At 39.4% G+C, this 72,089-nt stretch overlaps 1 pseudogene, besides 4 other annotated features; it reads left to right on the top strand.

Moving 5' to 3' along the window:
- Positions 38,090-38,608: an enhancer, noted in NCBI's record as "NANOG hESC enhancer chr10:42664057-42664575 (GRCh37/hg19 assembly coordinates)". NCBI's record gives its function as "activates a minimal SCP1, AML or CMV promoter by ChIP-STARR-seq in primed H9 embryonic stem cells {active_cell/tissue: H9 hESC(primed)}" and the evidence as "EXISTENCE:reporter gene assay evidence [ECO:0000049][PMID:30033119]".
- Positions 38,609-39,128: an enhancer, noted in NCBI's record as "OCT4-NANOG hESC enhancer chr10:42663537-42664056 (GRCh37/hg19 assembly coordinates)". NCBI's record gives its function as "activates a minimal SCP1, AML or CMV promoter by ChIP-STARR-seq in primed H9 embryonic stem cells {active_cell/tissue: H9 hESC(primed)}" and the evidence as "EXISTENCE:reporter gene assay evidence [ECO:0000049][PMID:30033119]".
- Positions 39,129-39,648: an enhancer, noted in NCBI's record as "OCT4-NANOG hESC enhancer chr10:42663017-42663536 (GRCh37/hg19 assembly coordinates)". NCBI's record gives its function as "activates a minimal SCP1, AML or CMV promoter by ChIP-STARR-seq in primed H9 embryonic stem cells {active_cell/tissue: H9 hESC(primed)}" and the evidence as "EXISTENCE:reporter gene assay evidence [ECO:0000049][PMID:30033119]".
- Positions 40,474-41,461: an enhancer, noted in NCBI's record as "OCT4-NANOG hESC enhancer chr10:42661204-42662191 (GRCh37/hg19 assembly coordinates)". NCBI's record gives its function as "activates a minimal SCP1, AML or CMV promoter by ChIP-STARR-seq in primed H9 embryonic stem cells {active_cell/tissue: H9 hESC(primed)}" and the evidence as "EXISTENCE:reporter gene assay evidence [ECO:0000049][PMID:30033119]".
- Positions 57,486-57,898, top strand: KSR1P1 (kinase suppressor of ras 1 pseudogene 1; annotated as a pseudogene).

Raw genomic sequence — 72,089 nt, 5'->3', positions numbered from 1 at the left:
TGCCTGTACAATTACAATGTTCCACGGTTCTAAATTCCAATCTAGTCTTCCACATCATTTTGAAGGTATGAAATTATTTGTCAAAGTGGGATGATAGAAGATAAGTGTGGACATTAAATTGTTGACAAGGAAAAAAACTAAAATAAAAATAAGAGAGAAAAAATATATGTATGTACAGTGGTTAGCTAGAAATATGCCTTTTAAATATTTGGCATGTGGTATGTGGGCCTCAATGTGTACTATTGCACTAGCTTCCCAAATAGTAAAGGATGTCTTTTAAAAGAAAAACCTCTTGCTAAAAGGTTAACAGTTAAAATAACCAGAGTGGCACAGGTACCAGTCATTAAGTGAAACCTTTCATCTTCCCAGAATAGTACCTGTTCCCAAGCCAGCTTCTTTGAAAATCACTTTTCTCTCCTTTACTATTTAGTTTACAGATTGTATAGTAACAATACAGAAACCACAATAGTAGCAAAAAAATAAAGAATATTTTTAAATGAAAAGTCACATCCTAACTCTACCAAAACATGAAAATTAAACCTGAATGCCTCCCATTCCTGATATATTTTTCACCTAAATACACAGCTCTGGGATTGCATTGTTTTTGGATTGAGTGGAAATTATTGCCTGGTCTTGAAATCTTCCATAATGTTTGTGTGTGTGTGTGTGTGTGTGTGTGTGCGTGTGTGCGTGTGTATGTATGTATGTGTGGTGAATATATTTATTTTTGTTCAGAGCAAACATTTTTTCAATATGTATATTTATTTTAGGCAGATTATGCTAGTAATTTTCTACAAATGTGCTTTTTAAAAAATAACCTTTAATTAAAAAAAATTATTCTTACTCAGTGGCCCACAATTGTTAAAAACGCTACTAATGGAGCTGGGTATGGTGACACACACCTGTCATCCCAGCTACTTGGGAGACTGAGGCAGGGGTATTGCTTAAACTTGGGAATGTGAAACCAGCCTGGGCAACATAGTGAGATCCCAATCTCAAAAATCAATCAATCATTAAAAAATAAAATAAAATAAAACACTACTAATAGCTTTTTAAAAAATAGTTCTTAACCAATTTTCCTAGCACCTTCCTTTCTTCAGTGAAGTATAGAAATATGTGGTCAGGCACTGTGGCTCACACCTATAATCCCAATAATTTGGGAAGCCAAGGCATGAGGATCAGTTGATTCCAGGAGTTCAAGACTAGCCAGGGTGACATAATGAGACTTGGTCTCTAACAAAAATTATTTTTTTCTTTAATTACCAGGGCATGATGGTGCATGCCTGTAGCCCAGCTACTTGGAAGGCTGAGGTAGGAGAATCACGTGAGCCCAGGAGGCCAAGGCTGCAGTGAGCCATGGTTGCACCACTGCACTCCATACCTGGGTGACAGAGTGAGACACAGTATCAAAAACAAACAAACAACAACAAAAAGTATTTGTTTTAGAAAAAACATTTGGTGAGGTTTGGGCTTAAAAATATATTATTCTAAAATATTCATAATTATTCTCTAGTAATGATAAGATTAAAGTGACAAAGACAAACTTTTTCCTGTGCAGTTCCATCTCTCACCGTCCCGTAATTATTCTGTCCCATCCAGCTTCCAAAGGAAATTATTTACAAAATAATGTCTGCATCCTGGGTCTATATATCTATTGCCTATGAGGAGAGCGTTTAAGATCTGAGCCATCTTCAAGTCTTATACTTTGTGTATAGCTCTCATGTTTTTGCAGTTTAAGTAAGTTTGTATACCCTTTCTTTTATTAATCTGTGTATGGTCAGTTCATTTCGGTTAATCTTCAGAGGGTGAAAGGGGAAGCTTTTCACTTCACTCCTACTGTGACAACTAACTACCTTCTTATTCAATTTTTTAGTCTATATCAACATTTTTATATGCATTTACTTTTAAACAAAATTTTGCATCATTACACTTAAAATTTTATTTACCTTTTAAAAAGGAAATTAAAAATAAAATTAAAAATTATAAAATTTTACATAATAAAAATAAAATAAATGATTTATATAAAAATTAATCTGACCTGTGAAAAACACTATCCAGTGGCCAAACACGGTGGCTAACGCTTGTAATCCCAGCACTTTGGGAGGCTGAGGTGGGTGGATCACGAGGTCAGGTGATCTAGACCACGATGAAACCCCTCTCTACCAAAAATACAAAAAATTAGCCGGGTGTAGTGGCGGGCGCCTGTAGTCCCAGCCACTAGGAGAGGCTGAGGCAGGAGAATGGCGTGAACCCGGGAGGCGGAGATTGCAGTGAGCCGAGATCGTGCCACTGCAATCCAGCCTGGGTGACAGAGCCAGACTCTGTCAAAAAAAAAAAAAAAAAAAAAAAAAGAAAGAAAGAAAAACGCTATCGAGAGAATAAAAAGACAAATCACAGACTGGGAGTAAAAATTTACAAAAGCTATATCTGGTGAAGATACATTTGTTATCCAAAATATACAAAGAACTCTCAGGACTCAATAATAGGAAAACAAATAGTCTAACACAAATGTAGAGATCTGAACAGACATTTCACCATAGAATACAGATGGATGATACGTAAGCACATTGAAAGATGTTCAACATCATTCATCATTAGGGAAATGTAAATTAAAACTACAATGAGATACTGCCACATGCCTATTAGAATAGCTAAAATTTAAAAGACTGACCATACTAAACATTGGTGAGAACACAAAGAAACAGGAATGCTCATACACCGCTGCTGGAAATACAGCCACTTTGTCAGTTTCTTTAAAAGTTAAACTGGCCGGGAGTGGTGGCTCACACCTGTAATCCCAGCACTTTGGGAGGCCAAGGCTGGCGGATGACGAGGTCGGGAAATCGAGACCATCCTAGCTAACACGGTGAAACCCCGTATCTAATAAAAATACAAAAAATTAGCCGGGCGTGGTGGCGAGCGCCTGTAATCCCAGCTACTCCGGAGGCTGAGGCAGGAGAATGACGTGGACCCGGGAGGCGGAGATTTCAGTGAGCCGCGATGCACCACTGCACTCCAGCCTGGGCCTGGGCGACAGAGCGAGACTCCGTCTCAAAAAAAAAAAAAAAAAAAAATTGAACATATCACACCACCTAGTCATTCAAATCCTGCTTATTTGCCCAAGACAAATGAAAGCGTATGTCCAAACGATTGGACAAACATTCGTAGCAACTTTATTTGAAATAGTAAAAACAACTGGAAGCAAACCAAATGTCCATCAAGAGGTGAATAGATACACTAACTATAGAATATCCATACAATAAAACTATTTTTTTTAAACTACGGGGCAAAAAACAAAAAAACCAAAGATAGAATCTAACTTCTTGGTAAATACATTCACTATTAGGGTTTTTATAACAGAGAAGTCATTCTTTATTAACACTCTTTTGACTATGAAAATATTTTGACATCAAAAATCTGCAAAATATGAAGAAACAAAGGACACACAGCTTTTTCTATTTTTTATTTTTATTTTATTTTTATTTTTTTGAGAAGGAGTCTCTTTCTGTCACCCAGGCTGGAGTGCAGTGGCGCGATCTTAGCTCACTGCAAGCTGCGCCTCCCGGTTCACGCCATTCTCCTGCCTCAGTCTCCCGAATAGCTGGGACTACAGGCGCCGGCCACCAATCCCGGCTAATTTTTTGTATTTTTAGTAGAGACGGGGTTTCACCGTTAGCCAGGATGGTCTCAATCTCCTGACCTCGTGATCTGCCCGCCTCGGCCTCTCAAAGTGCTGGGATTACAGGCGTGAGCCACCGCCCCTGGCCCCAGGACACACAGCTTTAAAATTTCTCCTTGGTCTCACCCAGTGCCAACCACCTAAAACCTCTCATTTTCCCCCAGACATTTCTTCTGCCTCCAGGATGGAGGTAGAGAATCTTGGCCTTGGGCCACGCACTGGGGACCATGCTGGGCTGCCGTGGTCAGTGACGGACTCAGGTTCTCACCAGGATGCCCAAAATAGGCCTCTGAAAAAAATCTTACCATCAGGGTGCGCTCCCTGATTCTTGTGTCTGCTGGAAGGAGGAAATCAAGCCAGGAACATTGCCAGGATAGAGATGAAAATGGGGCTCACTTTTCTGTCTCTTGTGATGTCAGACAAGCCTTTCAGCTCTGTCTCCTCAGCCCTCATGGAATTGTTTGGTGTGGACGCACCGAGATTCTGAACTGGGTCCCCTTTCCCTCCGCCCTTCTCTGGGGCCAGATTCTGAGCTCTCCATTCCAATTTTTCCCCCAATTTGCCCTTGCATTTATTTATCTGGATTACTGTCTGCCTGTCCCAAAGAATAAAAGCTTTATCACAGTGGGGACTTTGTTTAAAAAAAAAAATAACAGCTATATTTTTAGGATCCATGACACTGTCCAGCATATCGGTGGTATCTGATAAAAAATGTTTGTTGACTGAATGAACAAATATATTATTCACAATTCACATTATCCTGAACTGGCTAGAAAATTAAATATCTGATATCAGTATTGGCAACATTATGAAGTAAATATAATTCTGATACAGTGCTTGTGAAAGTCTAATATGAAATGCTCATTTTAGAAAACATTTTCTTGTAGATTTGAAAATGTTTCATCTCCATGAACCAGTTGTATATCTGCAAGTTGTGTATCTTTGGGTTAGGCAGAATAATTGCCCCCCACCAAAGACAGCCACATCCCAGTCTTCAGATAAGGTGAACATGCTAACGTAAGTTAGCATGTTCAAAGGGACTTGGCAGATGTGATTACCATTAAGGTCATTGAAATGGGGAAGTTACCTTGAATTACCTTGGTGAGCCAATCTAATCTCATAATTCCTTGAGAGCAGAGAATATTTTCTGGATGCTGAGATTCAGACAGATGGCAGTATGAGAAAGATGTGGCCTGCTATTACTGGCTTTTAAAACAGTGGTAGGGGGCCACAAGCCAAGGAAAGCCAGTGACCTTTAGAAGCTGGGAATGACCCAAAGTTTACAACCAGGAAGAAACTGAGGATCTACAACCACAAGGAACGGAATTCTGCCAACAACCCAGATGCTCTTTTAGAGCCTTTAGAAAGAAATGCAGCCTGCCAACATCTTGATATTAGTTCAGTGAGAGCCATGCCAGATTTCCAACCAAAACAATTCTAAGACAATAAGTTTGTGTGTGTTTTTTAAAACTGACTCAAATCTCACAAAAATGTGTTATTTTAAGCCACTGAATTTGTGGTAAATTGTTACAGCAGGAACAGAAAACTGATACAACCCTAGAGAAAGTCTTGTACATGTGCCCTATAAACACACAGCAGAATTTTTTTAATTTTTTATTGAGTTAAAAAATATATATATAATTTACCATCTGTACATTTTTAGAGGACAGTTTAGTGGTGATAAATACATTTATATTTTCTTCTCTTAATCTCCTCTTCCCACTCCCCTTGCTGGCCTCTAGCAACCACCGATTTACTTTCTATCTTCATGAGATCCACTTTTTTACTGCCCACATATGAGTGACAACATGTGGTATTTGCCTTTCTGTGCTTGGCTCATTCCACTTAACACAATGGCCTATGTTCATTACGTTAAGCCAAATGGCCAGTGCCACCTATGTTGCTGCGAATGACAGAATTTCATTCTTCTTTGTATCTGAGTAGTATTCCATTATGTATATATATGACTTTTAAAATCTATTCATTTGTTGTACGTTGATTCCATATTTTGTCTATTGTGAATAGTGCTGCAGTACACATCGGCATGTAGATATGTCTTTGATATATTAATTTCCTTTATTTTGGATATATATCCAGTAAAGAAATTGCTGGACCACGTGGTAGTTCTATTTTTACTTTTTTGGGGAACCTCCATACTGTTCTCCATAGTGGCTTTATTAATGTAGATTCCCACCAACAGTGTACTAGTATTTCCCTTTCTCCACATCCTTGCCAGCATCTGTTATTGCCTGTCTTTTTGAAACAAGTCATTTCAACCAAGGTGAGATGATATTGCATTGTGATTTTGATTTGCATTTCTTTGATGATTAGTGATATTGAATATTTTTTCATCTTCCTATTGGCCATTTGTATGTCTTCTTTTGAGAAAATATCTGTTCAGATCTTTTGCCCATTTTTAAATTGTATTTATTTATATATTTTTAACTATTATTTTTTTAGAAGCAAGGTCTTGCTTTGTCACCCAAGCTAAAGGGCAGTACCATAATCATAGCTCACTGTAACCTCAAACTCCTGGGATTAAGAAATCCTCCTGACCGGGCGCGGTGGCTCACGCCTGTATTCCCAGCACTTTGGGAGGCTGAGGAGGGCGGATCACGAGGTCAGGAGGTCGAGACCATCCTGGCTAACACGGTGAAACCCCGTCTCTACTAAAAATACAAAAAATCAGCCGGGCTTGGTGCCGGGCGCCTGTAGTCCCAGCTACTCAGGAGGCTGAGGCAGGAGAATGGCATGAACCCCGGGGGAGCAGAGCCTGCAGTGAGCCGAGATCGCGCCACTGCACTCCAGCCTGGGCGACAGTGAGACTCCATCTCAAAAAAAAAAAAAAAAAAAAAAAAAAGAAATCCTCCTACCTCAGCCTCTTCAGTAGCCCATTTTTCAATCAGATTTTTTGTTTGTTTATTATTGAGTTGTTTGAGCTCCTTATATATTCTACTTGTTAATCCTTTATCAGATAGATAGTTTGAAAATATTTTGTCCCATTCTGTGGTTGGCGCTTCACTTTATTGTTTCCTTTGCTTGAGGCTTTTTAGTTTGATATAATCCCATTGCCTATTTTTGCTTTTGTTGCCTGTGCTTCCGAGGTCTTACGCAAAAAAATCTTTGCCCAGACTAATGTCTTGGAGCATTTCTCCTACGCTTTCTTTTTTTCTTTCTTTTTTTTTTTTTTCACGCCATTCTCCTGCCTCAGCCTCCCGAGTACCTGGGACTACAGGCACCCACCATCATGCCCCACTATATTTTTTTTTTTTTTGTATTTTTAGTAGAGACGGAGTTTCACCGTGTTAGCCAGGGTGGTCTCGATCTCCTGACCTTGTGATCCGCCTGCCTTGGCCTCCCAAAGTGCTGAGATTACAGACGTGAGCCACCACGCCCAGCCTTTCCTATGCTTTTTTTTTTAATTAGCTTCATAGTTTCAGGTCTCAGATTCAAGTCTTTAATCCATTTTTATTTGATTTGATTTTTGTGTATGGTGAGATGGGTTTAATTTTATCCTTCTGCATATAGTTATTCAGTTTTCCCAGGATCATTTATTGAAAAGACTGTTGTTTTCCCCGTGTATGTTCTTGATGCCTTTGTCAGAGATGAGTTGTTTGTAAATATGTAGATTTGTCTGCGATCTCTATTCTGTTCCACTGTCCTATGTGTCTGTTTTTATGCCAGTAGAAATATATTGGCAATAATTAGTACAGAAAAGCTGAAACAATGAAATGACAAAAGTGAATTATATTGATATAATTCATTATGCTCACTAAATGCAATAGCATCCAGCTAGGAAAACAATGTAGTGCACACGGTATTAAAATACAACACAATTCAATATACACAGTGCTCACAGTGGCCATCATTAGAGTTTTGAAGAAGGGGATGTAGTCAGCAAAAGTTGTACAGATGACTTCAAAAGTAATCATAAGCATTTATGATTACTTTTGGCTTAATTTCTTAAACCAAGACTGGAGACACAGGTGTTCATTATGTGCTTATTATATATATAAAATAAATATTTTATAAATATATTGTTTCTATTCAGTATTTAATAAAGTAAATCAATAGAAAAGGTTAAAAAGCAATGCACACATATTTCAAATATTTTTTTTGCTCCAAATTATATAAACATTGCATAGTTATTGCCCTGGGCCTGGCAAGGTGACTCACACCTCTCATCCTAGCACATTAGGAGACTGAGGCAGGAGGATAGTTTCAGCCCCAGAGGTCAAGGCTGCAGTGAGCCTTAATTGCACTACTGCACTCCAGCCTAGGCGACAGAGCAAGATGCTGTCTGAAGATAAAAATAAAAATAAGTTAATAAGTATATGTTTATATATTAACTGATTTTATTAACTATATATATATATATATATATATATATATATATATATATATATATATATAGTTGTTGTCTTGGTCTATATGCAATCTTACGGTGCTTAAGACTTTGATACTGAGAACAGATCTCTTAGGTATATGCTGTGTTTCTGGGGTGACATGATGCTCTCATCTGGTCTCCGTGAGCCTAATTCTATCTTACATTTACCCCACTCTTCAACAACAACTTGGGGAGGTGTCCCTAAACATTCCCAGGTGAACCCAAACCTGTGGCCCTCAACACATTTCTACGTAAAGCAAGCTCCTGACATATCTGTGGATATCCTCTCATTGGATGAAGGGGAAAAGACCATCTCAAAATAATTCATTTAATAGAGCTTTTCAGAATTAATTTTATTTTGATAAAGAGACACACAGTAAATAAAATTTCTAAAAAACTATAAACTTTCAAGCATTCTCACGCTAAATCTAGCCCTGCTCACATGCCAGGGAAATATAAAGGTAATCTGTTTCTCAACCTGACCAGGATGCTATAGTAATTAAAAATAAACTCAATCCCTGGATCCCTACCAAAGGGTCATTTCATATGGATCAAAGTTCTGGTAAAATTATTTGTCTGCAAATAGACTAATTCTCCAAAATATAATTGAAATAACAGCCTCTGGAAAGGGCCAAATATGACTCTTAATGGTACAACAGCTAAATATAGGTCTGATGCTGATTCCGTGTGGACAACAATAGCAGCCATTCCCACAAATGGCTGATTTGTGGGAAGTAAACACTACTTTTGCAGAATCTTACATGATTTCAATAGAAGGGCAAGGGCATTTCAGTTGGGAACAGATTGCTCCATGGTAATGTGATCACTATGTACCCAACAATGGCTCTTTCTTCCTAGCGTCAATGCAGATGTTATTTTCACCTTAACTATTATCATTGCTGTTTCTAACCACATAAAAGTGTATCCTTTATATATCTGAAGTAAATTCATACTAGTGGTGTAACATCTCCAGCCATTTAAGTGTAAAAACAGAAACTGTATGATGTGTTTACTTACTGTTTTATACTCCTAACGCATGAAGAGAAGATCCTTTTATTCATTGCCTTTACTTTTATTTCTAAACTTTCTGTAACACTTTATCTTATATCCAGCATAGAATTGAGATTTGCTTTTTGATTTAATCTGACAATATTTTTTCCTCTAATAAGAGTCAAGCCCACTTACTTTTAATGATAAATTGTGTTTGGTTATATTTTGATTACAGTATATTATGCTATGATTTATATGTACATATCTGTCTTTTGCTGTCTTGTTTGTTTTTATTGCTTTTGTTTTGATGTTGTGATATTTGGAAGAGTTAAACTTTTATTCTGATGGCTACCTTATGTAATTTCATAAAATCATCTCTTTCTTTAGACAGTAGCTAATGTCTCTAAACTAAGAACAATGGTATTAGCTGTATTCTCTTTCTTGTCCTCCTTATGTGATTTTTCATCCCACAATTTGATTTAATCATATTAACTTTGTTTCCCCTGGTGCCATTAAGTATGCTTACATTTCTATAAACAATATCCGTTGACTCCCAGGCATTACAGTGAGCAGTCAGTAAAATCATTCTGAGGAATACTCTCTCTTTCCTTTTCTTCCATTTTTCTTAGTTGTATCATTTCTATATTGCCAGAGCACCTACAGTTTCATTTCTTTCCGTCAGCTTTATCCAGCATTTGTTTTTGTCTTTTATTTGAAGTTAAATATATTCCTTGCTCACTACAACACTGGGAGGAAGGAGGGTTTCTGTTGTCATTGTTGTGCTTGTACAGTTGTTTATTTAAAAACATTGGCAAAAACAAAAACTGTGTGTAGAAGGAATGGAGATAAGACAGAAAATGAGAGAGACTGATGATGAGTGTGCTTATTCTAGACTGGGAGGGGTGCTACACTGAGCAGTGTCTGAAGGCCGCAGGAAAGGATGGTTGTTTGTGAGCAGGTGGACTTTCCACTGGAAGAGAGAAGTCCTGCGCTCAACAACCTGTGCAGAACCAGAAACTGGTAATGCTTCAAATCAACTTACAGACCTGGAGGTAGAAATTTAAGAAAACTCGTTTAGCACCTAGTTTCCTAGAAAATATTAGCTACTATTTGCTGAGCATCTGTCAGTCTGTCTGTAGCATGGAAGATCAGAGTACAGGGGAAACTGGATTAGTAACAGGGGGTCAGAAAATTATACAATATTCAACCAAAATTCCTGCTTTACATACACAGCACCTGGTATTTCCAGAACTAGAAGATAAAGAAATTATTTGTGCAAGACACAAAACTAATACACAAAGATTGGTTGCATTTATATATATGAACAACAAACTCGCTGAAAAAGAAATTAAGAAGGCAAACCCATTTACAATAGTTACCAAAAAAAATCCCAGACATAAATGTAACCAAGGAGGTAAAATGAAAACTACAAATCACTAATGAAAGAAATTAAAGAGGATGCAAACAAATGAAAAGACATTCATACTCATGGATCAGAAATATGAACGTTGTTAAAGTGACAGTACTACTCAAAAGCAACCTACAGATTCAATGCAATCTCTATCAAAATACCTATGAACATTCTTCACAAAATTAAAAAAATCCAAAGAGATTTTATGGAATCAAAAAATATCCTGAATAGCCAAAGCCATCCTAAGCAAAAAGAACAAAGCTGGATGTATCATGCTACCAGACCTCAGAATATACTACAAAACTGTAGTAACCCAAAACATCATGGTATTGGCATAAAAACAGACACATAGACCTATGGAATAGAATAAAGAACCCAGAAAATCCACATATCTCAGCCAACGGATTTTTTACAAAGATGCCAAGAACACTCATTGGGGAAAGGATAGTCTCTTCAATAAATGGTGCTGGAAAAACTGGGTATCCATATGCAGAAGAATGAAACTAGACCCCTGCCTCTCACCCTATACAAAAATCAACTCAAAGTATCTCAAATACCCAAATATAAGACCCAAAATGGTAAAGCTACTAGAATAAAACATAAGGGAGATCCTTCAGGACACTGCTCTGGGAAAATATTTTATGAATAAGGCATCAAAAGCACAGGCAACAAAAGAAAAAATAAATAAATGGGATCACATCAAGCTAAAAATCTTCTGCACAGCAAAGGAAATAATAAAGTGAGTGAAAACACAACCTACAGAATGGGAGAAAATATAAACTACTCATCCGGCAGGAAATTAATATCAAGAATATACAAGGAATTCAAACATATCAACAGCAAAGAAGCACAACAATCTAATTAAATATAAACAAATGCTCTGACAGACATTTCTCAAAAGAAGACATACAAATGACCAACAAATATATGAAAAAATGTTCAACACCACTAATCAGCAAGGAAATGCTAATCAAAGCCACAGTGAGGCATCATCTTACTCCAGTTAGGATGGCTATTATAGAAGAGACAAAAATAACAAATGCTGACAAAGACGTGAAGAAAAGGGACTTTTTTTTTTGACAGAGTCTCACTCTCTGTCCAGGCTGGAGTGCAGTGATGGTGTAATCTGGCTCCCTCTGCTTCTAGGGTTCAAATAGTTCTCCTCCCTCAGCCTCCTGAGTAGCTGGAGAAAAAGGAACTCTTATGCACTGTTGGTAGGAATGTAAATTAGTGCAGCCAGTATGGAGAACAGTATTGAAACCCCTCAAGCAATCCCACTACTGGGTATTTATCCAAAGGAAAGAAAAGCATTATATTGCAGAGACATCTGCATCCCCATGTTTATTGCAACAGTGTTCACAATAGCCAAGATATGGAATCAACCTAGGTTTCCAACAACAGATGAATGGATTTTTAAAATGTGGTATATGTACACCAAGGAATGCTATTTAGCCATAAAAAAGAATAAATAAAATCCTGTCATTCTCAGCAACATGGATGGAACTGGAGGATATTATGTTAAGCAAAATAAGCCAGGAATAGAAATTTCAACACCACATGTTCTCACTCACGCAGAAGCTAAAAAAAAGTTGATCTCATAGAAGTAAAAAGTAGAACAGAGGATACTGCAGGCTGAAAAGGGTAGCGAGAAAGGAGGAATAGTAAGAGATTTGTTAATGGATACAAAATTACAGCTAGGTAGGAGTAATAAGTTCTAGTGTTCTACAGTACTGTAGATGACTATAGTTAACGATACTATATTATGTAGTTTAAAATACCTAGGAGTAGTTTGAATGTTCCCAACACAAAGAAATAATAAATGTTTGAGATGATAGATATGCTAATTACCCTGATCTGATCACCATCTACATGTACTGAAACATCCCCGTATAGCCATGAATATGTATAATCTTTGTCAATTTAAAAAGTACAAAAAAAAATTAATCTTGGAGAATGCATTTGAAGAACTTGTACTCAAGAAATCAACTTAAGAACCTGAGTCTCCTTGGAATTTGTGTTTTCTAGACCAGTACTCCAAATTAAAGCAAATTTAGGCTGGGCATCGTGGCCCATGTCTATAATCTCAGCACTTTGGAAGGCCGAGGTGGGCAGATCACTTGAAGTCAGGAGTTCGAGACCAGCTGACCCAACATTGTGAAACCCTGTCTCTACTAAAAATACAAAAATTAGCCGGGAATGATGGCATGTGCCTGTAATCCCAGCTACTTTGGAGGCCGAGGCAAGATAATCGCTTCAACTGGAGAGGTGGAAGTTGCAGTGAGCCGAGATTGCACCACTGCGCTCCAGCCTGGGCAACAGAGCAAGACTATGTCTCAAAAAAAAAAAAAAAGCGAATTTAGTTCACTTTGGTATTGTGTCAAAATGTTGATTCTTTTAAAGTAAATCTAAAGAATTTAGATGTAGTTGAAGCTTGTCATCTGTTCTTGTTTTTTTTTAATAAAAATATAATATTTAGATTCAGAGTAAATCTAAAATGAGACCGGAAGCTGCTCCCAGGTGATACTGATGCTGCTTATTTTTGCCCAGATTTTGAGTCACAAGGTTCTAAATTATTGGTTTGAAGTCCTACATGAGTAATCACTTGGGGAGCTCAATTAACACCCAGCAACAGACTAATTATTAATAAACCAGAATCTTCAGTATTAGGCTTCAATCATTGGCAATTTTTTTTTTTTTTGACACACAGTCTCCCACTGTCACCCAGGCTGAACTCCTGAGGCCAGAATGAGACTAGGACATGGTTCCTTTGCCTAAGTAAAGTGAGGCAGACAATGGAATACTTCAGACTTCAAATTAGTATGGTAAGTGCTATGAAGAGTATGATTAGAGTTCATTATTTACCCAGAAAAGGGTCACTCAGCCCAGCCTGGGAGTTAGAGAAGGTTTCCTGAAGTCTTGACTTGTGAGTCATGAAAGGACATAAGGAGTTAACCACGTGACAAAATAAGCTAAGAGAATTCTCAACAAAAGATAAAATATTGGCAAAGGCTTTTAGGCATACACTAGCTTAGTACTATTGGGAGAATGTAATGATTGTCTGTATTTCAAAAGTGTAAAATACAAAGTGGGCCATGATATGAAATAAACCAGTAAATATGTTCTGGGAACAGATCATAGAAGCGCGTGTATGCTGTCCTAAGGAGCTTAAACTTCAACTTCAGTTCATGGGAGCCAATGACAAGATCTGAGCAGGCGAAGGATGTGGCTAGAGGGGCATTTTAGACAGACAAGATCCTCTGTGGATTACACCTAGGCTAAGCAACGGATTAAAGTTGTTGTCTTAAGACAATAGTCCAGGTAAAAGATAATAAAGTTTTAAATTAGGATGTTAGTAGGAATGAGGAAGAGGGATGGATTTCAGAAATAGTAAGGTAATGTATTAGCAGGACTTGATTAGTGATTGACTTGGGGAAGGAGGGGAAGACAGAGTTCAGGATGACTCCGAGACTGTCTGGTGTCCGTGGCTAATGACTGAAGCTATTAATAGAGGTAGGAAATGCAGACCAAAAGCAGGCCCGGGGTGAGACATGTTGAGTTAGGACATCCAGAATGAAATAACCACAAAACATTTAAATATACGAATCTGAAAAGGTAAGCATCATAAGCATATGAGCTATGGGTAAAATTCTGATACTTAATGAAGTCTCGCAGGGAGGCAGTACAGAGGCAAGCAACGGGCTGGGGATAAAACATAAGGAAATATTATTTAAATAAAGATGAAAGAAAAGGAGCCCACAAAGGAAGCTGAAAAGCCATAGTCAAAAAAAGAGGCTTGCCAAAGTGCCACCTTTGAGGCTCCGCTGTTACACTTTATAAGGAAACTTTTGGTTACCTGGGATTGCATGCATTTATAAAAGTTTCTATTATTAGGAAGACAATAATAATGATAAGGCTCTTTCTCATTGTTGTCAGTGTAATTTATCTATTTAATTATAGAACCTAGTTCCAGGATGCTTAGTCTGAAGTATATACTTGGGGCAAAATGAATTATATCTTAATAATAATCTGGAATTTTTCTTTCTAACTTGACATATTTTAATTCTTGCTAGATTTTCAAAACGTCATACCTCGAACCACCACCAGATGGCGATGAGAATGTTACAAATATTGTGCCACCATATAATGCTTTCTCAGGCCAAGGCATGCCAGAGGTAAAATAAAATACATTTGTAACCCAAGTCTTTAAATGGTTCTTTTGCTATATAAAACCTGTATAGAGGACTAAAACCAAGGAAATTAGGTGAATCATTCATGCGGATTCATTGTTTGATATTCAGTACTATGAAAACCTCATCCCTCAAATTTAAAAAATTATAATAAAATAAAAAAGAACACCAGAGAAAAAAGAAACAAAACAAATACATTAAAAACTGACCCTGCTGAAGCAGATGCCACTCTTTGAAATAACAAAGAAACTGCTGAACACGGCTTTAATTCAGTGAGGCAGTAGGGTTTTTTTGTTTGTTTGTTTTTGTTTCGTTTTGTTTTTTTGAGACGGAGTTTCGCTCTTGTCACCCAGGCTGGAGTGTAGTGGCACAATTTGGGCTCACTGCAACCTCCGCCTCCCAGGTCCAAGCAATTCTCTTGCCTCAGCCTCCTGAGTAGCTGGGATAACAGGTGCACACCACCACACCCTGCTAATTTTGTATTTTTTTTAGTGGAGGTGGGGTTTCTCTATGTTGGCCAGGCTAGTCTCAAACTCCCAACCTCAGGTGATCTGCTCACCTCGGCCTCCCAAAGTGCTGGGATTACAGGCGTGAGCCACCACGTTAAAAAGGGAAACTTCCTATTTGCCCTCTAAAGGTTTGCAGAAAATGAATGGACAAAACATAAATTAATAGAAGAAAGAGTAAAAAAAAATCTGTAAAATGTAGGGGAAAAATCACAGGGTCTCACTCAGTTACCCAGCATGAAGTGCAGTGGTGTGATCATGGCTCATTGCAATCTTGAATTCTCAAGCACAAGTGATTCTCCCCACTAAGCCTATGGAGTAGCTGGGATCACAGGGACATGCCACCATGCCCACATACATGGGTATTTGCTGGAGAGGAGATGGAGACTCTCTGTCCTGGATGTGAGACGGGTGGCTGGCATCTGGGTAAGGATGACATTCCCTCATTGCTAAAGAGTAAAAGAGGTAAGTGTCATGCATAGTGCAAGCAGGGACATGCCCTGACTTAGTGAGGTCCAGAGGCTTATATTGTCCTTCATAGGGGAGTGGGAAGAAGCGAGTGTAGGCAACCCAGGGGAAATAAATGACCTAAAATAAAAGAAATAGACCATCAGAAGTGTAGATGTATTAGTCAGGGTTCTCTAGAGTGACAGAATTAAAGGACTATATACATATATATATATGAAGGGGAGTGAGATGGTTAATAATGAGTGTCAACTTGATAGGATTGAGGGATATGAAGTATTGACCCAGGGTGTGTCTGTGAGAGTGTTGCCGAAAGAGATTAACATTTGAGTCAGTGGGCTGGGGAAGGCAGACCCACCCTTAATCTGGTGGGCAAAATCTAATCTGCTGCCAGCAAATATAAAGCAGGCAGAAAAATTTGAAAAGGAGAGACTGGCCTAGCCTCCCAGCCTACATCTTTCTCCCATGCTGGTTTCTTCCTGCCCTCAAACATTGGACTCCATGGCTCTCCTTTCTCATCAGTTTGCAGACAACCCATTGTGTAACTTATGATCCTATAAGTTAATAAACTCCCCTTTATAAATAAATATATATATATGTGTGTGTGTGTGCATATATATATGTATGTATGTGTGTATGTATATATATATATATCTATATATATATATCTATATATATATATCTATATATATATATCTATATATATATCTATATATATATCTATATATATATCTATATCTATCTATCTATCTATATATATATATATATATCTCCTGTTAGTTCTGTCCCTCTAGATGTCACTGGCTAATACAGGAAGTTTATTAAGTATTAACTCACACAGTCACCAAGTCTCACAATAGGCCATCTGCTGGATGAGGAGCAAAAAGAGCCAGCCAGGGTTCCAAAACTGAAGAACTTGGAGTCCATGTTCGAGGGCAAGAAGCATCCAGCATGGGAGAAAGATGTAGGCTGGGAGGCGAGGCCTGTCTCTTTTCACATTTTTCTGCCTGCTTATAGTATGGCTGGGTTGGCAGCTGATTGGATTGTGCCCACACAGATTAAGGGTGGGTCTGCCTTTCCCAGCCCACTGACTCACATGTTAATCTTTTTTTTGGCAACACCCTCACAGACACACCCAGGATGAATACTTTACATCCTTCAATCCAATCAAGTTGACACTCATTATTAACCATCACAAGCCCACCCCTTGTGAACTTGAACCCACACACATCTCCTGAGATCATACATAGTCTTAAATTACAGACAATAGTAAGATCATAATTACCCCAACATAATAAACTATCCTTCCTACAACTGGAAATGCACCAATCCCCAACCCAAATACTATTACATACAGTAAACAATACTTAAATGCTGATATGAGGTCAGCAAATCGATGTCACCTGATAAAGAAAAGGGAAATGAAATGAAGATATTTTCTTAGTACAAGTGCATACATGCACAAATATGTTTTTAACAAAAGAAGAAGGAAATACTCATGATAGTTCCAGTCCTCATTTCTGCAGCTGGTCAGGTAGTCGTAGCTGGTATTGATAACTACTTTCTTCCACTATTCATTCTGTATTCCCTTTGCCTTCAGCAAGCACCTCAGCAGGTCGTGACCCGGAGAGGATCTGGACCATTTGTAGTCCTACCTGGATTGGGTGTAGTTTCCCATTTACCTTAATCAGAGTGCCTGATAATACCACGAGACGCCCTAATGGATCTCCTATATTCCATGCATACTCTTCCTCACTTCCGTTGTGGAGTGGCGGACTGACTTCATCTTGATAGTCTGGGTCAATCACTGCCGCCAACACTGTAACTCCATTCTTAGCTTGTTGACTTAAAGGTAGGAGGACCCCAAAGCGTCCAAGTGGCCATCTTAACTTCCAGTTTAATGGAATCGTTATTGTGTCTCCTGGTAGCAGCGCTCTTCCCTCTGGAGCTAAGATGACTAGTAAAGCAGAACCTAATGTCGTGGGAACAGAAAGCAAACATTTTGCTAGTGCATCATAGTGAGTGGTTCCACTTTCACATCCACCCCTTGAATCCTGGATCTGTGAATCCTGGCTATGGGAGAAACAATACCATACATTGGGCGCTGATTCAGAGCACACATGGTCTTCTGGAGTATGGTGCCCCGGCCCGGCAAAGTATTGTAACCTAGTTGACGTTGTAATCGCGACCTCAAAAGGCCGTCCCACCATTCTATCAATCCAGCTGCTTCAGGAAGATGGGGAATATGGTAAGACCAGTGAATTCCGTGAGCATGAGCCCACTGCCTCACTTCTTTACCTGTAAAGTGAGTGCTTGGTCAGAGGTAATGCTGTGTGGAATACCGTGATAGTGGATAAGGCATTCCTTGAGTCCATAAATGGTAGTCTTGGCAGAAGCATTGCATGCAGGTAGGCAAACCCATATCCGGAGTAAGTGCCTGTTCCAATGAGGACAAACCTCTCTCCTTTCCATGGTGGAAGAGGTCCAATATAATCAACCTGCCACCGGCTAGCTGGTCGATCACCCGAGTGAATGATGCCATACAAAGGGTTCACTGTTAGTCTCTGCTGCTGCTGGCAAATTGGGCACTCAGCAGTGGCCACAGAGAGTTCAGCCTTGGTGAGTGGATGTCCACAATGCTGAATCCATGCATAGCCTCCATCCCTGACACCATGGCCACTATGTTCATGGGCTCATTGGACAATGACAGGGGTGTCTGAGGAAAGAGGCTGAGTGGTATCCACAGAACGGGTCATCTTATCCACTTGATTATCAAAATCCTCCTCTGCTGAAGTCACTTGTTGGTCAACACTCACACAGGGTACAAATATCTTCAGTTTTTGACCACTCAGAGAGGTCCCTCTACATACTCTTTCTCCAAGTTTCTTTGTCACCAATTTTCCAATCATGCTTCTTCCAAGTCCCTGACCATCCAGCCAAACCATTGGCTACAGCCCATGAATCAGTATATAACCGCACATCTGGAAATATCTCCTTCCATGCAAAGTGCACAATCAGGTGCACTGCTCAATGTTCTGCCCACTGGGAAGATTGTCCTTCACCACTGTCCTTCAGGGATGTCCTAGAAAGGGGCTGTAGTGCTTCAGCCGTCCACTTTTGGGTGGTACCTGCCTATTGTGGAGAACCATCTGTGAACCAGGCCCTAGTCCTCCCTTCCTGTGTCAACTGCTCAAAGGCAAGTCCCCATGAGGTCATCAGTGCTGGCCGTGGGAGAGAAGGCAGGGTGGCAGGAGTAGAGACCATGCGCATTTGAGCCACTTCCTCATGTAACTTACTTGTGCCCCCCAGGACCTGCTTGAGCCCAATCACTTATACACCATTTCCATTTGATGATGGAATGCTGCTGTACATGACCCACTTTATGGCTACATGAGTCAGAAAGCACCCAGTTCACAATAGGCAGTTCAGGTCGCATGGTGACTTGTTGACTCATAGTCAAATGTTCAGTTTCCACAAAAGCCCAGTATAGGACAAGAGCTGTCTCTCAAAAGGAGAGTAGTTAACTGGAGAAGATGACCGGGCCTTGCTGCAAAATACTAGGGGCCTCCACCATGATTCACCTAAGGATGCCTGCCAAAGCCTCAAAGCAGCATTCCTATCTGCCACGGACACCTCAGGGGGACTCAGCCTCCCCTTCATTCAAGGGGTTCTGGGTCTGTAAACTGGCTCAAGGCTGGAAATTGATTGAGGGGCCATGAATCTCTGTTTTTATAACTCCAATTAGTCTTTTATCTGTTTGACCTTAAGTTTCCTCCTTACATAAATTAAGTAGGAATGCATTAGTCTTCCTGTCAGTTTCACTTCTAGGAAAACTGTGATTAGTTAGCCAATGCCAGAGCTCTACATGAGTCAGACTGTTCAGATTGCTGCTTTGTCTTTTCTGCCCATTACCGTAGCTACGCTCACCGTGCCTTTGAGGGTTGAGTGCTAACACTTGGCCCCTGCCACTTCAGGATCCAATTATTCCAAATTGTATTTAACTTTTGTAACTGAGTGACTGCAGTTCTCACCATTAGATCTGACATACAGAGAAGAGCCTTTACAGGGCTCTTCAAAGATGCAGGTGCTGTCCTCACAAATCTATTTTGCAAGGTGTTTGTCAAGGGTATTAGGTACAGAGTCACTAAACTCCTTGCCTCTCAAGAGCGATGATTCATTAGTGTCAAATGAATTTGTTTTGCATAGCTGTTTAAACCTTTCATGCCAAGAACTGTCAATGTTCTCTACACTATTAAAAGTAGAGTCCTTAGCATTTTGGGATCTAATCATATTTAGCAGCCAAATCCAGAAACCCCAAAACCAACAAAAGAACTCCAACCTTAATATTCTGTTCCTGCAGAACCATCCTGGTACCGAAATCTGTATTAGTGAGGGTTCTCTAGAGGGACAAAACTAATAAGTTCAATATATATATATGGGTTTATTACATATTAACTTACAGGATCACAAGGTCCCACAGCAGGCTGTCTGCAGGCATGAGGAGTGAGGAGTAAGGAAAGCCAGCTCGAGTCTCAAAACTAAAGAACTTGGAGTCCGATGTTCAAGGGTAGGAAGCATCCAGGACGGGAGAGAGATGTAGGCTTGGAGGCTGGGCCAGACTCACTTTTTCACTTTTTTCTGCCTGCTTTATATTCACTGGCAGCTGGTTAAATGGTGCCCATAGATTAAGTAGGGGGTCTGCCTTCCCCAGACTACTGACTCAAATATTAATCTCCTTGGACAACACCCTCACAGACACACCCAGGAGCAATGCTTACATCCTTCAATGTAATCAAGTTGACAATCAGTATTAACTATCACAGGATTACAGACCTGAGCCATCACACACAGTGTTATTGTATATTTCATACAATTTCCTGATTTTCCCATTTTATCTGTGACTTAATATAAGTTTTTCAGCTATGACCCCAAACTGATAGTACTTGAAAGCACATTCAAATGTATTTTGCAACAATTCATAACTGGCAAAATGTTGAGCCTTGTGGAAAGAGTCACCTTACTTCCCCGTCAGCTGTCAATTCCCCATCATTACTATCACTTCTGGGAGCACATTTTCCAAAACTCCTTTTCTCTCTATGGTTTCTTCAGAGTTGCTCCATGAGGTCACAATAAGTTACAACTAATTACTGTCATGAGATTGGGAAGTCAGAGTGGTGGATTCATGTACACTGACACCTGAAGTAAAACACATGCAGTTAGGTGTGGACTGGAGAATCACCTGGAGATGTGCTGCAGGCAGCTGAGAGCATCAGCACCCCCAGCCCTGGGCTTCCCAGACAGGACCGAGGATCATCACACAGTGTTCAGCACATACCACCAGGTGCAGGTGCACCATGGCTTCTGAAGTAGCACCTGAGAATCCCCTGTGTCTAGTACCTACTTCATGAATAACACTCCACAGGCTTCGGAAAGACTGTGGTTTAGACTCTAATTTATTCAACTTGAATAATTTCTCCTTGAAATACTGAGAATAGCTTCTCTTTTGCTGTACAAATTCCGATTATCCCATAACACAGACTCCTCAGCTGGACTTATCTCTCTTCTTTATTCAGTCAGGACAGGCATTGTCACGTCTTTTCTGCTGGGGATGAGGGCGAAAGAGGCTTAGGGTTCAGAGGAACCTCCTGACCTCCTCTAGGAAAATCTCCCAATGACTTTCCAAACCTGACTGAGTTTGAGAACTTCCCTCAGCAGATAGAGGCACCAGAAAGAGCATTGGGGCAGCCCAGCCTCACACATCTGCTTCCTTGGGGTTTATGTTATGACTTGTAACACTGTGGGAGAGGTACTGTCACTCTGTTGACAGTAATAAGTTGCAAAATCTTCAGGCTGCAGGCTGCTGATGGTGAGAGTGTAATCTGTCCCAGATCCACTGTCACTGAACCGAGAGGGAATCCCACTTTGCAGACTGGATGCAGCATAGATCAGGAGCTTAGGAGTTTTCCCTGGTTTCTGCTGATACCAATTTAAATTATTGCTAATGCCCTGACTCGCCCGGCAAGTGATGGTGACTCTGTCTCCTACAGATGCAGACAGGGAGGATGGAGACTGGGTCATCTGGATGTCACATCTGGCACCTGAAGTTGGAAACATAAAAACAAATATTCTTGCAATTAATCATGTTATCAGAGGACTTCCCTGAAGTTCCAGACAGTACTGAGCACACTGACCGAGTATAATCCTAGTGTTCTCCTTCCTTACCTGGCAGCCAGAGCACCAGGAGCCCCAGGAGCTGAGTGGGGGCCCTCACTTCTGTGCTGTGTCCTGACTGGGGCTGACTCCTGCACCGGGTGTGAACAGCCTATAAAAATTCTTCAGGGCAGGGGGCTGTGCTCTAGGAACAGGCAAATCAGCAGGGGATGGGGCAGGCTGAGCACAGCTGCAGGGCTGGCTCATCTCAGTAACTCAGCACACGGGCGCAGTATCCCCAGAGTCCCAGGTCAGACCAGGACAGCACAGATTTACCTTGAAAGAATACATTTCTCATTGGTGGCCATATGGTTACAGAACATATTTTTGGAGTGAATTTTCAAAATTTTAAATCAACCTAAGACTAGATTAAATAATATATTTATACTTGTATTAGGAGTGTATAGGAAAGCATCCTTTTTGGCAGAAAATTTACAATAAAGTAGTAGAATGTAGGGCTGTCAGAAATTTCAGTTAGTCTCAAAGGAATTTGATGAGTGTAAAAGTATTTAGTGCTATAATAACAATGTCTCTGTCGGTGTGAAATTGCTTCTTTTTTGAAATGAATATAAAAAGAATTTATCAGCAGCATCTTTAATAAATTAAATAGAATTTACTAACAAACTTAAGACATTGTTCCTAGGAGTAAAAGGAAAAACAATTCTCTGAAGATGCACAAAGATGATAACTGTGTCAGGCATAGATCTGCCATTATCCAGAGCTATGGGTCTCTTTAAGACCCAGGGGCTAAATGGGCTGCACCTTATTCTTGGCGTGATGATCCCCATATTCTATCTATCCCCTTTCCTGCCTTTGGTATAATTTCTTATGGTTCTCCAGCATGGAGAGCTGACTAGTAATACCAGGTGTCATTATTTCAACTAAAATCTCTGTTTCACTCGCTGACTATAGGAGCCTGGATTAAAATCAACTTGAAGCCCTCTATCAATCTAGGCTCAGATAGTCAATTGTTTCAAAGTAGGATGACAAAAGCCACATCCCCTGAGTAATGCTCTCAGCTGCGCTCCCCACCAGACTGTTCTTGGAGTCTCAGGAGCATCTGCCCTAGAGTCTGGCTTTCTGGAGAGCAGGTGAGGGGTGAAAAGCCAGGTCAGTGAACCTCTCTCCTTAGTGAGGGCAGCTGCTGCCCAATGCATGTTCTTGCCATGCACCAGGGCATCATACTGACCCAGATGCCAGCCACCCTGTCTCACATCCATTTAGAGAGAATCTCCATCTTCTGCCAAGACACTGCCCATGTAGATGAAAAAGTATTTTGCATCCAAACATATCTTAAGCACTGATTTGAACCTCAATACTTCACACAGATGCCTTTGTCCAGGGCATGTTGGCCTGGCTCAACAGCAGGGGAAGTGGAGCCAATTACATCAGTGTCAGTGGACTGAGAAATACTCCAGGGAGTAGTTCTCATGCACGACTACCAGTGGCCAGACCAAGGTAGTGCAGCCTGTGCACAAACCTCCTGCTGCTTTTCCAGAGGACTGGATTTCTGGGAAATGGCTACTGAACAGGCTGCCAGGATCCATATATCCAGATTCAGAGAGATACATCTCTGGATTCAAATGCGCTTTTTCTTTGTGCATAATTTTAGCAGTCATTGTTACTACGCCTTGGGGATTCTAGTCATTATACTTCAGCTGACTCTCTATGGCCCTTTCTCCCCTTCACTGCTCTATCTGAACCTGGGGAAGCAGCTCAGGCTGCAAATGAGGCAGACCTCATGGCCTGGAATTAGCATCCCCTAGGACGGCTGTCAATCAGTGATGACAAGGGAGGTGTACACATCCCCCAGCTCCCTCACCTCTCAGGTGGAATAACAGAGGCATTTTTCCTGTGTTTCTATGTGGGCTTGAGCTCTCGTCATCCTCAGAGGTGGCTCCTTCTGAGGCACCTTTCACTTTCCCTTTCCCTCCTCCCCTCCCTTGCTCACTTGCTTGTTTCCCGCACTTTGTAAATATACTGTCTACATGCGAATCTTTGGCATCCTTCTCACTGAGGGGACCCAACCTAATGCATTGGAAAAATCCTTATTCTTGGAGGGCATCGTTGGTTTGAATTATTGCCACTTCTCATGTTTTAATGCCTAGGGAAATTCCAAAAATTTAGGAAATATTTAAATTCCCTTTGCCAATCTTTCTTAGATTTGATTTTAGCAGAGATTCATTTTCTCTAGGTCACAAAATCACAGAAGCCTTCCACAAATGGCTACACAACATAGAGTCCACATAGAGCAGAGACTCAGAATCTCCCAGGATTTGACATCCACACATCAGACAGTCCTAGAGTCTCAGGTTTTTTCTAGGTCGATCGCCTCATAAATCTGCCTTGTGATATTTTTATTCTACCTTAGGGGAAGACCATTGTGTGGATGATGAGAGTTGTTTGTGGAATGAATAATACACCCACTAAAGACATCATTGTCCTAATATCTGGAATCTATGATCGTTACTTATGAATATGTCAAAAATAACTCGGCAGACATGGTTGAGAATTTTGGGGTCAGGAGAGTATCCTGAATTATCTGGGTGAGACCATCATAATCACAAGGGTCCTTACAATAGGGAGGGAGGAAGGTAACAGCCAGAGAGGACCTGGGACAATGGACAGGGAAACTGGAGTGGTGGAGGAACGGGCCAGGCTGCTAGGAATGTGGGAACATCAGAAAGACGGAATGCTCAATATTGGATTCTCTCTCTTGAAGCCTAGACTGAATAGAGCCCTATTACTCCTTGATTTTACTTCATTGAGACTTCTGACCTCCAGAAATGTAAGATAATACACTTGTGTTATGTGGAGCAGTAAGGTTGTGGTAATTTGTTACAGCAGCAACAGGAAACCAATGCAAGGGGAAGGGGTGTGTTTTACTTCCCTAGTGTATCACTGTCTTCTGTTCTCCCAAATAGTTCCGTGTTTTTGTGTTTGCTGTCAATCTCAACAAGAGACAGAAAATATTTTTCTATGAGGAGAGCTAGCACCACAATTCTTCTTATGTAGAGTGTCTTGAGTAATTCTCTGGGTTAGGTCTTGTACAATCTTAGTATCTGAGAGCCTGGAGGTCATCCCTCACAGCACATGAGAAGAGGAAGGGGATGCGGGTTTGCTGTTTTAACATTTGTGAGGCAAATTAGATGTACAAGACTCATTCTTTTTTTTATTATTATTATTGTTCTTTAAGTTCTAGGGTACATGTGCACAACGTGCAGGTTTGTTACATATGTATACATGTGCCATGTTGGTGTGCTGCACCCATTAACTCGTCATTTACATAAGGTATACCTCCTAATGCTATCCCTCCCCCCTCCCCCCACCCCACGACAGGCCCTGGTGTGTGATGTTCCCCTTCCTGTGTCCATATGTTCTCATTGTTCAATTCCCACCTGTGAGTGAGAACATGCAGTGATTGGTTTTTTTGTCCTTGCGATAGTTTGCTGAGAATGATGGTTTCCAGCTTCATCCATGCCCCTACAAAGGACATGAACTCATCCATTTTTATGGCTGCAAGCGAGGACTGAGTCAGAGAGATGGGGATGGCAGAGGAGAGAAAATGTGATCAGGGCCGTGTAAGATGTGACCCTGCTGCCATATCTGAAAGAAAGGCTGTTGGTGTTTGTAAAGGCTTTGGGCAAATTGTGCTTTGTAGACAAAACTGTAGAAGGGTCTGGGTTTAAGCTTAGTGTCAGCGTGATGAGGACTAGAGGTCGCAGTGAGCTTGTGTTAAGAAATCCAACCTGCACTTCTGGCTTTGTCTCTTTTCTGGTTTTATAGGTGGTGGGTTCCTCTATGGAATGAACGTGGCTCTGTGGAAGGAACATAGTTAAGGTCAGACAGACCTAGATTCCAAGTTCAGCTTCAACAACTGCTGACCAAGTGACTTTTATGCAAATCAGCCATGTGCTGTCATGAACAGTTTCCTCATGTGTGAAATGGAGCACTGGGGATGTGAAGGGGTGTCCTGAGGGTTCCGCCAGCTGATGCACCATGAAGTGTACATACATGTATAGACAGACACACACACATACATGAGAAGAGTATCTAGTGCCCCTTTTATGCATTCTGGAGTAACTCAGAATGTTATGTGAGATATTAACAGTCATATGTCATTTTCAACTAAAATTATCGATATTTATCTTATAACTAACAGATGCTTCTCTGTACACTGTAGGTTTCATGTACATTGCTTCAATCACAAAATTTTTCACTGATCTATTTATGTCTAGTATCAGAAAGTTAAGCAAGGAGATTGCAAACCAACACAACACCTTTAGTCTGGATTTTCCCGGAGCCCCATTTTTGTTAGTGTCCTTGGGCTACTGTAACAAGTTCTCAAAAATGTGGTAGCTTCAAACAACAGGAATGGAATCTCTCATAGTTCAGAAGTCCAGATCAGTTTCACTGGGCTAAGATCTTGGAGTCATCAGTTCTGGCTCCTTCTGAAGCTCTAGGGAGCAGTCTGATTTAGCTCTTCCAGCTTCTGGTGGCTTCTCTCTCCCGGGATGTGGACACATCACTGCAATCTCTGTCTCTGTGTTCACATTGCCTTCTCCACTTCAGTCTATGCTAAATGTGTCTCTACCTCTTGTTTTTTTTAGGACACTTGAGTTTGCATTTAAGTCCCAGTTGATTAATCTAAGACCATCTCCCTGTTTCAAGCTCCTTAATTTACACCTGCAAAAGCTGTTTTCCCAAATGAGATACATGCGTAGTCTTCTTGGAATGAAACCTCACTATTTGGGGATGATACTCAGTACTACACCATTACATAACCAGGTCTCAGTGTTAGTCCTGTACATACATCACAATCTCTCTCTCTCTCTCTCTCTCTCTCTCTCTCTCTCTCTCCACACACCCTGGCTTCCTAGTTTTCTCAATGTCATAAATCTCTTCAATTCCTTAAGTGTATCCAGTGATACCTATAAACAAATAAGTATCTGAGAAAAGTCTCAATCAGTTTAGAAATTTATTTTGTCAAAGTTAAAGAAATATCAGTGAAACAGCCTCAGGAGGTCTTGAGAAAGTGTGTCAAAGGTCGTTGGGCTACAGGTTGATTTTACACGTTTTCGGGAGACATAAGATATCAATCAATACGTGTAAGCTGTACATTGCTTTGATATGGAAAGACAGGACAGCCCAAAGGAGGGGGGATGTTGGGGACTTCCAGGTCATAGTTGGATTCAAAGATTTCATAGGTGGTTGAAATAGTTTATTTAATGACCTGTAATCAACACAAGGGAGTTTCTGGGTTTAGAAAAAGGGTTTTGGAGCCAAGATTGCATCATGCAGATGAAGCCTCCAGGTAGCAGGCTTCAGAGAGAATAGATTGTAATTGTTTCTTAGTAGACTTAAAAGGTGCCAAACTCTTAGTTAAATCTCTCTGGGTCAGGAAAGAGACTTAAAAAGGAATCTCTACAGAATGTAGATTTTTCCCACAAGAACCAGCTTTGCAGAGGCATTTTTAAATACATTAAATAACAATATCTTGGGGAAAATACTTTGATTTCTCTTAGGACGTGGTATCTGTCACATTGGTATCTTATTGGTATAAAGAGTTTTCTTTGTCAGTCTCAAGGTCTCTGTCTTCATATTAAAAGCTGGTCAGTTGTGCCTGAATTTTAAAGGGAAGAGGGTAAGTTAAGGCATATCCAATCATCCATTCCGATCATGGACTGCATTGTATTTCAAGTTGATTTTGGTGTGTCCTTGGCTGAGAGGAGGAGTTCATTCAGTTGGTTAGGGAGCTTAGAGTTTCATTTTTGGTTTACGCACCTATGTCCAGGTAAGAGGGCCCCACACAGGAGGGCTTGCTCAGAAACTGGCTTGCAGGGCTGCTTACAGACCTTCTATGTCTCCTGTTGTCATGCACAAGGAAGGACACAGACAATGACAACCCTCAGCCATCCGGGGAGAAGTTGTGTCTGCAGAGGACGGTCATGAGCTGTGAGTCTAGAGACCTGTGATTGTCTTCAGGGGCCTGTGGTCCTCGGCTTTCATAGGAGTTGTGGGGGCACTGGCTCAAATAGCATCCACCAGGATTCCAATCAGAATATCTCATTCACAGAAGGCAGTGGGTGATATGACAGCACAGAGGGACTCTGTGGGGCCAGCTGCATGGAGCACTCTGGGAGAGTCACTGGCACCCGTGCTAGACAGAGCTTCTTTCAACTTCTGGAGCACACGGATTTAGATCTCTTTACATCATTTTGAAAGACTATTTATCATTCTGAAGGAAACCACTGTAATTAACTAAGGTAACATCTTTAATAGGTAGAAAGAAAAAAGTGATTATTTTATTGCCAAGATGATTACAAGAAAAGAAACACACAAAAATAGCATGAAGGAAAGAGCAACCCTAGACTGACGACTTTGGGTAAGAGGTTGAGACTTAGTAGTGAATGCCCTGGGCCATCTTCTGTCAAAAGGGAGGGACAATCAGCAAAGGGAAATACGCAGTAGAGGCAAAATCTTGGTTAGTAAAAGAATCCTAAGAGAAAACAAGAAGTCTCCTTCCTCAGCATCATGTTGGTGTCAGGAAGATGCACATAATCCCCCCATTGCATGTCTTACACTTTTCAGCAATTAGGGCTCAGCATGAATTTAGAAGACACCATTCACTTCACAGCAGATGGGGACACAGTCAAGGCAGCGGTGAGAGGCAAGGCTGGGCTTTCAGTCTCAGAGCACAGAGCAGGTTCCCCACTACTCTGCACCCTGCTGTCTCCTCCCAGATGTTCCAGATGTTCCACCTCATTCTTGCCTTAAGGGCTCCAAGTTGTTAATGGGACAGTAGCCCTCTTCCTTTCCCAGGGTTTCTAAGAATTTGGCTCTCTTTTGTGTATTGTGGGGTTTGTTTGCCATCTAGAGGCAGGATTTTGGCATAGCAACTTACAGGCTTTTTCTACTTGTGATAGCGAAAATAAATACATAAATAAATTCAGTCAAATAAATTGACTTAATGCATTGAATCTGTAAAAAAAAAATAAGGTCAGTTTGAGAGCTTAAAAGGAGCCTGATGAGGTTAAAAAGAAAATTACCTTTAGTAAAGAACAGTTGGAGCAATAGATGATTCTTTCTTTAATCAATGACATTTTAGGAGTAATTATAAAATGGTAAATAAAACTTGAAATAAGCTGATAAAATATAATTTTATATGCAAAAAAAATTTCCAAGAACCATACAAATACATTTTCAGATTAAAACAAACAAAAAATGTGGGTTTATCATCAGATCCGCTAAATGGAAGATTTCTCAAATGTGTGCTTGGAGCAAAAATAACACTTATTCCTATTTGAAAGTTCAAGATTTTTGAGCTTTAGAAGAAAATAGCTTTCCCTTCACTCTGTTCCACTCATGCTTCTGAGGATGGCCTTGGGACAAAAAGCCGCTGCGGCAGGGGTCAAAAAGCCGCGACGGCGGGGGGGCAAAAAGCCGTGGCGGCGGGGGGCAAAAAGCCGCGGCGGCGGGGGGCAAAATGCCGCGGCGGCGGGGGGCAAAAAACCGCAGTGGGGAAAAAGCCGCGGCGGCGGGGGGGTCAAAAAGCCGCGGCGGGCAAAAAGCCGGTGCAGCGGTGGGCGGCAAAAAGCCGCGACGTCGGGGGGCAAAAAGCCTTGGCGGCGGGGGTGCAAAAAGCCGCGGGGGGCAAAAAATCGCGGCAGCGGGGGGGCAAAAAGCCGTGGCAGCGAGGGGCAAAAAGCCGTGGCGGGCAAAAAGCCGCGGCAGTCGGGGGCAAAAAGCCGCGGCAGGCAAATAACCGCGGCACCGGGGGGTGGGGGCAAAAAGCCGCGGTGGCAGGGGGGCAACAAGCCGCGACCGGCAAAAAGCCGCGGCGGCGGGGGGCAAAAAGCCGCGGCGGCGGGCGGCAAAAAGCCGCAACGTCGGGGGGCAAAAAGCCGCGGCAGTGGGGGTGCAAAAAGCCGTGGCGGGCAAAAAGTCGCTGCGGCGGGGGGCAAAATGCCGCGGCGGCGGGGGTTCAAAAAGTCGTGGTGGCGGGGGTGCAAAAAGCTCCGGCGGGTAAATAACCGCGGCACGTGGGGGGGGGTGGTAAAAAGCCACGGCGGCGGGGACGCAAAAAGCCGCGGCGGGCAAAACGCCGAGGAGCGGTGGGGGCAAAAAGCCGCGGCGGCGGGTGGGCAAAAAGCCGCGGCGACGGGCGGTAAAAAGCCGCGGTGGGGAAAAAGCCGCGGCGGCGGGCAGCAAAAAGCCACGGTGGCGGGTGGCAAAATGCCGCGGCGACGGGGGGCGAAAAGTCTCGGAGAGTAAAAAGCCGGGGAGGGGCGGGGGGGGGGGGCAAAAAGCCGCGGCGGCGGAGGGCAAAATAGTGGAGATGGGGTAGAAGGCCGGCACAGCTTGGCATTGCTGGAGTGTGATGTGATAGGAAATGTGCAGCCAAAGACAAAAAAAGATGTAAGTAGGCTTGACTCATTGCAGCCAAGAACCCAGATGTTGCCTTGAGGGTATTAACTAATAAGCAGTTTAAATCAGAATGGCACATTCTGATTTGTTTTTTGTATGTTCACATTTGGCAGGCATAGATACTGTTTGAAGAGAGAAAAGTCAGTAGATAGAGGTAACAAAAATATGTGCCAAATCTAGAAACAAGAGACCAGGGGGATAAGAACCTTTCAAAATAAAATGCAAGATTTGAAAACTGATTGGCTGGGGGATGAGGAAAAGGCAGGTCTTTAAGGTCAATCCCTGTTTTGCTTTAAGTTGTTAGGGGGTGGTTTTATCACATATTGTAGAATATGTCATTTCAGTTTTGAACATCTTGAGTTAAATTGTCCTAACATATCTTATGAATTTGATTTTCTTCCCTGGGAAGCTAATATTTCAAAAACTTAAAGAGTATATAGATTTCCAACTTGTATCCAATTTATAAAACTGTCTCTAGGCTGCTGATTTCAGGAGGAGGCTCATGAATATTCTCTTTGCAGAGAATATATCAGGAGTTAACAACAGCTTCAATATTTGTGGACAACCAGTTAACTAAGCCACCTCTTAGTGTATTTAGATGGGAAATCTTAGCTGAAGATATTCAATAATGAACCAACAGTGACTAAAAAATTCAATATTTAAGTATATTTCATTGTAATTAATTTGAATTGAAGTAGCCACACACAGCTAGTATTTACTACATTGAACAATGCAAATAAGAGGAAAAAGTTAATAACCATCTCTAATACCACATGCCAAAATCCTCATCAATTTTTTCTAGCTAAAGAAGTTGATCAGAAGCAGCAGTTGAAAGCACCAACTAAACCAGCTGGGGTTAGTTCACTGTCATTCTCTCAGAACCATCTCTTCTCTGAATAAAACAAGTACAAGAGTTCACTGTGAATCTCCATTCTCCTTGCCTATTTTAAGGTTTTGATGTTGACACTAATTTGTGAAATCCCTCCTGTGGTGTGATATTTCGTTTTCCTTGCTTTCTGTTAGGACAAGAATGCTTCAGCTCTTAATTTAAAATTATGTTTCTCCCTCCTATGTTGAGTGAACTTAGAATGCATTCTCTGACATATCCAAGTTTTTGTTAATATGAGTTTGGGGAAAAAAGCATACTTAATTAGCTAAGACTTCTTATTCTAGGCTTGACCCTGTGTTCGACATCTATTGAATTTGTAGTTGCATGGGCTGCTCTCTGACACTGGTTACTGACCTGGAAGCTCTATTAATGTTAGGGGAGGTGGTGTATGAGCATTAGAGGTATCCTTGCAAGGAAAGACTTGTCTTATCTCAATACGTCTTTTTTTTGCACACAAGAAAGTCAATGTCTGAGTCTTCTAAAATCTTCCTATTTCCAAATTGCAGATTATGATTGATTCCTAAACAAATACCTAATTTTTGACTCAGAGACGTGGCAAGGTAGTGAATCACCATTATAATTTAACAATCTTCAAGATAAAATTATCTCTCTGATACTTAGATTTTGCCCAATTATTAAGATATTTGGGTGTTTCATTAAGAATGGAAGACTCTAGTGTCTTGAGCAGAGACTATAAAGGCCTCAGATGATCATTTTTTATTTTATGCTTTTTTCTTTAACACCTTCAACACAGTTGGAAGCAGCTGATATTCCCCAGAGTTGTTGTGTTTTTTAAACCAAATGCATGGTTCAGTGGTAGAAAACTGGGCTGACCCAAGCTGTTTTCAGTAAACATTTCAGGTGACCTATTTCATATTAAATAATCTCTAGATCCTGTCTTCGAAACTAACTAGATCAGGTAACCTACCCTGGATTTTCTCCTTTTAGTGTCTGTGAGCTGCAGTCACTTTTGTGAAAATGATTGCAGTGACAAGATAGAGTTGTAGATAGGGAAAATGTTTTGACTAATTTAAGCATAGTGGTATTTCATATGAGAATTTAAGTTACACACGTTTGAAAATTATATTGGAGTCTCTTTGCTGAGCTTTAAAAAAAATAGCGTTTAGGCTAAACAGGGAACTGCTACCTCTCCTAAAATCAGAAAGATGTTACAGTAATTCTCCATTCTCTAGATTATCAGGAAGCACCTTTGTGATTATTTACTTTTGTTCTTGGGAGTGTGAGCCCGTGTAGTCGTGGAACCATCAATTAGAATGGTGGCTTTCTGATCCCAAAGTCATTCGTTCTGAAAACAATATTTTTCATAAATTTGAAAGTGAGAAGTCTTGATCTTGCCATTCCCAAGTAACTCTCTTAATAAGAGGCATCAGCATGCTTCAGTGACAGCTGTCACTTTCCAGTGCTCAGAGTCATCTTTGAGTTCTCCATTTCATTCCCTACACTCCAATTTAGCTGCAGTTCTCTTGGCCAGTCCTATGAAATACATCCATGGCCTAACGACTTCTCACCACTAATACCACTCATCCTGACAGCATTCTCACCTAAGTCACTGCCTTTTTTCTCTGGATTACAATAGCCTCCTAATTTATTTGCTCACATAACCTATTTATTCTACACGGTGCACCAGATACACCCCTTTGAAATGCAAACACAATCATGTTATTCTCTGCTGAAATTATCTCATATATTCCTATTGCATTTAAAATTAATTCAGAATAATCCCATGATTATCAAAACCCTACATGCTCTTCCACAACATGGTTTACTTCCAAGATATCTCTTCAACTTTTTTTTCACTGTACTGAATTGGTGACTAATAATCATATTTTTGTTTTTGCTCAAAAAGTCTTGACTTGTAAATTTTTCAGTTTCTCCTTTATCCACAGGTAACTCTTTCCTCGTAAGGCGAATTGCTTGCTTCCTTGATTTCTGCTCTCAAAGATACCCTTTATTTTCTACCTAATATTAATAACTTTAATCATTCATTATTCCATTACTATGCTTTATAGTGTATACAATTTCTGTTCTTTGTCATGTTATTAACTAAATTATTTATTTGGTCCAGTAACGTATTCCATAAATATTGCACACATAAAAATTATGTTATTTTTATTGCTGTATGCTCAGCTGCCCAATAACAGTCTGAGGATTAACATATTTGTTAAATGCACAAATACATTCTTTCACAAATGTCAGCTTAATAATTTTATATTAAACTCCCTCTATACTTACAATATGAATTAGATAATTCAGAATAAACACTCCATTGGAAAAAACTAAACAATTTGTTATAAAACATCCTTAAAAGCATCAGAAAGTTAACACAGCAATGAAGAATTACAGGACCAAATTAAGAATGGTATGGAAGCCTGTTTATGAGGCTTATGTTTGGGTTATCTCTTTACTTAGAGTGACTATAAATCTCAAAAAAGAACTAAAGGCAGAAATAACCATATCAACTCACATGGTAAGGGTATTTAAACATCTCTTCGTAATTGAGATAATTGAAAGAAAAGAGAAAGGGAGAAAGAGAAACAGAGCAAAAGGGATAATGAAGGAGAGACAGAAGAAGAGAAAGGAAGAGGAAGAAAAGTAAAAAGGAGGAGGAGGGGGAGGGAGGAAGAAAGAAAGGTGAAAAGAAAGAATGCTAAAGTTTTCAACAACATAATTTATCCTTTTAGAATATGAATGTTGATCTATTTGATGATGTCCCACAGATTCATTAGTCTCTGCTCATTTTTTATCTGTTTCTGAGAGTCAATATTTTCCATTTTCTTATCTTCAAGCTCATGTCTTCTTCTGTGTGTGCAAATATACTCTTAAATCCCTCTGGTGATTTTTAAATTTTTATCGTTGTAGTTTTCCGCTCCAGAATTTGTTATCTCTGTTGATATTCCTACTTTTTAATATTTGTTCTGATTCCTTGATTTCTTTGTTTATGTTTTCCTTTTGACATTTGAGTATAATGAAGAGAGTTGTTTTAAAGTCTTTGTCTAGTAAGTTTGATGTCTGGGTTTCCTTAGAGATATTCTCTGTCAATTTGTTTTTTTTCTTTGAATGAGCCATACTTTCCCATTCTTTGTATGCCTTGTAACTTTTTTTGAAAACTGGACATTATAATAATTACAATTACTATGTGGTTACTCTGTAAATCAGAACCCCCCCTACAAACACAGTAATGTTTTGTGGTTTTAAATTTTCTTTTCTTATTATATTGTTAAGGATTTTTTTTAGTGAAATTTTCCAAAGTGATTTACAAAACTGTTTGCTTTATAAGGTGTGGTCACCAAAGGCTTTTTGTTTCCTTAACAAATGTTAAGCTAATGTTTTGACAGTGATTTTCTTGTATGTCAGGAACTAAGAAAACAGGCAAATACAACAAAAACAAAGAAAAACAAGTAATCATTATCCAGCAAAATATGTCTCTAGGCCATGCAGACTAGCTTTGTGCTGGGTTCTTTAAAGCCGCCACAAAGTGTGCGTTCACTCTTGCACTGAGTGAAGTTCAAGTTCACTCTTGCACAGAGCTTGCACTGAGGGGAGGGATCGGCCAAGGTAAAAGTGTAGGGTCTTCTTATGTCATTTTTCAGCATATGGCTTAACCTATGCATACATGTGACTTTCTAGACTCTCCCATGTACGTGAATGATTTTGAATGTCTTAGTTTTCCAAATACTCTTCTCCAACTTTTCTTCCTGTGCTGAAGGTGATCTACTATATGTGTAAACTCTAATTTTTGCCCTAAGCATCCGTGGTTTGTTAGGTCTCCTTGCAGAGTTTCTTAAAAATGTCCATTCCTTATATGTTCTTTATTCTAGCAACACAGAAAAAAACAGCCTTTCATGAGTCCTTTAGATATCCCCCAGACCTGTCTGAACAGACACTCGAATCCATTCGATGATTCCACTCGATTCCATTTGATGATGATTCCATTCGACTCCATTCGATTCCATTCGATTCCATTTGATGATGATTGCATTCGATTCCATTCGATGACGATTCCATTCGATGATTGCATTCGATTCCATTTGATGATTCAATTCGATTCCATTCGATGATTATTCCGTTCGATTCCATGTGATGATTCCATTTGATGCCATGCGATGATGATTCCATTTGATTCCATTCCATGATTCCATTCGATTCCATTCGATGATGATTCCATTTGATTCCATTCGATGATTCCATTCAATTCCATTCTGATTTCATTCAATTCCATTCAATGATTATTCCATTCAATTCCTTTCAATGATTCCATTCAATTACATTCAATGATGATTCCATTCGATTCCATTCGATGATGATTGCGTTCGATTCCATTCGATGATTCTTTTCGATTTCATTCGATGATGATTCCATTCGATGACTCTATTTGATTTCATTCGATGATGGTTCCATTTGATTCAATTCGATTTGTTCCATTCAATTCCATTCGATGTTTCCTTTCAATACCATTCGATGATGATTCCATTCGATTCCACGTGATGATGATTCCATTCGATTCCATGAAATGATGATTCCATTCGATTCAATTCCATGATTCCATTCGATTCCATTCGATGATGATTCCATTCGATTCTATTCGATGATTCCATTTGATTCCATTGGATTATTCCTTTTGATGATGACACCATTCGATTCCATTCGATGATTCCATTTGATTCCATTCGATGATCCCATTCGATGATTATTCTATTCGATTCCATTGGATGATTCCATTCAATTCCAGTTGATTATTCCATTCAATTTCATTCGGTGATGATTCCATTCGAGTTCATTCGATGATTACATTTGATTCCATTCGATGATTCCATTCGATTCCATTCAACGATGATTCCATTTGATTCTATTGGAAGAAGATTCCATTCTATGATGATTCCATTTGATTCAATTCGATGATGATTCCATTCGATTCCATTCAATGATTCCATTCAATTCCGTTCGATGATGATTCCATTCAATTCCATTTGATGATTCCATTCGATTCCATTCAATGATGATTCCATTTGATACCATTGGATGTCTCCATTCGATTCCATTCGATGATGATTCCATTCGATTCCATTTGTTGATTCCATTTGATTCCATTTTATGATTCCATTCTATGATTCCATTCGATTGCATGGGATGATTCCATTCGATGATGACACCATTCGATTCCATTCGAAGATTCCATTCTATTCCATTCAGTGATTCCATTTGATGATTATTCCATTCAATCCCATTCGATGATTCCATTTGCTTCCATGTGATGATGTTTCCATTCTATTCCATTCCATGATTCCTTTCGATTCCATTCAAAGATGATTCCATTCATTTCCATTCGATGTTTCCATTTGATTCCATTCGAGGATTCCATTTGTTTCCAATCGATGTTTATTCCATTCGATTCATTTTGACGATTCCATTCAATTCATTCGTTGATGATTCCTTTCGATTCCATTTGATGATGATTGCATTAGATTCCATTCGTTGATGATTCCTTTCGATTCCATTTGATGATGATTGCATTCAAATCCATTCAATGATTCTGTTCGATTCCATTCGATGATTTTTCCATTTGATTCCATTTGATGATTGAGTTCGATTATGTTCTATGATTCCATTCACTTCCATTTGATGATGATTCCATTCGATTCCATTTGATGTTTCCATTTGATTCCACACGATGAGGATTCCATTTGATTCCATTCAATGATTCCATTTGATTCCATTCAATGATGATTCCACTCGATTCCATTCGATGATTCCATTCGATTCCATTCGAGGATTTCATTTGATTCCATTTGATGTTTTTTCCATTCAATTCCTTTTGATGATTCCATTCGATTCCATTCGATGATGATTCCATTCGATTCCATTCGATGATGATTCCATTAGATTCCTTTCAATGATTTTTTTCGATTTCATTCTATCGTGATTCCATTCAATGATTCCATTTGATTCCATTTGATGATGATTCTGTTCGGTTCCATTCAATTTATTCCATTAGATTCCATTTGATGATTTGTTTCAATACCATTCAATGATGATTCCATTCGATTCCATGTGATGATGATTCCATTTGATTCCATTTGATTATTCCATTCGATTCCATGCGATGATGATTCTACTCAATTCCATTTGATGATTCCATTCAATTCCATTCAATGATGATTCCATTTGATTGCATTCCATGATTCATTTCAATTCCATACGATGATGATTCCATTCGATTTCATTCGATGAATCCATTCAATTAAATTCGAGGATTCCATTCGATTCCATTCAATGATTATTCCATTCAATTCCATACTATTATGATTCCATTCAATTCCATTCGATGATGATTCCATTCGATTCCATTCGATGATTCCATTTTATTCCATGTGATTATTATGCCATTTGATTCCATTCCATGATTCCATTTGATTCCATTTGATGATAATTCCATTCGATTCCATTCCATGATTCCTTTCAATTCCATTCTAGGATTTCATTTGATTCCATTTGATGATTATTCCATTCGATTCCTTTTGAAGTTTCCATTCAATTCCACTCGATGATGATTCCATTCGATTCCATTCGATGATGATTGCATTCGATTCCATTTGATGATTCTTTTTGATTTCATTCGATGATGATTCCATTCGATTCCATTCAAATATGATTCCATTCGATTCCATTTGATTCCATTCGATGATTCCTTTTGATACCATTCAATGATGATTCCATTCGATTCCATGTGATGATGATTCCTTTCGATTCTATGCGATGATGATTCCATTCAATTCCATTCGATGATTCCATTTGATTCCATGTGATGATGACTCAATTCGATTCCATTGGACAACTCCATTTGATTCCATTCCATGATGATTCCATTCAATGATTCCATTCGATTCCATTCAATTATTCCATTCGATGATTCCATTCGATTCCATTGGATGATTCCATTTGATGATGACACCATTCGATTCTGTTCGATGATTCCATAGAATTCCATTCGATGATTCCATTTGATGATTATTAAATTCGATTCCATTGGATGATACCATTCATATCCATTCGATGATGATTCCATTCAATTCCATTCGTTGATTCCATTTGATTCCATTCGATTATGATTCCATTTGATTCCTTTTGATGATTCCATTTGATTCTATTCAATGATTCCATTTGATTCCATTTGATGATGATTCCATTCGATTCAATTAGATAATGATTCCATTCATTCATGATTCCATTTGATTCCATTCGATGATGATTCCGTTCAATTCCATTCGATGATTCCATTTGATTCCATTTGATGATGATTCCATTTGTTTCCATCTGATGATTCCATTCTATTCCATTCGATCATGATTTCATTCGATTCCATTGGATGACTCCATTTGATTCCATTTGATGATGATTCCATTCGATTCCATTCAATGATCCCATTCAATTCCATTCTATTATTCCATTCGATTCCATTCGATTCCATTGGATGATTCCATTCAATGATGACACCATTCGATTCCATTCGATGATTCCATTCAATTCCATTCGATGATTCCATTTGATGTTTATTCCATTCGATTGCATTTGATGATTCCATTTGCTTCCATGTGATGATGTTTCCATTCGATTCCATTCCATGATTCCATTTGATGATGATTCCATTTGATTCCATTTGATGATTCCATTTGATTGCATTCGAGGATTCCTTTTGATTCCATTGAATGATTATTCCATTCGATTCCTTTCGATGATTCCATTCGATTCCATTCAATGATTCCATTCGATTCCATTCAATGATTCCATTCGATTCCATTGGATGATTACATTCGATGATGACACCATTCCATTCCATTCGATGATTCCATATGATTCCATTCAATGATGCCATTCGATGATTATTCCATTCGATTCCATTGGGTGATTCCATTCGAATCCATTTGATGATGATTCCATTCAATTCCATTCGTTGATTCCATTTGATTCCATTCTATGATGATTCCATTTGATTCCATTCGATGATTCCATTCGATTCCATTCAATGATGATTCCATTCAAATCAATTTGATAATGATTCCATTCAGTGATGATTCCATTCGATTCCATTCGAAGATGATTCCTTTTGATTCCTTTTGATGATTCCATTGATCCATTTGATGATTCCCATCGATTCCATTTGATGATGATTCCATTCGATTCCATGTGATGATGATTCCATTCGATTCCATCAGATGATTCCATTCGATGATGACACCATTCGATTCCATTTGATGATTCCATTCGATTCCATTAGATGATTCCATTCGATGTCTATTCCATTCGATTGCATTTGATGATTCCATTTGCTTCCATGCCATGATGTTTCCATTTGATTCCATTCCATGATTCCATTCGATTCCATTCGATGATGACACCATTCGATTCCATTTGATGATTCCACTCGATTCCATTTGATGTTTCCATTCAATGATTATTCCATTCGATTCCATTGGATGACTGCATTCGATTCCATTCGATAATTGTTCCATTCAATTCCATTCGATGATTCCATTCGATTCCATTCGATGATGATTCCATTCGATTCCATTCTATGATTCCACTCGATTCCATTCGATGATGATTCCATTCGATTCCACTCGATGATTGCATTCCCTTCCATTCGAGGATTTCATTGGATTCCATTCGATGATTATTCCATTCGATTCCTTTCAATGATTCCATTTGATTCCATTCGATGATGATTCCATTCGATTCCATTCAATGATGATTCCATTCAATTCCATTCGATAATTCCATTCGATTCCATTCGATGATGATTCCATTCTATTCCATTCCATGACTCCATTCGATTCCATTCGATGATTATTCCATTCAATTCCATTCGATGATTCCATTTGATTCCATGTGATAATGATTCCATTAGATTCCATTCCATGATTCCATTCGATTCCATTCATTGATGATTCCATTTGATTCCATTCGATGATTCCATTCGATTCCATTCTAGGATTTCATTCGATTCCATTCAATGATTATTCCATTCAATTCCTTTTGATGATTCCTTTTGATTCCATTCGATGATGATTCCATTCCATTCCATTCGATGATTATTCCATTTGATTCCATTGGATGATTCCATTCGATTCCATTCAATGATGATTCCATTCGATTCCATTTGATTTATTCCATTCGATTCCGTTCGATGTTTCCTTTCGATATCATTTAATGATGATTCCATTCGATTCCTTGTGATGATGATTCCATTCGATTCCATGTAATGATGATTCCATTCGATTCCCTTCCATGATTCCATTCAATTCCATTGGATGATGATTCCATTCGATTCCATTTGATGATTCCATTTGATTCCATTCAATGATTCCATTCGATGATTATTCCATTTGATTCCATTGGATGATTCCATTCAATTCCATTCGATGATGATTCCATTTGATTCCGTTTGATGATTGCATTCTATTCCATTCGATGATGATTCCATTTGATTTCATTCGATGATGATTCCATTCAATTCCATTCGATGATTCCATTCGATTCCATTTGATGATTCCATTTGATTCCATTCAATGATGATTCCATTCGATTCCATTCGATGATGATTCCATTTGATGATGATTCCATTCGATTCCATTCGATGATGATTTCATTTGAGTACATTTGATAATGACTCCATTCAAGTGCATTCATTGATGATTCCATTCGATTCCATTTGAGGATGATTCCATTCGATTCCATTCAATGATGATTCCATTCGATTCCATTCAATTATTCCATTCAATTCCATTCAATGATGATTCCATTCGAGTCCATTCGATGATGATTCCATTCAAGTCCATTTGATGATGATTCCTTTCGATTCCATTCGAGGATGACTCCATTCGATTCCATTCGATGATGATTCCTTTCGATGATAATTCCATTTGAGTCCATTTGATGATGATTCCATTCCATTCCATTCCACTATATTCCATTACATCCGATTCCATTCCACTCCGTTCCACTCCTCTCCACTCCACTCCATTCCATTCCATTCCATTCCATTCCATTCCATTCCATTCCATTCTATTCCACTGCTTTCCATTCCATTCCTTTCTTTTGAGAGTGTCTCACTCTGTCACCCAGCCTGTAGCGCAATGGCACAATCTCAGCTCCCAGTCCATTCCATTCCACTCCACTCCATTCAATTCCATTAGATTCAATTCCATTCCATTCCATTCGAAAAAGAAAAAGAGTTGCAAAGTCATACTCACTTTTCTGTTCTTGTCAGACAGTTAAGGGTTCTTTGAATACTCCAGCCCTAATAATTTTCTTCCTAACATACATATTGCAGTGATTATCTAATTTTAAATATATTTTTGTTTCAACACCTAATTTTTTATTTAGATCTATCTGTATGTTTACAATATATTTTGCTCTGTGTTCACTCTTTGATTTCAGAACTTCAACATTTCTGAAGAATATTTTCAGAGATTCTCTTTAGTTTCTTTAGTGGAATTCTGCTGGTGGCATTTTGTTTTCTGTCTCTAAATATGTTATTTAGCCATAGGTTGATGAATATTTTTCTTCGTTGAGAATTTCAGAATGGCATTATTATTCTTAGCAAATAATATTGTTTATTTTACCTTTCATTTTTTCAGATTTCAATATAACTAAAAGTAATTTCATTTTTCTAGTGCTAATTGAAATATTTTTCCCTTCCTGGTTGTTTACTATTTCTCTAGGAGATACATAGGTGTAGGTTTATCTCCATTATAGCTTGCTTAGCATGCATAGAATTTTTGAATATGCAGATTAGTGTCTTACAAAAGTCTAGAGAACTTTCACCCAAAATATCATCACATATTGTCCCTTCCCAGTTCCCTTCTTCTATGAGAACACTCACTAAACACATGCTACACTTTCTCACTGTATCTTCCATGTCTCTTCATCATTCTGTCCACATTTTCCTTTTTTTTAAATTTTCTGTAATGCATTCTGAAATATTTATGAACTCTCACCATAGTCATGTCTAATCTGATGAGTTCATTTTTGAGTTTTTAATTTAAAATAACTATATTTTTATACAAACTTCTTTTCAAATTTGCTACATCAATTTTTTAGTCTCCTAACAATATATTCTTTTTTAAAAAAATTTTTGAAAGCAAATGTGCTTTATAATCTAAGTGATAGATCTACTAAGGAACCTTTGTGGATCTGTTTGTACTCCTTTTCTGCTTTCCTTTCAAATGGTGGAATATCATTTCCTTGCATACTTAGATGCCTTTGAATGACAAATATTTATTTTTCTCTGAAAATTATTTTTGTGCACTTTTGAGGATTTGTAAGTAGAAAATTTGCCAAAGAGAATTTGAATTTTTTTGTGATTCTACTAAAGGCACCACCATTCTGGGACCACATTATGTTAATTCTTGGCCTAAAGGGATTTGGACGTATGTTTGGGTTGCACATTTAAACAATTTTTAAATTACTTGCTCTAAATCATTAGTGATTGAGTTTCTTTAAATCTGTCCAATCTCAAGTCATTTTTATTTGCCATTTCCAGGGAATGTGAAATGGGACTAATTTACCTCTGATTCTTCTTTATACTCAGGATATAAATTTTGGTCCTAGCTTTAGGGAGGAGCTCCTGTGTGATGCTCTATCTTGGGAAAAACTATGTATTTCTTTACTGTCTTATGTGATGTATGACAGTAGGAATCTGCACTCATTCATTTTGGTACACGTCCATAAGGCAAAATCAGTTTCGGTGTTTAGTTATATTTTGTCTGCTCCCTGCATTCCCATGGTTTTGACCTTATATTTTACTTTTTTTGTGAACATACCAGTGCTTCAATTTTTTTCCAGTAATATATTCAACTGCATTATGAGAAAGAGAAAAATTTTGATAAAACACAAATTTCATGTTTTCCTTCTCTAATTGGCTTTTACTTAAAATTACAGGTAAAATTTGTTTGTGCTTTTTTGCTATTTCTGTTTTACTATTCTCTGTTTGTCTATGTCTTCTCCACATAGACACAATTAGGGAATTTTGTACACTCTTGTGCCAACTGCTTTGATAGTAACAAAATGTATTTCTCGAACTCCTAGGTATAAAACTCAAGTATCCACAATTTAAATTCTTTTTCCCTCACTTCTATTATGTTTCCAGTCTCAATAGAAATTGATGCAAATCCAGAAATACAAGCATTATTCTAATACTTCTCACACATTACAGGTATAGATTAAATTTTCTAGATCTCCTTAAATACTATCATTTTTCACTACTTGTACCTTAACTGTTAAGTTCAACATTTTCTATAATATTAATATGTTGTGAAAATTTCCTTACTTTCTTATTTGTCCCAAGTTCAAGGTTTTGCAGTCTCTACCTCACGCTGTGAAGCATAAACGTTCTACATGCTGTACAAATAATACATACTTCATGTGCTTAGAGATTGCACAATTTTTATTTGGTTGACAATAACTAATGTTTTCTTCATTTTCTATTTCCTGATTTTTCTTTATTTAGTATGTGCTACATTATCATAAAAATAAGAACGTTTTACAAACTAAAGCAAAAGCAACCCTAGGAAAAAAATGCACAAATAAAATATATAAACATACAATTAGATGTACCATGTACCCTTCTAATTTATTTAGACATTTAATTGTAGTACAATTTTAATTAAATTCTGTGTATTATCTGCCATCGTCTTAGTATTTTTTATATAACAAATTTTGTAAATCAAAAAGTCTCAATGTCATTATAAACTATCTTGGCAGAGGTTGATGTCCAAGGAATAATTTCTCTCCCAAATTATGTCAATCAGAATTTCACTCTACCATAATTCTTTTAATCAGTTTCAGAGGAATCATACATTTCAAAATTGTTCAGGGTAGTTGTTGTAGTTCAAGTACATTTTGACAGGTGTAAAACTGTAGACAGACTGATACAAACATATTCTAATTGACTCAAAACTTTATGGGACCTATTTGTTTGATAAATGTAGTGTCTTTTTCCATGCCTGTCGCATCTCTATTGCTCATTTATTTTTCTCTTTGTCCCTTATAGGGAGCATTGCCTATCTCTAGATTAAGCAAAAGTTGTATCTTAAAAAAGCACAATAACCTGCTCAATCTTTCTCATACAGAGAAATGTTTGTTAAGTAATTAAAGTGTAGATGATGATACAGAGAGCTTGATTAAAAAAGATGCCAAAGTACCCTTGTGATTCAGAATATGAATGGTATTTAATGCCTTTGAAATCAATAATTGCTGAGTGACATTAATTAATGCCAATATTTCAGAAGTTGTTCTGGTTAGTGAAATGTGTACAACATGTAAAAGTTTCCGAACTCTGAAGGGCAACATTATTCTATAATTAAGAATTAAGAATTAATTCACATTAATTATTGGGGAGAAATAATTTTAAGAATTAATGACTGAGAAAACGTTTTTATTTTTTATTTAGAAAATTATTTTGTGCATGAGCATTACTGCAAGTTTTACAAGAAACATAAATTTATAGAAATAATTATTGCACAAGATGAATTTAATAACATCTTGATATTTTCCACTATTACCGTTGTATTTGGTAAATCTTTAAATGCCCATCATCTAAAGATAATAAATGAATCTTGGAAATCTTGCAGGTAAGGGTAAATATAAGGATGCATCCAATTACATTTACACACACATATAATTACGTTTACACAAACATACATGCACACATGCTCACTGATACAGGTATGCGTATATACACATGAATTTACCAATTGATTTTAACTAATATTTATAAGAGCCTGTAGGATTGATATATATTGCTGAACCTGAAAAATGTTTATTATATACATGTTTAAAATACAAAAAGAAATAAATAGTAATTGCACTAGGCATTTGAAACTGTACTTAAATATAAGCTGTGAACATTTTGTGATCATTACAAATTCTTACACTGAATAAATATTTTTAGTTTTATAATATGTTTGATACATTTGTACATTTTAAAAAATGTACTATTTTATTTTTGTCATAGAGTCATGTCATGCATAATAACATTTCAGTCAAAGATGGATTGCATATACAAAAGTGTTCCCATGAGATTATAATACACATTTTTACATACTTTTCTATGTTTAAGTATGTTTAGATACATAACTTCTTACCACTGTGTTCTTATTGCCTGCAATATTCAGTACAGTAATGTAGTACACAGGTTTGTAGCCTAGGAGAGAGAGGCTCTACCATATAACCAGACATGGTAGGCTGTACAAACTAGGTGTTTGTAATATTCTCTCTGACGTTTGCAAAATGATGAAATTGCCTATGGATGCATCTGTTAGAACGTATCCCTATCACTCAGTGATGTGTGACTGTACTAAAATGCTCAATCTAAGTTTCAATGTCCTCCATAAAATTGTTGTACTGTGAAATACAAATCTCTCACCCATGGCCTGAATATGTTTGCAAACTAAGCAGATCATGGGTAGGAGAATGTGCTGGCATCTCTGGGATGATTTTCTCACACTACATGAATAATATCTGCAGACTTTGCGAGTATGAGCCACTTGCATAGAGTTAAAGTAAGCATCCCTTTGCTGGGAAATTTATCAAATGGGAGCATGAAGTGTTTTTAAAAGATACTTGTTGGTTTGTAGATGGTAGGCCTACAGTGGCTCACGGCAATGGTTGAGGTTGCTAAGATTTGGTGGAAGGAGGCAAAATGAAATGGCCACTTATATGGTATATGGATCACTTGTTTCTGTTGAGTTACAGATTCAGCTGGCTATTTCTCCTAATGTTAGTTATTTGGAGAAAAATACATGATGGTAATTTTGGGGTAACAAATACAATATTTGATGAAAGCAAATTTTTGAGGATTAGACAAACTACAAGATAATTTAGGCTGCAAAGTCAACACGAGACTGCTGGCCCAAATTGTGCAGAGTTTGGGTCCAGATGCAAAGTTCAAAGGAAGAGGCCATATAAGACGATTCGCACTTTTGACACCAACTGCCAGATCAGGGTTTCCCCAGAACACCCTCAGTTTCAAGAATTTACTAGAAAGACTCACAGAACTCATTGAATGCCATTGTACTCATGGTTTATAATAGAGAAAGGGTAGAAATTGGACCAATCAAAGGAAAAGACATATCACATAAGGTGAAATCTAGGAGGATTTTGAATGTTAAGTTTCCATTGTCTTCAGGACATATTACCTGTCATTGTTGTACAGCAATAAACATGGAGTACTACCAACCTGGGGAGCTCACCTGATGCAAAAAAGACACTATTTCGAAAATGAAAAGACAAAGGAAAGGATGAGATAAGATGACCTTCCACATAAAGGCAATGGAAAAAATAGCAAACTAAACCTAAAGCAAGCAGAAGGAAGAAAATAAAAATTAGAGAAATTAATAATTTATAATATTGATCATATTTGTTAGTATTGACTAATTGATATTAATTCTTGACTAACTTTTTTTAAAAAGAGAAATATTCACTTCCCAATTTATTCTGTGGGGCCAGTGTTACCTTGATACAAAAATTAGTCCAAATAGCATAGAAAAATAAAACTACTATAAGTATAAATGCAAAATTCCTTAAAAACTACTAACAAATCAGATCTAGCAACATGTAAAAGAATTATGCACTATGACAAAGTGATATTTATACTAGTAATCTCAGGATGATTTAACAGCCCAAAATCCATTAAGGTAATACATCTTATCCATAGAATAAGAAACAAGAATTTCATGATCATCTCGATAGATTCAGAAAAGACATTTAACATAATCCAAATGCTTTAATGATTAAAAATAAAAATAAAAACTCAATGAGCCAGGAATAGAGTACTTTCTACACCAGATACATGGCACCTGTGAAAAGCCAAAAGCAAATATTCAACTTAGTGGTAAAAGAAAGGATACTTTCCCGCTATGGTCAGAGATAAGAATAGGATACGTACTTTGACCTCTTCTAGTCAACACTGTACTGAAGATTTTATGCAGGGCAAATCGGCAAGTAAAGAAATAAGAGTCACCCATATTGAACAGGAGGAAATAAAACTTTATTTGCAAATAACATTCTTGTATATAGAAAATTTTAAGGAATCCACTGAACGATAGAACTAGTTAATTACTTCAGCAATATTACAGCATACAAGATAAATATACAAAAATCAATTGCACACATCTACAATGAAAACCCTAAAATGAGATTAAGAAAACACTTCAATTTACAATAGCATCAAAAAAAGAAATAATAATTAATTTGGAAAATGTGATATAAGATTTTACTCTGAAAATTAAAAATTATTGTTTAAAGAAGATCTAAATAATTAGCAAATATCTTACAGCCATGAATTGGAAGATTTAATATTGTAGTACTTTACAAGTTGAACTACAGATTTGACGTAATCCCTGCAAGTATCCCAACAGATTTCTGTCTAGAAACTTACAAGCTGATTCTAAAATACACGTGGAATTGTAAGGGACTTAAAATAGCCAAAATAGTCTTGAAAAAAGAAAACATGTTAGGATAATTCACACCCCCATGCTCCAAACCTTATGGCAAAGCATCAGTAATCAAGACAACACAATACTGATGAAGGAAAAATATATAGATTGATGGAAGAGAATTGAGAGTCCATATATAAAACTATGTATCTATAGTCAATGGATTCTTACAGTGGTGCCATGTGCAATTCAATGAGGAAGAGACCTTCTTTGAACAAACTCTGTCAACAACGTACACGTGGATCGCCACTTGCAAAATAATAAATTGGAATCCTTACCCCAAAGCATACAAAAATATTAACTTAAATGAATTAAAGATATACATGCAAGAGCTAGAATAAAGCTTATGGGAAAATCTTCAGGATTTTGGATCTAGCAAAGAAATAGCTGTAACACCAAAAACATGATCAACAAAATAAAAATTAGTTATTTAACATTTCTTAAAAATTAAAGACATTGGTGTTTCAAAGGACAACCAAGCAAGTCAAAAGGCAGCTCAAAAATTGTGAGAAGATATTTGAAAAACACATATCTATATGTCTGTATAAATATGTATCTTGAATATAGAAAAATTGTTTTAACTCAGTAACAAATGCGGCAGATCATGATGGGCTTGCAGACCATTGTACGAATTGTGTCTTTTAGTGTAAATGAAATGGGGAGACAAATCATTGCCCCATTATCAATATTTTAATAAATTGGATCCATGAACCAAATACAATGAGATTAAATCAATTAGTAATAATATGCAAATTTGTATTAAAATTACAAGAATTACTTGCACATTTGAGAACAGGAGAGTCATGATTGTTTATCAGCAATAATAAACATTATTAATTTTAATTGTGATCAGCTAATTGAGATTAATTGCAATACATCATGCCTTATAATATGACTGTCAAAAGGAAAATATGATTGTAATCTTATACTACATCAATCAATGTCTTTGATTCATAGGACTATAGAGTAAGCCCCTAGTTTTCAAAGCCAACTGATGAGGCAGTGACATCTTATGCAAGTTTGCTGCTTTCTGCCACAGTGGTCCTTTGTCAGCTGGCACAAATTGTTTTACAAACACCACTAGGTCTAAAAAAGTTTGGATCTCAATGAACACAGAAACACCTTCATCCCTTCAGAAATACCTATCAATTACTGCCAATACAGAATGAAAAATTAACAACGGAAGTATGTTGATTGTAAAAATGCCAGATAGCTTGCATCTACATGAAAGAAAAATGCCATTTTTATTACAATAGATCATTGTTTTACATGAGTTTTGGTATAGCACAATGTTGAACCAAGGGCAAAGAAAGATGAATTAATGAAGTCTTAAGATATCAAGAATTTGAAAGAAAAGGAAGGTCGTCTTTGAAGGTTAGTGACATAGCATTCATCTTCTGTTGTCACCTTTTCCGTCATTCCCTGTATGCCTGATGGACAGCTTTCACTCAAGTTCAGAGAACAGCATGCAAAGATTAGCTGCCAACTAATTTTTATGAATGAGCTTAATTTCTAGCCAGACTGAGCTTACGTTTTAGCAGGAAGCATTTTTGGGAAATGTTTATGTTAGAGTTTGCCCTTCTTGACAAGGTGAGACATAAATGTCTACTTTATAGACATGAATTAAGATGGGAAGATATTTGGGGGAAACATTTTCTCAAATGCTAAATAACAAAGGTGCACAAAGGGGAAATTATACTAGATTTCTTTCCCACTTGTTTTCTATGTCTCATCCAATTCATCTTGTTTCCCTTCAGTTTCTGTTTAATGTAGAAAGTGGCATTTTCATTATTTTAAGCTTCTAGCACAATGAAAGAATTTCTCTTTTTCATGAACTGCATCATAAATGAAAGGGAGAAAGAGTGTCCAATATCATATTTATTGTTCAACAAAACACTGCTCCACGGCTTAAATTCAGTTTAAAAAAGAGTATTTATTGAACATCTAACACATACATAAAAGGCAGTAAAGACAAATGAGAAGAGGGCAGGATATTGAAGTATACAGACTTTAATGCTGAGTTTTGTATCTTAGTAAGTTACCGCACCTTACAGACACTCAATTTCCCCTGATTTAGGAAGGCGATGCTAATGGGTATTGCATAGGTGTACGTATAAAAATGTTGTATTTAATAGAATCCCACAAGCTTGGTATAAGGCAGAAAATAAATAGGTGTGACATGAATAAGTAGTTTATTACATTTGCTTGCTACTTGCAGACTAGAGGAAGGAAGAAACACAGCCACTATGATTGATTAGCATTATATTCTAATTTGGAATATAAATAGAAAAGAGAAAAATAGAAATCTATGCATAAACACATGCATTAAAATGAATTTTATGTGGACTCTTTCAGGAAAATGTTCCTAAGGTATTTTATTTTTTTATTGTGGTAAAATACACATAACATAAAATGTACTCTGTTAACCATTTTAAGTGCACAGTTCAGTGGTACTAAATATAGTCATAACATTGTGCAGCCATCCCCACCATCCATCTCCATAACTCGTTTCATCTTGTGAAACTGAAACTCTATACTCATTAAGCAATACTTCCCCATGTCTTCCTCCCCCCAGCTTCTGGCAACCATCATTGTACTATCTCTGTGACTCTGTCCACTTTAAGTTCCTTATACAAATGGAATTATACTGTATTTGTCCTTCACTGACTAACTTATTTCACTTGGCATAATATTCTCAAGTTTCATCCAAGTTGCAACATATGTCAGAATATTTCCCTCATGTTTAAGACTGAATAATATTCCATTGTATGTATATATCATATTTTGCTTATCCATTCATCTGTTGTTGGACACTTCAATTGCTTCTACGTTTTAGCTATTGCCAATAATGCTGCTGCAAATATGGATGTGTAAATATTTTTTCAAGACTCTGCTTTCATTTCTTTTGCTATCCTGAGATGTGGAGCTGCTGAATCATATGGCAATACCATTTTGATGTTTTGAGGAACTAACATACTCTTTTCCACAGCAAACATAGGGTTTGGCATTCCCTCCAATATTGCAAAAGGAATCGCCACATCCTTGCCTGTGGATTTTATTCACAAGTCCTGTGGCTCTCTCTACATCCCGGCCACCATGTGTTATTTCCTGTTTATATATATGACATCAAAGGTGCAGGAAGTAATGAACTAAATTGGAATGATAAACATGCAGAAAAATAGAGGTAAATACTGACTACATAAAACCATAAGAATAAGAATTTTGGATGATCTATATATTATATACCTATTTATCTAACATCTATCTGTTCCTCCATCTGTAATTAAAATATATTACAGTTAGAGAACAGAGGAAAAAGGAGGAATACATGAATTTAAATTTTAATTCCTCTTAGATTGTCTCACAACATCATTATGACAGAAAATCAATATCTGTTAACTATAAATGTAACATTCTTAAAGAATTCAAATACGTTGAATTACAGCATGAATAATATATTACAATCCATTCAAGTTTATTTTATTCCAGGAACACAAAAATACAAATTTCATTTGCAATTAAAGAAAAACATAAATCGATACATATGATTGATGTATATACACATTTAATGTATTTTTAAATATACATTTTTCAAAAATAGAAATTTTTCTAGGACAAATACTTAAAATATCACTGAAAATAGTGTTATTAGCTAATAACTTCCTAATAACTCTGGTATTATATAAGAAACCAAAATTAAAATTTCAGATAAGCTTAGAAACTAAAAAATTTAAAAATATTATTCTGTTCTCCATATGTTCATATTTAATATTATTTCTTGTTTTCATTCTTCTTCAGTGTTGCTCTACTAAAATATCACATACAATAGGTACTTTGGATTTCCGCTCTTATTACTCAAAATTGTACACATTTTCTCATGCTCTTAATTTAGTTATGCTACTTTTCTTTACTCTTGGAATTTTCACACTTGTGTTCACTCTCTTTTGAGTTCTCATAGTATCAAATAAGCTTTTTTCCCTCTTTCTGATTTGAAGGTTCATCTTCTCATAATTATTTTGTCCGCTCAGTTTCTTTTCATTCTCAGTTAAGTGCCTCTCATCTGGCTTTTCATTTGTAAGGTTTATTTTCATCTTAAGCCAGTCTTTTATTTATATTTTGATTCTGTTTTGTGGAGGACATACTTCCCTGAATTTTAAGGAAGAGGCCAAAAGGTTTGTTCAAGTTTTTACCTGATAGATTGGATTAAATTATCTAATGTACACACCCTTAATTTAAGTCTAGGGGCGACTCTCTACTCTCGATTTTGTATAGCATTATTTTTCTTAACATCCAAGTCCATCTTCATCTATTTGTATATGATCAATAAAAATATATTTGTCCAGAACCCTGCTTTAGTGGAGTTACTTCTTTCTAAGTAGTAGAGGTAGCAGTTGAGACATGAGCTGGGTTCTGGGTCAGTTTAGAGGGCTGGGCGACATTCCTCCTTTTGGTCTGTATGACTGAATGAATGCAGTTCTTGCTGTCTCGCTCCTCTCCTTAACACATTGAGCCATTGCAGCAGATGAGAAGGAATAATCCTGATCTGCCACTCAGGTGGAACACATGTTCTCTCCAACCACATCCATAGATTGTACTCACACTCGGCTAGAATGTATCCTGTCAATGATATGGAGATGTATCTATCTATCTAGATAGATATCTACTTTGGTTTATGCTCTCTGGTTGCCCGTAAATTATCTCCTTAAAGTGAATATCAAAAGAGAGCTTGGTGATGGCAGTGTTATAAAATCCTCAAAATGCAGCACCCACACCCAGAGGTATTTGTAGATTCTGGGATTCTAATTCAGATACCAAACTATATTAAAGGGGCATTGGTCATTGAGGGTTGCTAGGCTCTTTGTGGAGCATATTTGCTCTTTTCATGACTTTGAAATTATTTTAAAAATCTAACGTTTTTCTCAGTCTGCTGCAAGATGATTTGATTTGAATGTATAAGCACTAATTCTCCCCTAAGATTTGTACAATATATTTGCTCTGACAAGCCATAACCAGCAACTCACTTCACAGCAATTTATAGCATTTCCACGATAAGTTGAATTATTTTTAACTAGATTCTCTTTGCCTTAATCAAAATATGAAGAAGCAATATACTTGTTCTAGTTAGGTTCAAAAGTTGGCAGTCTCTCTCCTCGAAAGAATAATAAAACTTTTCAACGGCCTAATATGCATCTATAGACACACACACACACGCACACATGCAAGCACTATTCATAATATTTAAAGCACATTCTGTTCTATGACTTCATTTGTCTAGCACAAAATAAAACGATCTCAGTATATGTCAAGTACCAATTTTTTCGTATGGCCAATTATAGACATTTTATTTTTTAAATATTAGAGTGTTCTTGAAGCTCTTTCTATTTCTTTGTCAATGAACTAAACATTGGCAAATATGTAGGGTTTCCCACATAAGAACATTATTAACATCAAAATAGAAAGCTGGTGGTAGAAATAATGATTGGGAACACAGAGTCTCTATTCAGCATTCTACTTCTGCCATACCATAACTTTGTGATCTCACGAAATATCTCTCCATGTTGTCATCCCTATGTATAGTTCTGTCATTTTTCAATAAGAGCTTTTTGCTTAATTATGAAGTACTACTTACTATAACCATTATTTTGAGCTTCATGTAAATCAAGAACACCTGGACTCCACTTGCAAAACATTGAAAATGTAGTTAGGGATTGGGGGCATAAAGCAACATTTTAAAATGTGTAAAGACAATGAGTAAGCAACAAAGTGTCCAATTTTTTAGGGGAAAGTTGCATACGTCAGGAAAAGGCAGGATTAAGTAACAGAGAATTTGAATGATAACTGGCCAATTGGTGTCGTTTACAATTGCAAGTCATACAAATGAAGTTTGCTTTTTTAAAGAGAAAAGGAGTTAGTTAGAATGGGTCAACCTATTGGGGAAGCAATGTAGTTAGAGACAATGCCCAAAACCATGTGAGCAAATGTTCTGTAGAGCGCACCCCTGCAATGCTGCCATTGTGAGGCCAAGTCTCTCCTTGTCTTGGTACTGAGCCCGCCATTATGCCTCCATCATTGCCACTGTAGCTGCCACAAAATGATCCCTCAACCACCGCTGCCCAGGAACAAAGAAAGAATTCTGTCCTTCCGCGCTCTCAGATCAATTTCCAACATCAGGTGAGCCTTTGATGGGCACTATTCAGTTCCCATATCCCTGAAATAGATGCAGTAAAAACATAGAAATTGCCTATGTGTTTCCCAATAATACACATATGGAAGCCTGGTTTCCCACAACAGGAAGGGTTTTCCATGATGGGTGTTCAAAGGAACAATATTCCCTGTAAACCATACTTTGCCCATATGAAGAAAAGCAATAAGGATTATTTAGTAAATAGACATAGAAACTCATCCAGGGTTGGCTGATGAGAAGCTGGTTAGCAAGGTGGTCTGCCTTCAGTTAGGACAAGGTCTGTGCTTCCCACGGGTTCTCTCCACAGCAGGAGGGATGCAAACTTCCCTTTCCTCCCCTGCACCTACCCTCAAATGGCCCAGAGTTCTTCAGGTGCTAGAATTTCTCAATTAATGCTGCACAAAATATCAGACAGCCTTGACTGTCACAGTCTGTTCTCATGAAGCTAGTCTCTGCTCACTATATAAAACAGGAGAGTAAGAACAAGGGTGTTTAACGCTACCCTAGCTCAAACAAGTTTCTCTCTGTAGGATGCCAAGAACCTGGGAACCAGTGCATCTGCTGCTTTCCCTTCTCGGATTCTAGCCCAGACAAAAGAGGCAAGGGGCATTTCTTCAGAGGCCTTGAGCTTCACTACACAATGCCCCAGGCTCTACATGCACCCTCTTTATATATTTCTACCTTGAAAAAAATTTTATATAATATTAATAATATATATTTTTATATAAGAAGCACATATGTTTATTTTATAGATAGATATAGATATACATAGATAAAGATCTCTAGTCAGCCTTTTTTAAGGCTGGGCTGATTGTGGTGCCTCAAAACTATAATCCCAGCACTTTGGGAGGCCAAGGTGGCCAGATCTCTTGAGTCCAGGAGATGGAGATCAGCCAGGGCAACATGGTGAAACCCCATCTTTACAAAAATTAGCTAGTATGGTGTCATGCACTTGCAGTCCCTGCTACTCAGGAGACTGAGGTAGGAGAATCGCTTGAGCACAGTATGTGAAGGCTTCAGTGAGCTCTGATCACATGACTGCACTCCATCTTGGGTGACAAAGTGAGACCCTCTCTCAAAATAAAATAAAATAAAAAGGCTACCACCATACTCACAGATAAGTGTGTCAGGTATATTTGCAGCTATCTTTCCTATATTCTATTTGATAAAAAAAAATGCAAAGAACTCTTCTCATTCTAGATTTTTGTATTAATTAGACATTTGAAGTTTATAGCAGAAGAGCTATAATCATGTTTGGTATGTGTACTCTATAGACCATATAGTGCAAACAGATATCAATGCTTTTTAAAAGTATATAAGGTTATTAGAAATATTTTAAACTACCTATAGGTATATATGTATCTAATTGAACTATCAAATGCAAGTAAGATCATTTCCTTAGCGTGTGAAATCCACTCAATTTATTAAAATATTTTCTAATGTCTATTACAATAGTGTTTCTTAATTAGCTAACATAAGAGGAGTTTTAAGACATTTATTTATATGTACTTACTAGATTCAAACTCGATTCCACTGTTTTCAGAAATCATGCTCCGAGACAAGTCCTTTTTTTATCTAACTATGTTTCTGCCTATATTAAAAGACAGATATGTCAATTTTGCTAATCATGCTGTTCCAAACCTCTCCATCCTATTTTTCGGTTTGTTCTACCAGTCATTCAGAGACTTACTTATATTCAAATTTCTCTCTAGGTTTAACATTTGTGTATGTCTTCTTGTGGTTTTGTCTATTTTTGCTGTATATACTTTAAGACATTTATTGACATATATCATACATGCAGAAAAGTACAATGATTAAATATAGATAGCTTGATTAATGAAACACATGTATTTGCTTATAACCATGTATGAAAATAGAACATTACTAAAAATAGAGATACTTCTCCTGCCCCTTTCCAAACACTAACCCTCATCCTCAATAGTAACAGATTTTTTTTTTGTCATAATTTGGTCTATTTTCAAATTTTTATTAAATAAATCAGAGTATCTACTCTAAGTCAATGTTTCTTTCATTGTTGTTATTTTGCTTATAGTACTTATCTGCTAATGGACATGGTAGATTAAAGATGGCTACATACACATTTTTTAATTAATAGATTTTTTGAGCACTTTGTGGTTCATGCCTCTAATCCCACCACTTTGGGAGGCTGAGGTGCGCGGATCATGAGTTCAGGAGATTGAGACCATCCTGGCCAACGTGGTAAAACCCCTTCTCTACTAAAATACAAAAAATTAGCTGATAGATAACATCTGGGTTCTTAGTTGCACTGAGTCAAGCCTACTTACATCTTTGTTTGTCTTCCTCTGCACTTTTCCTTCCACATAACACTCCAGGAATGCCAAGCTGTGCTGGCCTTCTACACCATTTCCACTATTTTGCCCCCGCCGCCACGGCTTTTTGCTCCGGAAGCCACGGCTTTTTGCCCTCGCTGCCGCGGTTTTTGCGGCTTTTTTCCTCCGCCACCGCGACTTTTTCCACCGCGGCTTTTTATGGCTTTTGGCCCCCAGCACCGCAGCTTTTTACGGCTTTTTGCCCCCGCCGCCGCAGGTTTCTCCCGCTGCGGCTTCTTGCCCCGCCGCCCCGGCTTTATGTGGCTTTTTGCCGCCGCGGCTTTTGGCCCCCGCCACCGCGGCATTTTACAGCTTTTCGCCCCCGCCGCTGCGGCTTTTTCCCCCCGCCAGCCGCAGGTTTTTCCTGCCACGGCTTCTTGCCCCTACGCCTGGGCTTTTTGCTGCTTTTTGCCCCCTCCGCCGCGGCTCCTTGCCCCCTACGCGGCTTCCTGCCCCCGCCGCCGCAGCTTTTTATCACCTCAGCCGCTCTTTGCCCCCGCCGCCATGGGTTTTTGCCGCCGCGGCTTCTTGCCCCCCTCGCCGCGGCTTTCTGCCCCCGCCCCCGTTGCTTTTTGCCCCTGCCGCCACGGCTTTTTGCACCTGCCCCCGTTGATTTTTGCCCCCGCCGTTGCGGCTTTCTGCCCCTGCCGCCGAGGGTTTTTGCGGTTTCATGCCCCCGCCGTCGTGGCCTTTTGCCTCCGCTGCTTTTTGCCCCCTCTGCCGCGGCTTTTTGCGGCTTTTTAGCCCCTTCGCCGTGGCTTTTTGCGGCTTTTGGCACCCGATGCCGCGGCTTTTTGGGGCTTTTGGTCCCCGCCGCAGCGGCTTTTTTCCCCCGCCGCCTCAGGTTTTTCCTGCCGCGGCTTTTTTCCCCCGCCGCCGCCGTGACTTTTTGCCACCCCTGCTTTTTGCCCCCGCCGCCGCGGCTTTCTGTCCCGGCCGCCGCATCTTTTTGCCGCCGCGGCTTCTTACACCCGCCACCGCGGCTTTTTGCCCCCGACGCTGTGGCTTTTTACGGCTTTTTGCCCCCATCACCGCAGCTTTTTGCCCCCGCCGCCACGGCTTTTTGCCCCCATCGCCCCGGCTTTTTCCGCCACCGCCCCGGCTTTTTGCCCCCACCATTGCGGCTTTTTGCGCCCGCCGCCGCGGCTTTTTGCGGCTTTTTGCCCCCGCCGCCGCGGCTTTTTGCCATCACCGTGGCTTTTTCCCCGCCGCCATGGCTTCTTGCCCATGCGGCTTTTTACTGCCGCTGCGGCAGGTTTTTACCGCTGAGGCTTTTTCACCCCGCCGTCGCGGGTTTTTGCCCCCACCGCCGCGGGTCTGAGGGCGGGATCGTCAGACTCGGCTTCCAGATCTACTGGCGTCCTGGCTAAGGCAGCTCCGAGGGTCACTCCTGATCTAGCTCTCCTGGTTCGGGGGTTCCTTGCCTAGACACCCGCGCCCCAGGCTCCGCTCCTGGGCCACTGCAGCCTGCATAGAGGGGCGCTGCGCTAGGCCCCGATGGGAGAGAAGAAGGAGGGCGGTGGCGGGGGTGACGCGGCTATCGCGGAGGGAGGCACAGGGGCCGCGGCCAGCCGGGCGCTGCAGCCCTGCAGGCAGCTCCAGAAGCTCATCGGCATCTCCATTGGCAGCCTGCGCGGGCTGCGCACCAAGTGCACTGTGTCCAAGGACCTCACCCAGCAGGAGATACGGACAGTGGAGATAAGGGGGTCGGGGACCAGGGTTGGGCTCCAGCACCAGACTGGACATCTCCCTCGGGGCCCCAGTTCACTCCCGGCCGAGTTGCATGCTTGAGCCCGCGTCTCTCCCTTGGAGGCTTCTCCTCCCTCCTGCACTCGCTGATGCAGCAGCCGGAGGACCTGGGACCAGCCCTCACCTTGGGCAGGATTTGTGGGGTGGGTGCGTGTTGGGAACTTTGATGGAGGCTCGAGGGGCCCGTGGGTGGGGTGGGCTGTGCGCGGACGTCCCCTTACACCCCGAATTTCCATCTGGTGCAGCCTTCTCATCTTGTAGGTGAGGAAACCGAAGGCCTGAGGGAGAAATGACTTGTCAGGAACCCCTGTTAAGGAAAATTAACAAATTGTGGTTATCAAAGGAGAACTGAGTTGAGATTCAGACCTGGAGTCCCACACCCTTGGTTAAGACATTATACCACCTTGAGTCTGGCCTGTTGACTGAGGGTGAGCCACTCCATTCTTGTCTGATTGTGGGGTCTTGACCTCAAGGGGTTTCGTGCAGCAATAAGCAAATGGGTTTGCTTTCCTAGCTCTGTCCAGTACTTTAGGGACCCTGAGAAGTGGAGAGATTCTTGGAGAGCCATCTGGTGTATGTCATGGGTGGGCCTTGCTTGAAGGTCAGTCTGCCCAGTGGGCTGGCTCAGCCCGAATGAACTCTCTTGAATCTTTGGAGTTGTCTGCGTACTTTTAAGGGTTTCTCATCCTTGCACCAAAAGATTCCCTGGAAATTAGGTGGGAAAACCTTAACTTTTGTGGAGCCTTGTATTTGTCTTCAAAGTTCATGCGCATAGCCAGGTGTGGTGGCTCATGCCTGTTATCCTGTCCTGGATCCCTTGAGTCAAGGAGTTTGAGACCAACCTGGTCAATATAGTGAGACCCTATCTCTACAAAAAATAAAATATTAGCCAGGAGTGGTTGTGCGCATCTGTAGTCCTAGCTACTACTGTGGCTGAGGCGGGAGGAGCACTTGAGCCTGCACTGAGCTGTGATCTCGCCAGTGTACTCCAGCCTGGGCCACAGAGCAACACCTTGACTCAAAAAAAAAAAAACCAACAAGAAAAATTCTTGAAGATTTTTCATTCTGTCCCACTATCCATTGGTTTTCATGTCAAGATAATGTCAGAAATTCTTTACAATTGCTTCCAGAAGGAGTAGCCTTTTGATCTAGTGCACAGGTGTCCAGTCTTTTGGCTTCTCAGGGCCACATTGGAAGAAGAATGCTCCTGGGCCACACATAAAATACACTACTGCTAACGATAGCTGATGAGCTTAAAAAAAAAAGTTTGTGCATAATTTTCATGATACCCACAACCACAGATAGGTGGAAAAGTCCTTGTAGTCAAAGGGTTGGACACGGCTGATCTAGTGTCTTGTCATCCGTTTTGGCTTTCTCCCTGACTCCAGAATGCAGGTAGAGATGTAGAGACATGCTCTCAGGACAGCTGTTAAGATAAAAAAAATTCGTTGTCATTTATTCCCAAGCACAGCTGTTTGTCATTTGCATTGAAAAAGTCTCCATTCAAACTGCTGTCACATATAAAATCTATTTATATGTCTGTATTTTTCTGTTATCTTGGCCTTTGTGGGCAGTAGTGTGTTTTAACCGAGCAAACTGTCCTTCCAAATAATGAAGCCGAAGTCAGCCTACCTGCTTGCTATTTTTCTTCCCCTTCCATTTTTCTAACCTCAGGATAATTGTAAGAATGAATTAAGATTTGTGTTTAAGGCCGGGCACAGTGTCTCAGGGCTGTAATCTCAGCACTTTGGAAGGCGGAGACGGATGTATCGCTTGATCTCAGGAATTGAAGACCAGCCTGGGCAACATACTGAGAGTCTGTCTTGTATAATTAAATTAAAATTTTAAAAAAGGAGAGAAAAGGACCTGTGTTTAAAATTTTAAAAAAGGGGGGAAAGTGTAATGCAAAATGTGGGCTATGGAAGCTATGATTGGGAAAAATAATTTTTCCTACAGCATTATCTGTTGACTTGTATTAGCAGCACACTGGTCATAAGCGTTTTGCTTTCATCAAATATGATTAGGTAAGCTACTGTAAAGTGTGGTGGGGCTTTCTTCCGCATGGCTCCTGGAGGTGTTGAGTCCCAATTCAGCCAATTAATTTGGGTTTAGTTTTGATATGGATAAGGGAGACCGGCTTCATTCATGATGCACACACAGTTTTGCCAGTAAGGAAATAAAAAGCAACCTGAATGTTCCTACTCATTAGATGCTATCTGGAGAGCTCCTACCCCACCTCCACCAAGGCCCAGGCCCTTAAAAAGACTCAATGCAGCCTTTCTGTATCTCATACTGTATTCTGCAAGATGCTCCTGTGAAAGAAAGTTGTGCTGCATCAGCCATCTCCCTCCTGAAGATCCCTGCAGATGAGGATTTGTGTTTTAAAGGTTCTCAGAAGTCCTGCAACAACAGTTCTCAAACTTATTTGTCCAGGGGATCTTTTCTTCCACTGAACGTAGTTGGGGAGACATGGCCTTAAGCCTTGAGCAGAGAAAGAGACAAGAAACTGTTGGCTCACTTACAACCAAGTGTTGTGTATATGTTTTAGGTTTTTATGAAACTGCGGTGCTGTTTGAGGTTCTGAATCAAATTGGGTAGTTGAAGAGAGGCTGGTATCCCTGTAGACTTAGCCAGCCATGAGAGGTTGACTTTTGTTGAAGGAGGTGTTTTACAAAGGGAAATAGTGTGTCTCCTGGGCATCACATTAACACTTAAATACATGTATCACTGAAATGAAATGAAATGATGACATGAAATGAAATGAAATGATGAAACGAAATGATGAAATGATGAAATGAAATGAAATGAAATGATAAAATGATGAAATGAAATGATGAGATGAAATGAAATGGTGAAATGATGAAACGCTGAAATGAAATGAAATGATGAAATGAAATGATGAGATTAAATGAAATGATGAAATGGAATGATGAAATGATGAAATAATGAAATGAAATGGTGGAATGAAATGAAGAAATGAAATGAAATGCTGAAATGAAATGATGAGGTGAAATGGTGAAATGAAATGAAATGATGAAATGATGAAATGAAGAAATGGCATGAAATGATGAAATGAAATGATGAAATGAAGTGAAATGATGAAATGATGAAATAATGAAATGAGGGGTGGAGCCAAGATGGCCGAATAGGAACAGCTCCGGTCTAAAGCTCCCAGCGTGAGCAACGCAGAAGATGGGTGATTTCTGCATTTCCATCTGAGGTACTGGGTTCATCTCACTAAGGGAGTGACAAACAGTGGGTGCAGGACAGTAGGTGCAGCTCACCGTGTGGAAGCTGAAGCAGCACGAGGCATTGCCTCACTCAGGAAGCACAAGGGGTCAGGGAGTTCCCTTTCCTAGTCAAAGAAAGGGGTGACAGACGGCACCTGGAAAATCGGGTCACTCTCACCCTAATACTGCACTTTTCCAACAGGCTTGGAAAACGGCACACCAGGAGATTGTGTCCCACACCTGGCTCAGAGAGTCTTATGCCAATGGAGTCTTGCTGATTGCTAGCATGGCACTCTGAGATCAAACTGCAAGGCAGCAGTGAGGCTGGGGAAGTGGGGCCCGCCATTGCCCAGGCTTTCTTAGGTAAACAAAGCAGCCAGGCAGCTGGAACTGGGTGGAGCCCACAACAGCTCCAGGAGGTCTGCCTGCCTCTGTAGGCTCCACCTCTGGGGGCAGGGCACAGACACACAAAAAGTCAGCAGTAACCTCTGCAGACTTAAATGTCCCTGTCAGCTTTGAAGAGAGTAGTGGTTCTGCCAGCACGCAACTAGAGATCTGAGACTGGGCAGACTGCCTCCTAAAGTGGGTCACTGAACACCGAGCAGCCTAACTGGGAGGCACCCCCCTGTAGGGACAGACTGACACCTCACTCGGCCGGGTAGTCCTCTGAGACCAAACTTCCAGAGGAATGATCAGACAGCTGAATTTGTGGTTCACGAAAATCCGCTGTTCTGCAGCCACTGCTGCTGATACCCAGGAAAACAGGGTCCAGCGTGGACCTCTAGCAAACTCCAACAGACCTGCAGCTGAGGGTCCTCTCTGTTAGAAGGAAAACTAACAAACAGAAAGGACACCCACACCAAAATCCCATCTGTACATCACCATCATCAAAGACCAAAAGTTGATAAAACCACAAAGATGGGGAGAAAACAGAGCAGAAAAACTGGAAACTCTAAAAAGCAGAGTGCCTCTCCTCTCCAAAGGAATGCAGTTCCTCACCAGCAATGGAACAAAACTGGACAGAGAATAACTTTGACGATTTCAGAGAAGGAGGCTTCAGATGATCAAACTACTGAGAGCTACAGGAGGGAATTCAAACCAATAGCAAAAAGTTTAAAACTTTGAAAAACAATTAGACGAATGTATAACTGGAGTAACCAATGCAGAAAAATGCTTAAATGATCTGATGGAGCTGAAAGCCAAGTTTCGAGAACTACGTGAAGAAGGCAGAAGCCTCAGGAGCCGATGTAATCAACTGGAAGAAAGGGTATCAGTGATGGAAGATGAAATGAATGAAATGAAGGGAGAAGGGAAGTTTAGAGAAAAAACAATAAAAAGAACAAAGCCTCCAAGAAATAAGGGACTATGTGAAAAGACCAAACGTACGTCTGATTGGTGTACCTGAAAGTGACGGGGAGAATGGAACTAAGTTGGAAAACACTCTTCAAGATATTATCCAGGAGGACTTCCCCAATCTAGCAAGGCAGGCCAACATTCAGATTCAGGAAACACAGAGAATGCAGCAAAGATACTCCTCAAGAAGAGAAACTCCAAGACAAATAATTGTCAAATTCACAAAAGTTGAAATGAAGGAAAAAATGTTAAGGGCAGCCAGAGAGAAAGGTCGGGTTACCCACAAAGGGAAGCCCATCATACTAAGAGCTGATCTCTTGGCAGAAACTCTTCAAGCCAGAAGAGAGTGGGGGCCAATATTCAACATTCTTAAAGAAAAGAATTTTCAACCCAGAATTTCATATCCAGCCAAACTAAGCTTCATAAGTGAAGGAGAAATAAAATCCTTTACAGACAAGCAAATGCTGAGAGATTTTATCACCACCAGGCCTGCCCTAAAAGAGCTCCTGAAGGAAGCACTAAACATGGAAAGGAACAACTGGTACCAGCCACTGCAAAAACATGCCAAATTGTAAAGACCGTCGAGACTAGGAAGAAACTGCATCAACTAACGAGCAAAATAACCAGCTAACATCATAATGACAGGATCAAATTCACACATAACAATATTAACCTTAAATGTAAATGGACTAAATGCTCCAATTAAAAGACACAGACTGGCAAATTGGATAAGGAGACAAGACCCATCAAGGTGCTGTAATCAGGAAACCCATCTCACATGCAGAGACACACATAGACTCAAAATAAAGAGATGGAAGAAGATCTACCAAGCAAATGGAAAACAAAAAAAGGCAGGGGTTGCCATCCTAGTCTCTGATAAAATCGACTTTAAACCAACAAAGATCAAAAGAGACAAATAAGGCCTTTATATAATGGTAAAGGGATCAATTCAATGAGAAGAACTAACTATCCTAAATATATTTGCACCCAATACAGGAGCACCCAGATTCCTAAAGCAAGTCCTGAGTGACTTACAAAGAGACTTAGACTCCCCCACAATCATAATGGGAGATTTTAACACCCCACTGTCAACATTAGACAGATCAACGAGAGAGAAAGTTAGCAAGGACACCCAGGAATTGAACTCAGCTCTGCACCAAGCGCACCTAATAGACATCTACAGAACTCTCCACCCAAAATCAACAGAATATACATTTTTTTCAGCACCACACCACACCCATTCCAAACTTGATCACATAGTTGGAAGTAAAGCTCTCCTCAGCAAATGTAAAAGAACAGAAATTATAACAAACTGTCTCTGAGACCACAGTGCAATCAAACTAGAACTCAGGATTAAGAAACTCACTCAAAACTGCTCAACTACATGGAAAATGGACAACCTGCTCCGGAATGACCACTGGGTACACAACAAAATGAAGGCAGAAATAAAGATGTTCTTTGAAACCAATGAGAACAAAGACAAAACATACCAGAATCACTGGGACACACTCAAAGCAGTGTGTAGAGAGAAATTTATAGCACTAAATGCCCACAAGGAAAGCAGGAAAGATCCCCCACCCAAAATTAACACCCTAACATCACAATTCAAAGAACTTGAAAAGCAAGAGCAAACACATTCCAAAGCTAGCAGAAGGCAAGAAATAACTAAAATCAGAGCAGAACTGAAGGAAATAGAGACACAAAAAACCCTTCAAAACATTCATGAATCCAGCAGCTGGTTTTTTGAAAAGATCAACAAAATTGATAGACCACTAGCAAGACTAATGAAGAAAAGAGAGAAGAATCAAATAGACGCAACAAAAAATGATAAAGGGTTTATCACCACCGATCCCACAGAAATACAGTCTACCATCACAGAAAACTACAAACACCTCTACGCAAATAAACTAGAAAATCTAGAAGAAATGGATAAATTCCTCGACACATACACTCTTCCAAGACTAAACCAGGAAGAAGTTGAATCTCTGAATAGACCAATAACAGGCTCTGAAATTGTGGCAATAATCAATAGCTTACCAACAAAAAAGAGTCCAGGACCAGATGGATTCACAGCAGATTTCTACCAGAGGTACAAGGAGGAACTGGTACCATTCCTTCTGAAACTATTCCAATCAATAGAAAAAGAGGGATTCCTCTCTAACTAATTTTATGAGGCCAGCATCATCCTGATGCCAAAGCCGGGCAGAGACACAATAAAAAAAGAGAATTTTAGACCAATATCCTTGATGAACATTGATGCAAAAATCCTCAATAAAATACTGGCAAAACGAATCCAGCAGCACATCAAAAAGCTTATCCACCATGATCAAGTGGGCTTCATCCCTAGGATGCAAGACTGGTTCAACGTATGCAAATCAATAAACGTAATCCAGCATATAAACCTAACCAAAGACAAAAAACACATGATTATCTCAATAGATGCAGAAAAGGCCTTTGACAAAATTCAACAGCCCTTCATGCTAAAAATTCTCAATAAATTAGGTATTGATGGGACGTATCTCAAAATAATAAGAGCTATCTGTGACAAACCCACAGCCAATATCATACTGAATGGGCAAAAACTGGAAGCATTCCTTTTGAAAACTGGCACATGACAGGGATGTCCGCTCTCACCACTCCTATTCAACATAGTGTTGGAACTTCTGGCCAGGGCAATCAGGCAGGAGAAGGAAACAAAGGGTATTCAATTAAGAAAAGAGGAAGTCAAATTGTCCCCGTTTGCAGATGACATGATTATATATCTAGAAAACCCCATTGTCTCAGCCCAAAATCTCCTTAAGCTGATAAGCAACTTCAGCAAAGTCTCAGGATACAAAATCAATGTACAAAAATCACAAGCATTCTTGTACACCAACAACAGACAAACAGAGTGCCCAATCATGAGGGAACTCCCATTCACAATAGCTTCAAGGAGAATAAAATACCTAGGAACCCAACTTACAAGGGACATGAAGGACATCTTCAAGGGGAACTGCAAACCACTGCTCAATGAAATAAAAGGATACAAACAAATGGAAGAACATTCCATGCTCTTGGGTTGGAAGAATCAATATCGTGAAAATGGCCAAACTGCCCAAGGTAATTTAGAGATTCAATGCCATCCCCAGCAAGCTACCAATGACTTTCTTCACAGAATTGGAAAAAATGACTTTAAAGTACATATAGAACCAAAAAAGAGCCCGCATCACCAAGTCAATCCTAAGCCAAAGGAACAAAGCTGGAGGCATCACACTACCTGACTTCAAACTATACTACAAGGCTACAGTCACCAAAACAGCATGGTACTGGTACCAAAACACAGACATAGATCAATGGAACAGGACAGAGCCCTCAGAAATAACACCGCATAACTACAACTGTCTGATCTTTGACAAACCTGACAAAAACAAGCAATGGGGAAAGGATTCCCTATTTAATAAATGTTGCTGGGAAAACTGGCTAGCCATATGTAGAAAGCTGAAACTGGATCCCTTCCTTACACCTTATACAAAAATTAATTCAACTTGGATCAAAGACTTACATGTTAGACCTAAAATCATAAAAACCCCAGAAGAAAACCTAGGCAATACCATTCAGGACATAGGCATGGGCAAGGACTTCATGTCTAAAACACCAAAAGCAATGGGAACAAAAGCCAAAATTGACGAAGCGGATCTAATTAAATTAAAGAGCTTCTGCACAGCAAAAGGAACTACCATCAGAGTGAACAGGCAACCTACAAAATGGGAGAAAATTTTTGCAACCTACTCATCTGACAAAGGGCTAATAACCAGAATCTACAATAAACTCAAACAAATTTACAAGTAAAACACAAACAACCCCATCAAAAAGTGGGTGAACGACACGAACAGACACTTCTCAAAAGAAGACATTTATGCAGCCAAAAAACACATGAAAAAATGCTCATCATCACTGGCCATCAGAGAAATGCAAATGAAAACCACAATGAGATACCATCTCACACCAGTTAGAATGGCGATCATTAAAAAGTCAGGAAACGGCAGGTGCTGGAGAGGATGTGGAGAAATAGGAACACTTTTACACTGTTGGGACGGTAAACTAGTTCAACCATTGTGGATGTCAGTGTGGCGATTCCTCAAGTATCTAGAACTGGAAATACCATGTGACCCAGCCATTCCATTACTGGGTATATACACAAAGGACTATAAATCATGCTGAAATAAAGACACATGCACACGTATGATTATTGCGGCATTATTCACAATAGCAAAGACTTGGAACCACCCCAAATGTCCAACAATGATAGACTGGATTAAGAAAATGTGGCACATATACACCATGGAGTACTATGCAGCCACAAAAAACGATGAGTTCGTGCCCTATGTAGGGACATGGATGAAACTGGAAATCATCATTCTCAGTAAACTCTCACAAGGACCAAAAACCAAACACCGCATGTTCTCATTCATAGGTGGGTATTGAACAATGAGAACACGTGGGCACAGGAAGGGGAACATCACACTTCGGGGACTGTCGTGGGGTGGGGGGAGTGGGGAGGGATAGCATTAGGAGATATACCTAATGCTAAATGACGAGTTAATGGGTGCAGCACACCAACATGGCACATGAACACTTATGATACAAACCTGCACATTGTGCACATGTATCCTAAAACTTAAGGTATAATAATAAAATAAAATAGAATAAAATACAAAATATACAGTAATACAGATTAACCAACTAAAAGAAATTGTAGAGTAAGGTCATTTAAAAAATATGAAGGATAGAGTAATAATCTAACACGTTGAAATCTAAGAAGGAGAAAACAGCGTGTCTGAACAGCATTTTAAGTGGCAATGTTAGAGGTTTTATCAAAATTGACCAATAATATTAAACCACAGGTTCAGGAGGCTTTTGAAAGCAAAGGAAAACACACACAGAGGACACATCTAGAAACATAATGGGACAATTTCTGAAAAGTAAAAGAAAAATGTAAAGAGCACTTGATAAAAAAATTGGGGTAACTACAAAGAGAAAGAGTTGACTGATAACAAATTTCTCAAATGAAACAACGAAAGCCAACAAGTGAGGTATTGATATCTTTCAAGTCCTGAAATAAAATATGTGCTGACCTAGAACTGTCTACTTGGTGGACATATCCATCAAAAGCAAAGATACAATAAAGAATTTCTCCCAAGAAGACCCACAGGAAAAGAAATACTAAAGATTATTCTTCAGGTAGAAGAGCCATGATCCCTGATGAAAGTTTGCAGTTAGAAGAACAATTTTTTTAATGAAAGAAATAAACATAGAGAGAAATTTAATTAGATATCAACTGTATAACAGAATGCTATCTCATAAAGTTTAAAATGTATCTTCCATACAACGGCAGAAGCATATAAGTTGCGAGTTGGATAAATTAATTTTAAAATATTGTCAAGTTTTTTTTTGCAAATAGACAAATGTAGCCATTATATTAGACCCTGAATTCAAGAATGCACGTTGTATTAAACCAGGTAAAACATAACTAGACCAGATTTTTTAAATGGACTCTCTTAAAATTTTTATAATTTATATTCATATTTTTTTAATGTTTCTACTCTTTTATTATTAATCCAACCCCAGAATTTTAAAAGTATGCAAAGTATTATTACACGCCAATAGGCTAATGATAAATCAAACATTATAAATTGCTATACTTTTTTATTGATCATTCTTGGGTGTTTCTCGCAGAGGGGGATTTGGCAGGGTCATGGGACAATAGTGGAGGGAAGGTCAGCAGATAAACAAGTGAACAAAGGTCTCTGGTTTTCCTAGGCAGAGGACCCTGAGGCCTTCTGCAGTGTTTGTGTCCCTGGGTACTTGAGATTAGGGAGTGGTGATGACTCTTAACGAGCATGCTGCCTTCAAGCATCTGTTTAACAAAGCATATCTTGCACCGCCCTTAATCCATTTAACCCTGAGTGGACACAGCACATGTTTCAGAGAGCACAGGGTTGGGGGTAAGGTCATAGATCAACAGGATCCCAAGGCAGAAGAATTTTTCTTAGTACAGAACAAAATGAAAAGTCTCCCATGTTTACTTCTTTCTACACAGACACAGCAACCATCCGATTTCTCAATCTTTTCCCCACCTTTCCCCCTTTTCTATTCCACAAAACCGCCATTGTCATCATGGCCCGTTCTTAATGAGCTGTTGGGTACACCTCCCAGACGGGGTGGTGGCCGGGCAGAGGGGCTCCTCACTTCCCAGTAGGGGCGGCTGGGCAGAGGTGCCCCTCACCTCCCGGACAGGGTGGCTGGCCGGGCGGGGGGCTGACCCCCCACCTCCCTCCCGGATGGGGCAGCTGGCCGGGCAGGGGCTGACCCCCACCTCCCTCCTGGACGGGGTGGCTGCCGGGTGGAGATGCTCCTCACTTCCCAGACGGGGCGGCTGCCGGGCGGAGGGTCTCCTCAATTCTCAGATGGGACAGCTGGGCAGAGACGCTCCTCACCTCCCAGACCGGGCGGCGGGGCAGAGGCGCTCCCCACATCTCAGACGATGGGCGGCCGGGCACAGAAGCTCCTCACTTCCTAGATGGGATGGTGGCCGGGAAGAGGTGCTCCTCACTTCCTAGAAGGGATGGCAGCCGGGCAGAGACGCTCCTCACTTTCCAGACTGGCCAGCCAGGCAGAGGGTCTCCTCACATCCCAGACGATGGGCGGCCAGGCAGAGACACTCCTCACTTCCCAGACGGGGTGGCAGCCGGGCAGAGGCTGCAATCTTGGCACTTTTGGAGGCCAAGGCAGGGGGCTGGGAGGTGGAGGTTGTAGCGAGCTGAGATCACGCCACTGCACTCCAGCCTGGGCACCATTGAGCACTGAGTGAACGAGACTCCGTCTGCAATCCCGGCACCTCGGGAGGCTGAGGCTGGCAGATCACTCGCGGTTAGGAGCTGGAGACCAGCCCGGCCAACACAGCGAAACCCCGTCTCCACCAAAAAAATACGAAAACCAGTCAGGAGTGGCGGCGCACGCCTGCAATCGCAGGCACTCGGCAGGCTGAGGCAGGAGAATCAGGCAGGGAGGTTGCAGTGAGCCGAAATGGCAGCAGTACAGTCCAGCTTTGGCTCAGCATCAGAGGGAGAACGTGGGGAGAGGGAGAGGGAGAGGGAGAGGGAGACCTTGGGGAGAGGGAGAGGGAGAGGGAGACCGTGGGGAGACAAGAGGGAGAGGGAGAGGGAGCTATATTCATATTTCACATATGTTGAAAGTAAATAATGGAAAAGCATGCAATGCAAATATTAACCAAAATATAGCTTTAGTTGTACTTATATTCAAATTTTAAAAGTTGTACACAGTTAAGTCTCAGTGATTTTTTTAAACAACGGAGGCAAGCTGTGCAGTTATAACTAGTGTTATATTATGCTCTTGGTCTGATTACAGAAGGGAAAGGGGCGATCATACCAGACAATGGCAGAATGAAGCAACAAGGAGTAGAGTTACAGAACATGATGCTGTAACTGGGACTGGAGTTACTCTTTTAAAGAATAGTAAACTGGAGAAAATATATGAAACATTTTTTTGAAGTACTGAACATCAGGCAGCGTAGGACTGTGCTCTGCAAGAGAAGAGAAGGAGCCAGAATGAGTCCTGCTTTATTCCCAGATTCTCCGTGACAGCAGTAGAGAGGAATCCCAGAGAGAGCAGACATTGTCATTGCACTGAGGAACCAGATAAAAATCAAAAAAGGTTAAGCAGCTGGAATGTGTAATAGAAGAGAACGTTTACAGAAAAAGGAACCAAGATTCAGCCTAAGGATTCTCCCAAGTCCCTAAGCCAAATGTACATAGGATGAAATTCTAAGGAGCTCAGCAAAGGACTCTACCAGGGAGTTGGAAGAAGAACACTTCCCTGGCTTCACATGACAGGAAGACACGTTAGCTCTGACCAGCCAGAGAAGGGAATCCCCTCTGTACCTCCAGGATATTCAGTAAAGACCACTGGAGGTTCATGCCCTAGAGACAGTGCTCATTTAGCTCCAAATTACAGATGGCTCTAGACTAACTCGACAAAGTTTAAAGAGAAGATTTAAAACAACAACAGACAAATACTCATCCTGAAGTTACTGAACTGTCTGCCACAACATTGTTCAAAGGTAGCCAATAAAATCTAGATATTCAATAGCATAACACCAAAATACCCAAAAAAAAACTCTGACATGCAAAGAAGCCGTAAGATATATATAATTAAGATATATATTAATAGGATAAAAATAAGTCATTTATAAATGACAGAGAAGAAGGAAATTTCAAGGTCCTTAAAGTAAATATATTTTATAAATACATATAGATGAATACATATATATGTCAAGGTACTTAAATGAAAATTGAACATAGGAGAAAAATAGAAGTTATAAAATGAAAAATGTGACATGTATAGATGAAGAATAAATATTTGAAATAAAAATTCCATGAGATAGAATAAGTAATGGATTTTACCCTAACATCAGAAAATTTATAGAAAAAAATAGAAGCTTTACAAACTAAAGGACAAAGGTTAAACTAAAATAAGAAAGCCAGAAACTCACTGATACGTCAGACAATATGCAGCAGTGTAACATACATGTAATTAATATCTCAAAAAGGATGGGTGGAGGAATTATAAGTGAATAAAGAATGGTACACCCATTCCTGAGGGCACCGAGGAGGGAGGATACCTTTAGATTCCTAAGGGAGGGTATTATCCATTCATGAAGGTCCAACCCCATGACCAAACACCTCCCAGTAAGCCCCACCTGCAATATTGGGGATCAAATTTTAACATGAGATTGGAAGGGGCAAGCATTCAAACCATAGCAAGAGTTAAATTTCCTTTTTAAAAAAATCACTGATATGATTCCATTTCGCCATAGATAAAAGCTAGTATTTCAGCCCACCATTGAGTGTGCTTATAGCTCACCAAAAGGGCACTCTTTCTCGGGAATACAGATTTGCCCAGAGGTAACCTATTGCAGTCAAAGAAAGAGCAATGAGGGATAGAAAAGGTTAGTGAAGGAGACCCCAGCGCTGCATTTTGCAACAAACAATGTAAAAATTTTACGGATTGGTTCTGCTAACTTACTACAGTTTACATTCCTCTCAGGTGGGAGAATTGTTGCATTTTTTCTTAAGATAGAAAAGCAATTCAGATTATCTGAAATCTCCACAAGAAAGATAAGGAACATGGAACGTTCTTCCATTTGTTTGTATCCTCTTTTATTTCCTTGAGCAGTGGTTTGTAGTTCTCCTTGAAGAGGTCCTTCACATCCCTTGTAAGCTGGATTCCTAGGTATTTTATTCTCTTTGAAGCAATTGTGAATGGGAGTTCACTCATGATGTGCCTCTCTGTTTGTCTGTTGTTGGTGTATAAGAATGCTTGTGATTTTTGCACATTGATTTTGTATCCTGAGACTTTGCTGAAGTTCCTTATCAGCTTAAGGAGATTTTGGGCTGAGACAATGGGGTTTTCTAGATATACAATCATGTCGTCTGCAAACAGGGACAATTTGACTTACTCTTTTCCTAATTGAATACACTTTATTTCCTTCTCCTGCC

Source organism: Homo sapiens, chromosome 10, assembly GCF_000001405.40.
Source record: "Homo sapiens chromosome 10, GRCh38.p14 Primary Assembly".
In the NCBI taxonomy this organism is placed as follows: domain Eukaryota; kingdom Metazoa; phylum Chordata; class Mammalia; order Primates; family Hominidae; genus Homo; species Homo sapiens.
Note: the sequence above shows the minus strand (reverse complement) of the source record. Positions and strands in the feature narration are given on the sequence as shown.